The sequence below is a fragment of the Diceros bicornis genome, chromosome 11 (genome assembly GCF_020826845.1).
Source record: "Diceros bicornis minor isolate mBicDic1 chromosome 11, mDicBic1.mat.cur, whole genome shotgun sequence".
Taxonomy (NCBI): Eukaryota; Metazoa; Chordata; class Mammalia; order Perissodactyla; family Rhinocerotidae; genus Diceros; species Diceros bicornis.
This window is the reverse complement of record NC_080750.1, coordinates 73,676,100-73,748,188: the sequence shown is the minus strand read 5'-3', so window position 1 is coordinate 73,748,188 and position 72,089 is coordinate 73,676,100. Positions and strand designations below refer to the sequence as shown.

Sequence of the window (72,089 nt, the reverse complement as noted above, 5' to 3'; positions counted from 1 at the left end):
AAAAACTCCCCAAAAATAAAAGTCCAGGACCAGATGGCTTCCCTGGTGAATTCTACCAAACATTCAACGAATACTTAATACCTATCCTTCTCAAACTCTTCCAAAAAATTGAAGAGGAGCGGACACTTCCTAACCGATTCTACAAAGCCAACATTACCCTGATACCAAAACCAGACAAGGACAACACAAAAAAAGAAAATTACAGGCCAATATCACTGATGAACATTGATGCAAAAATCTTCAACAAAATACTAGCAAATTGAATACAACAATATATTAAAAAGATCATACACCGTGATCAAAGGGGATTTATTCCAGGGATGCAGAGATGATTCAACATCCACAAATCAATCAACGTGATATACCACATTAACAAAATGAAGAATGAAAATCACATGATCATCTCAATAGATACAGAGAAAGCATTTGACAAGATACAGCATCCATTTATGATAAAAACTCTGAATAAAATGGGTATTAGAAGGAAAGTACCTCAACATAATCAAGGCCATATATGACAAACTCACAGTTAATATCATTCCTAATGGAGAAAAACTGAAAGCTATCCCTCTAGGAATAGGAACCAGACAAGGATGCACACTTTTGCCACTCTTATTTAACATAGTATTAGAAGTCCTGGCTAGAGCAATGAGGCAAGAAAAAGGAATTAAAGGGATTCAAATTGGAAAGGAAGAAGTGAAACTGTCACTATTTGCAGATGACATGATTTTATATATAGAAAACTCTGAAGAATCCACCAAAAAACTTTTAGAAATAATAAATGAATACAGTAAAGTTGCGAGATACAAAATCAGTGTACAAAAATCAAGTGCATTTCTATATACTAACAATGAAGTAGCAGAAAGAGAAATTAAGAATAAAATCCCACTTACAATTGCAAAAAAAGAATAAAATACTTAGGAATAAACTTAACCAAAGAAGTGAAAGATCTGTCCATTGAAAATTATAAAACATTATTGAAAGAAATAGAGGAGTACACAGAGAAATAGAAAGATATTCCATGCTCTCGGATTGGAAGAATTAACATAGTTAAAATGTCTATACTTCCTAAAGCAATCTACAGATTGAATGCAATCTCTATCAATGTTCCTTGACATTTTTCACAGAAATAGAACAAAGATTCCTAAAATTTATATGGAACAACCAAAGACTCTGAATAGCTGAAAGGAATCCTGAGAAAAAAAGAACAAAGCTGGAAGTATCACACTCCCTGACTTCAAAATACACTACAGAGCTATAGTAACCAAAACAGCATGGTACCAGCACAAAAACAGACACACAGATCAATGGAACAGAATAGACAGCCCAGAAATAAACCCACACATATATGGATAGCTAATTTTCCAGAAGGGAGCCAAGAACATACAATGGAGAAAGGAAAATCTCTTGAATAAATGGTGTTCTGAAAACTGGATGGCCACATGAAAAAGAATGAAAGTAGACCATTGTCTTACACCATACAAAAAAATTAACTCAAAATGGATTAAAGACTTGAATGTAAGACCATATCTTGTCGGGCAAGGGAAACAATAGGAAAAATAAACAAATGGTACTACATCAAACTAAAAAGCTTCTGTACAGCAAAGGAAACTGTCAACAAAATGAAAAGACAAACCAACAATTGGGAGAAGATATTTGCAAACCATATATCTGATAAGGAGTTAATATCCCCTATATATAAAGAACTCATGCATCTCAACAACAAAAAAACTATCAAACCAATTAAAAAATGGACAAAAGGCCTGAACAGACATTTCTCCAAAGAAGATATACAGATGGCCAACAGACACATGAAATGATGTTCAATATCATTAACTATCAGGGAAATGCAAATCAAAACTATAAGATATCACCTCATGCCCATCAGAATGGCTATAATTAATGAGACAGGAAATAACAAGTGTTGGAAAGGATGTGGAGAAAAGGGAACTCGCATACACTGCTGGTGGGAGTGCAAACTGGTGCAGTCACTATGGAAAACAGTATGGAGATTCCTCAAAAAATTAAGAATAGAAATATCATATGATCCAACTATCGCACTGCTGGCTATTTCTCCAAAGAACATGAAAACATGAATGCATAAACATACATGCACCCCTATGTTCATTGTAGCATTATTCACAATAGCCAAGACTTGGAAGCAACCTAAGTGCCCATCAAGGGATGAATGATAAAGAAGATGTGGTATATCTACACAACAGAATACTACTCAGCCATAAGAACTGATGAAATCCAGTACAACATGGGTGGATCTTGAGGGTATTACGCTAAGTGAAATAAGTCAGAGCGAGAAAGTCAAATACCATATAATCTCACTCATAAGTAGAAGATAAAAACAATAGCAAACACATAGAGACAGAGATTGGATTGGTGGTTACCAGAGGGGACAGGGGGAGGAAGGAGAGCAAAAGGGGTGATTAGGCACATGTGTGTGGTGATGGATTGTAACTGGTATTTGGGTGTTGAACATGATGTAATCTACACAGAAATAGAAATATAATGATGTACACCTGACATTTACATAATGTTATAAACCAATGTTACCATTATGAAAAAAAAGAAATTTTGTGGATGCCAGACCAAAACCAATTGTTTTTTATTTCCTTAACTACCCCGTATCTGCACATTTGTCCTACTTGGTAGGATATGAGTGAGAGCCAAAAGATCAAAAGAAAAGGACCTACAGCAAGTCCATTTGGCCCAATGTATAATCCATCTGATAATATGGATTTGGCACCATTTTGTATCAGTTGTCTTTTTCAGGTTGTGGGGCATTTGCCTGATAGTTAACAATATCAGTCAGGGACAAAGACAGGTTTAAAAATTGGATGGAAAAAGGATAAGGAAGTCCATTTACAATAGTGTAAGATGATGAAAAGGTTAGTCAAAAGACCCTACTCATAGATTGTCTGTCACTGTGTAGAGAAGTGGTGTATCCTATGAACTTGTAAAATAGCAGACACAGCATGGGGAAAACAGATGAATGTGAAAGCCTAATATAAGAGTACTGGCTTTGTCAATCACAGTGGCAGCTGCAGCCACTGCACATAAGCTTTGGGGCATACCTGATGCCACAGGTATGAGAAATATGCTTTGGATGTATCTGAGAGGCAAAAGACTGTCCTAGAATGCCTGCAGTAATCCCATTATTTTCATGGCAGTATAAATGAAGAGGTTTGTCAAAAAGCTGGGGGTGTGGATGAAGCAAATGTTAAGCCGTCAAAGGTTAATGCCTCTGAAGGCCAGGAAATAGGCTCTGGGTTAATATCTGGGAAAGGGCATACAGAGGTTTAGCAAGGGTTGCAAAATTAGGAACCCATTGGTCGCAGTAGCCAGCTGCCCCTAAAAGTTTATATAACTCTTTTTTCATTTGGAGGAGAAGGATGGACAAAATTGACTTAACATATTTTGGGGTGAGTTTTTGGATGCTTTGCAATATCTCATGCCCCAAACAGGTAACAATTGTTTGTACACTCTGAAGTTTAGATCTGAAGTTTAGATATGGCCTCAGTCAGCTAGTGCTTTCGGGAGAACAAGGGAGTCTGTAAGAGCTCCCTGCTCAGTTTGATTATAGAGTAAAAGGTCATCAACATATTGAATAAGAGTGGAGCCTTGGGTAAAAGCTATACAATCCAAGTCTGCTTTTGAGGATTTGATAAAATATTGAGGGAGACTCACAATATCACTGAGTTATGGGAGTCCCTGTTAACTGTCTTCCTTTAACTGTAAATTAAAAAAGAATTTGTGAGTCAGGGTGCAATGGAATTGAAAAGAACGCTGAGCAGAGGTCAACTCCTCTCACCCAGGCTGCATCAGCAGGAATTGAGATGAGAATAGTAGCTGGGTTAGGGACCACAGGATGCTGAGGAATTACAGAAGAGTTTATGGCTCTGAGGTCTTGTACACATCTATAAGTTTGGTTCCTGACTGAGTCAAATTTGCCCTCTTTCTTCACTGGCAAGTTTGGAGTATTACAGGATGAGGAAGTGAAAATTAGTATACCCCGCTGCAAAACGGAATCTGTTGTAGATTCAATTCCTCACTCTGTATCTCTGGAGACCAGGGATTGGGCTACTAAGAAATGGTTTATTCTTTTTCCAAGTAACCTACATAAGTTCTGCACTCAGTAACAATCCAAATTCATTTGTATGTCTAGCCCAGAGACAAATTGGGACATCTTTTAAAAATTCATTCTCTTCAGAGTTTAAATCAGGACGAGTTTCTTGTATGGAATGTAGGATATTTGGGATTGGTCTGAGGACAGGGAAATTAAAATGTCTTTCTCATTACAATTTATAGTGGCACTAAATTTATGTAACAAATCTCTGCCAAAAAGGTTTCCTGGTGAACAGTTGGAGACTAGGAAGGCAGGATGAGTGTTAAGGGGGCCTAAAGATATTGGTGTGGGCTGAGATATGGGCAATGAAATTGGTTGCCCAGAGACTCCAACAGCTTAAATAGAATCAGGGGTGACAAGTAGAGATAAATCCTTTGAATGGATAGTAGAGAAAGTCACACTAATGTCAACTAAAAAATCCAGATCCTGATTTTCTATTTTAAGTTTAATAGTAGGCTCTGGGGTGTCTCAGCTGACCCCATTACCCCACCCTTCAGGAGGAGAAAAACAAACCTTCTGAGGGTGCTATGGCTTGGGGGGATTGTTCTTTGAACTTTCCTTTCTCTTAAGTGCAGGATAATTTATTTTCCAAAGTCCTGGTTCCTTATAACAGCTGCAAGTGTCTGGAGGCCTGTGGGGAGGGCTCGCGGTGGGCTTTAATTTACTCTCAAAGTAATGTTTTTGCTTCTTTTAAGATTCAAGTTGCAAAGCAAGAATGATTGCCTTTAACTCTTTTTTATTCTGCTTTCCTGCAGACTATTTTTAAAGAATTGCATCACAGCCTCCATTATTATGCTTAGTGGTTTCCTCAACCAACCAGCCATGCTATTTTGAATTTGTTTTTTAATAACAGGGAGAAAATTTTCTACTAAAGCAGAAATTAGGAGATTCCTGTGTTCTGAAGCTTCCAGGTTTAATGTAGTATGCCTTTGAAAAATTCATATAAAATGTTCAACAAAGGCTTTTGGATATTATCCTTTCTGAGTGTATAATTCAATTTTTGATCAGTTAACTTTAGGAGGAAATGCCTCTAGAATTGTTTCTATTAAACCTTGACTGTCAGCTTCCAGCAAAGCTACTTCCTGTTCATCTGCAGAAGGGCTTGGGGGAGGGTCTGGCCATCTATTTACCCTATGAGGTGGGATTTTTTTCCAGGGGGCCATTTGGCCTGTTTGATAAATATAGTATAACCATGGGCTGGAAGAGGACCCCTTAATAGCCAGTCAAGGTCCTTATGTGTGGGGTTATGAACAGCCACTAATCTTTTTAATTCCTCTCTAAATTTGGTATAATTTTCTAGCAATGGAAGCAAGAGGGTTATATAATTTAAAAGATCAGCTGCTGTCCAGGAAACAAGAATTCTCTTCGGTGGGGGGTCCAGGGTACAATACAATGGACATTGCATAGAAATTCCTGAAGCTGTCAGAGCCTGCTTACAGACTTCTGGAAAGTAGGGGGAGTCATAAGGGACAGCAAAGTGAGCTTTCCTGCCCTTCTTGACTGCTTCTGATAAATTCACTTCCTGGCTTTCAACATTTACACAAGCGACCTGCAAGCCATAGCTTGGAGGCCAGGTCTGAGTGCACTTTGTAAGTCTTCTAAAGAAAGGAAAGTTAAAATAGGCAGTTGGACTTTCTGGAGAAGTTGAAGTTTTAGGATCTGAAGGAACTGGCTAAGAAGCTGAGTTTTTTTGGAGGGAGGGCGGTTAAAAGAGGGCCCAGAGATCCAAAAGATCTTCTAGGAGTTCAGGGACTGGGATCTAGGGATATAGGGAGTATAGGAGGGAAAAGGGGAATTTTTGTGAGATTTGGTTTTTAATCTTTGTTCTAAGCCTAACTTTTGTTCTTTCATTTTATTAAAAGATTCCCTGAGGCTAGCTGTTATACTTTTTCGGGTTTTATTTTCATTTAGATCTTCCCATAAATACCAGTAAGGTAGCTTCTCGGTATGAGAGCTCTTTAAAACATTTTTCAAATATAGAAATTTTTCCAATTAAAAAGATCCATCATCTGACCATTGACACATAGGATCTCCATTTGTATATTTATTCTAATCAATCCAATAAATATTTTTATGGAAAGACCTGGAGGTAGCTTTCCAGGCTTAGAATAAATCTTTACCATGGATGTGTCAATGTAAATAATCCATAATCAATCTATAAATCAAAATTGGAGTGAGTTTATTATGAGCCAGGCTTGAGGACTACAGCCTAGGGCCTTGCTTCCCCAGCGAATGAAGGGCATCAAGGAAGTGGGGTGTACAGAGTGGTTATAAAACATCTTGGAACAAACAGCATACATCATATATGATAGGAATTTCTCTTTTACAATTGTCATGAGATGCTTAGCTGGCACAGCAGGTCAGTGATCAGCAGGTCAGTGGTCATAAGGTAAGCACAGTAGTAATTAATCCTGTGTTCTTAGGAAGAGATGCTGTCCTTAAAGAAATGCCAATATGGTGAGAAGCTACATCCCTATCTTTAAGGGCATGATTCTTGTCTTTGGGACATAGTAAATGTCAAAGCAGATGTACAACACATGCTCAACAGGCCACGTCAGAACCTTTTGGAAAGACAAGGTCAGGCCAAATTAGTTTTAAACCAAGTGGCTTCCTCATATACTCCAATATATCCTACTGCTTTTCATTTATTTATCAGATGCCAAAGGCATCCCTGGAGAGGGCACAGATGATATAGCCCCCCTGATCCAAAAAGTTCACTCCCAAAAATAGTCAGAGAAAGCAAAAACCTTCTTTGCATGGGTGGAAAGAATGGTGTAGTAAAAATAATGTTTCTGATCTTCCACAAGAGCAAGGGATGCCTTCATTCATAGACCTATTAATATGGACACTGGACAGGCACTGCTGAAATGGCACATTTTCCAGCACTAACAAGCAAAAAAATTTGAGATGACAAAGGCCTCTTATGGACTGGGACCCTTATGATAAACTCCCTTGAGAGCTGACACAGCCAAAAAGTGTGCTGTTTGTGATTTTCTGTCTCAGAATTCCAGTCTATTCGACGGGCTACAATGGCATACCCTGGTAAATGCATCTTCTAGATGGTGGAGACCAGAAAGAACTGGTCATAAAGCCAAGCTTTCAGGACATTAAATAAGATGGAGGGAAAAACCTCATTCATTTTTTTTTTCTTATACACACATTGACAGCTTTAGCTAAGCCTTGGTTCTCTTGGAGCCAAACTAATACCTACAAGGGATGTGTCACAAGATTGAGGATTATGTGTTGTTTTATAGAGTACTTTATTTCATGGAAATTTTCCTGAGTTTGGCAGGTGACCTAGAGTCGATCTAACCCGTTCTGTGACCAATTTATCTTATTTTGTGGTGAGCATCCTAATGGCTCTTAAATACTCAACCTGTGCCCACCAATTTTGTGGCTTTAGCTTCCAAGATGTCCCTTAGCAACAACTTTTGCCTCATGTGCACAATAACCCACAGAAAAGTTTGTCTAAAAAGACACCGATCTTAGGAGAACCATTAACTCACCAGTCTGTGAGGCCAACTCAAAGAGCAGGCTTATAGGCCTATGCTTACATCCTGCCCTATGGATTTTCTTCCTTATGACAAATGACACAAAAGACAGAGACAAAGAAAAACAATGACCATCTCTGGGAGAAACTAGATCAATTAAGCCAAGAGTACTCTACCAAATTTACCAGAGTTGCTAGAGCCCAAGAAACTAATTTCACACACATTTGTCCTGCTGATCTAAATTCAGAAAGGGAAAAGGAAAAGAAATTCTCACAACTTGCTTCCACTAGATGCCTCAGATAGAGATCCCAGGAGGCTGACATGGTAAGAAATCTTACCTTCTGCAAGCTTTCATCAGATGACCCAGGATCTCTTCATCTGCAGCAGTCCCAGGGAGAAAGCAACTTTTTGAGCCAAAGAAGACAGTTTTTCCAGCCAGAGAAGATCCTGCCAGCCAGTGAGTATCCTACCAATAACACCAAAACTGTGGGGGAGAACTAAATTCTCCCCATCCTATCTTGGTTCTTATGGCTGGTTGAATAATTAAAATGACACAAGGCAGGTTAACAAGGGGAAAATAAAATTTAATACATGCACATGGGGAATTCACATGAGCATGAAAAATTCCAAAGACAGTCAGGTAAAATGATATATATATGTCAGAGGTATATACATATCTATATCATCCTAAACTAAAGAGAAGGAGGTAGAGGTTTGAGACTTCAAAGGGAGGAAAGACAATTCACAGGAAGATGAAAAGAGTTAACATTTAGTAAACAAATGTTTGCAGGTCCATGCCAAGAAAATGGTGCACAGAAGGGACTTTGATCAAAAGATCCTTGCCAGACTTCTCTCTGCCTATCACACCTAGTTCATATTTTTCTTTAGCTATCTATGGTGATAGTTCTTCCCAGAACAGGTGCCCTATCTCTAAATTCTTTTAAGTAACAAGAGAAAAGGTCAAAGTTTCTTCCTGAGTCTCTGGGCCTTGACTGTTTTCAGTTCAAAATAACCTGCATGCCAGAGTGGTACATCTTGGAGAGACTTGTTCTGAACTCCTAAAATGGTAAAACCTATATCAACCACTAAGAATAATATTTCAAAAATATAATGAAAGGGGCCAGCCTGATGGCATTATGGTTAAGTTTGGCATGCTCCACTTTAGTGGCCCAGGTTCTCAGGTTTGGATCCTGGGCTCAGACCTATGCCACTCATCAGCCATGCTGTGGCAGTGACCCACATACAAAATAGAGGAAGATTGGCACAGATGTTAGCTGAAGGGCGAATTTTCCTTAAGCAAAAAGAGGAAGATTGGCAACAGATGTTAGCTCAAGGGGAATCTTTCTCAAAAACAAACAAACAAACAAACAAACAAACAAACATGTATATATATATAGTGAAAAATGATTAAAGAAATTTAAACATCACACTAGAATATATTCAGTTAATAAAAAAAAGAAAGCAATAAAGGATGAATAGAGGAACAAAAGAGACATGACATATAGTAAACAAAAAGTCAAATGGTAGATGTTAATCTGACTGTATCAGTAATAAAGCTAAAATGTCCAAGGATTAAACAGTCTAATCAAAATAGATATTGTCAAATTAGATTTAAAAAACAAGATCCAAATGTATACTGTGTACAGGATAAACATTTTAGATATCAGGATGCAAATAGATTGAAAATAAAAGGATAGAAAAAGATATATCATGCAAACAGCAACCATAAGAAAGCTGGGGTGGCTATACAAATATCACACAAAGTAGACTTTAAAACCAAAATATTATTTAAGATGAAGAAGCACATTTTTAATGTTAGAAGGGTCAATAAATCAAAAACAAAAATTGTCAGAATTGAAAGCAGAAGTAGACAATTCAACAATAATGATTGGAGATTTCAATATCCCATTTTCAATAATGGATTAAACTACTAAGCAGAAGATGAACAAAAAATAGAACATTTGAACAACAGTAGAAACCAACTAGACCTAGAAGACATTGTCTTGTATTCTTTTATGAGATAGTCAGATATGGTCACAAGAAGAGACATAGGAGTGGCTCAGGAAAAAACAAAGTTTATTATACTCACAAGACCTAGAGACAGGTGCATGGCATACCATACAGTGCCACATGAGAAAGACACTAAGATGGTTTAGGAGGCAGAATGTAGGAGCAAGGGGAAAGCATTAGGCCAGAGCCTTTATGGAACGCCAAGGCAAGGCAGGGTGAACAGTTTAGTATTGGCTAGTTGTAATAATTTTAGTGGGCTTTGGGCTGTCAGGGTGGTCTCTAGATACCTAGTATCTGGCCTGGGAATGATTAAGAAAGAGGAATATTTTACTTCCTGGGTACACAAACCAGATCAAGGAGGTATGGCTCTGGATTGGTTGGTTTGCATTATCAAAGGCATGCTCCCAGCTTTGTCCTTTGCTATTTCTAAGAATTGACTAGCCCAGGGAGGGACAGTCTCTCCCCAGCCAGAAACATTTTTTAAAATGTCAAAACATTGCAATGTACAGAAAAGTAAAAATATATATTTACAGACATCTACTGAACATTTCACCCAACAATAACAAAATATGCATTCTTCTCAATTGCACATGGAATATAATACAAGACAGACCATATGCTAGATCATAAAACAAGCCTCAGTAAATTTAAAAGGATTTAAATTATACAAAGTATGTTCTCTGACCACAATGGGATGAAATTATAAATCAATAACATATGGAAATTCAAGGAACCCAGAATAACCAAACCAATGTTAAAAGAGAGAATAAAATTAGAGAACTCACATTTCCTGATTTCAAACTTACTACAAAACCATAGAAATCAAGATAGTGTAGTACAGGCAAGAAGATAGAGATACAATCAATGGAATAGAATCAAGAGTCCAGAAATAAATCTTCACATTTATGGTCAACTGATTTTTGGCAAAGTTGGAGAAAAAATAGTCTTTTCAACCAATGGTGCTGGGACACTGAATGTCCATGGGCAAAAGAATAAACTTAGACTCTTTTATCACAGCATACATAAAAATTAGTTCAAAATAGATTACAGATCTAAAGATAAGAGCTAAAACTATAAAACTCTTAGAATAAAACAGAGGTAAGTCTTCGTGACCTTGGAGTTGGCAGTGGTATCTTAGATACCAAAAGCATATGCTATAAAAGAAAAAATATATAAATTTGACTTCATCAAAATTAAAAAACGTTTGTGCTTCAAAGGATACCATCAAGAATATGAGGAAACTATCCATGGAATTGCAAAAAAATATTTGTGAATCACACACCTGATAAGTGATTTCTATCTAGAATACATGAAAAACTCTTACAATTCAATAATAAAAGAAAAATAATCCAACTAAAAAATGAGCAATAACTCTGAATACACATTTCTCCAAAGAAGATATACAAATGGCCAGTACACACAAAAAGATGTTCCACATTTTAGATATTAGGTAAATGTAAGTCAAAACCACAATGAGATACCACTTTACACCAACTAGGACATCTATAATCAACATAGATAATAACAAGTGTTGGTGAAGAGGTAGAGAAATTGTGACCTTCACATATCTCTGGTAGAAATGTAAAATGGTGCAGCTACTTTGGAAAACCGTATGGCAGTTCCTCAAATGATTAAATATAGGGTTAACATATGACTCAGCAATTCTACTCCTAGGTGAAAACATATACAAAACTTGTATCCACGTTCATAGCAGCATTATTGTTGATCATAGCAACATTATTCAAAATAGTCAAAAAGTGGGAACAACCCAAATATCCATCAACTGATAAATGGATAAATAAAATATGGTATATCCATACAATGGAATATTATTTGTCATAAAAAAGAAATGAATTATTGACGCATGATTCAACAGGGTCACAAAGGACCATATAGTATATGAATCTGTTCATATGGAATATTGATAATAGACACATCTATAGAAACAGAAAGTAGATTAGTGGTTGCCTTGAGTTGGAGAGTTTGGGTGAAATTGAGATTGACTGGTTGTAGATTTGGGGTTTGTTTTTGAGGTGATGAAAATGTTCTAAAATTGATTGTGGTGATGGTTGCAGAACTCCGTGAATATACTAAAAGCCATTCAATTGTACACTTCAAATGAGTGAATTATATGGTATATGAATTATATCTTAATAAAACTGTGTTTTTTAAACAAAATAATTGGATAAGCGGGTAGGAGTTGGTTGCAGGTAGCAGAATGTCACTGGGATAGGTAGAAAGAGGCAATAAGATACAAGTCATTGGGAGGTGAGCAGGGCTGCAATAGGAGTAGATATGAATGATGCAGAAGAGGCAGAAATAGTGTAGGTGGGAAGCACTTGCAAGGTTAAATTTTAATACATGAGCATTAGCAATGGTTGTAAGGCAGCTACATGAGCCTTTTCATGGGGTAGGAGAGAGTAATTACAGGGACATCCTAGTCAGCTCCACCCCTGTGAAGCTATTTTAGTCTTAATGAGTATAGCTTTGCAGGAAGCTCTACTTTCTCAAGGTTTATTTACATCAAGATTTCTCAGACTCAGCTCTATTGACATTTGGGGCTGGATAATTCTTTGTTACATGGGGTTGTATTAAGATGTTCAGCAACATCTCTGGCTTCTACCCACTAGTTGGCATTAGCAACTCCCTCCTCTTTCCACTTATGACAACCAAAAATGTCTTAAAACATTGCCAAATGTCACCTGTAAGCCAAAAATCACTCCTGGTTGAGAACTACTGATTTATATGTAGGTTTTTATAGGGTAGGAATAAGCGGTATACTGGTAAATATTTAATAGCCAGCTCTGTTGGGGAAAAAGCTTTAGTTTGTACTGTGCCAATTTCCATGATGTCAATACTCCCTCAGTGGCTTATTTCAAGCTACAAATGTCATCAACCTGCTTGCAAAATTCCTAAAGATTTACTAATCAGCACACTGAAGCTGATTAGTAAATCTTTAGGATTTACTTTAGGGTATAAGCCAGCTTCAGCACATTACAGATAAAGATTTACAGTTCTTGAGTGAACAGAACATTTCATCTCAGGGTATCTGAGACTGCTGATGTCAAAGTGATCCCTGGGGCCAGGGTCTTAGCAACCAGGAATAGGCCCAGAGCTCCAACTTTTGTGGTCTCCTCCCCTTTCACTCTGAACCTTGTCGCCTATTCTCAATCTTCTCTATCAAGTTCTAAACTTGAACTCTCTTTGGAAATTTTCACTGAAGCTGCCAGAGCTGAAACCTGAGATGGAAAACCCTACCTCATTAGTTAGAGCAAGACTGAGCTGATGAGACTGCCTATTTTCTCCTGGCCTGTCAAACAAATAAACTGAGTTCAAGGCCTCTAGAGAAAGCCCTGTATAATGTAGACTTAAGGTCCTGACAGATTTATGCCCCTCCTACATTGCTATTAAGTAATAAGTCAACTGGGTTGAACTTCTGTAGCTTGAAATGGTCCAAAGAGTGCATCTGGTATAGAGTGTGTGCAGTAGGCTTGGGATGGCAGTGTAGAATTTTGGACAAGGGTCAATCAAATTCCTGTGTTGTGAGAGGAAATATGGTGATTGATGTGTGAAGTCAGAGAGTAGAACTTTTAGAAATAATTCTGAAGATCAATTTGTGTGCTGATTTTCATGGGTTGTCCTTTGAGAATCAGGCCAGGTACAGGAAAATTCTCAATTCTGAGTATGCATTAGCTTTTACAACTGTGAAGACTGTTCATATGTAGCACATTGTATTATTATTAGACTGTCTAAATATCTTGAATGAAAGGTATTGGAATTGGTACTAGACAATAGATAATTTTTTGATAAAATAATACTCTAAATTTACCAGTGATGACAAAAATTTCATAAAAATAGTGATTCATGTTACACTAAAATATCAATTCAAAGATGATTAAAAAAATCACCTATAAAATTCTATCAATGGCTATGATATATCTAAGTCATAAAATAAAAGTAAAAAGCACTACCATAAAGTCAGATCTGTATCCTCTTGGTTTGATTCTGACTTCTTGCATTTACCTTTACTTCATTTGTGAATGGCACCACACTGTCATTTTCATTCTTACATAGACTTCTTTAAGACTTCAAACATTTAAATTTATCCTTTTAATTCTGACTCTTTTATCTAACTATTTTTCCAAGGAAACTAGAAAATAAGTTTTAAGATAAATGTAAATATCTTGTGGTATATAGTGATTTTCACCTTTCAAACTTTTTCTTCCTTCCTTCTGCTATTCAATCATTTGTTCACATAAATGTTTGAGTACTACTCTGGTACCCAGTTATGTGTTTTGGTGCTAAGGAAACAGAAGCTATGAAAGGGATTTCATCCCCAACTTTGTAAGACCAAAATCTCATGCAATAGACAGACAGTAAATAATATTGTATTATAAGTATAATAATAAAGAAATGAACACTACTTTGCAACATGAGGAGGTGGTGACAAATTCTCAGAGGGAAATCTGGGCAACTCTATGAAGAGGAACTTAACAGTCTGGCAGTTCCTCAAAGACTTAAACATAGAGTTAGTCACCACGTGACCTAGCAATTGTACTCCTCCATGTATGCTCAAGAGAATTAAAACATATTTTCACACAAAACATGAATATTCATAGCAGCATTATTCATAGCAGCCAAAAAGTGGGAAGAACTCAACTATCCATCAGCTGATAAATGAATAAATAAAATGTGTTATATGCATACAATGGAATTTTATTTCTCAATAAAAAGGAACAAAGTACTGACTCTTGCTTCAACATGGATGAACCTTGAAAACATTATGTGAAGGGGAAAAAAAACAGTCACAAAACCCACAAATTATATGATTCCATGTATGTGAAATGTCTAGAATAGGTAAATCTATAGAGACAGAAAGTGGCCTATGGCTGGGGCAGGGGAGGGAGGAGTGGGAAGCAACAGCTAATGAGTACAGAGCTTCTTTGGGAGTGATGAAAATGTTCTAAAACTGATCATGTTTACACGATGTTGTGAACATATTTAAAAAAATTTAATTGACATAAGCATCATGGTGGAGTTAGCTTCCCCTATTGAACACTCCCCACCTAAGACACAACAAAAAGCACATTCACATACTAACAGAAGTCATTCACACAACACAATGGACATCTGAGGGACACACGCAGCCATACATCTGAGGGCGGAGCTGCTGGAATCCCCAGAGAAAGTGGAAGGAAGTAAACTCCCCTCCTTCCCTAAGGACTGCAACCACGTGGTTCTCAGGGCTGGGGAGGGGTGACCCTTCCCAGGAAAACTGTCACTCTCCAAGATCCCTCACAGCCCATGAGGAACTCCTTTACATAGGGAGCAGGGGTGCCTTTGACAAGCCAGCACTTCAGGAGAGCACAGAGTGACAGACAAATGAGAAACCCCCAGGATTGGGGAGGTGAAAGTAAGCATCCCTCCTCCTGCCCACCCAGTGCTTCAGCACAGCAGCCCTGTAGCTTCAGCTCAGTGGCACTTCAGCTTGGACCTGGCCCCAGTGCCATCAACAATGGCTCCCTGGTGCCCTGGGCCAAGTGATGGTGGCCCCCTGACACCCCAGCCACGGCGGCAGTGGCTCCTTGGTGCCCCAGCCCCAGCAGCTAAAGTGTGCCCATGCCCAAGCCCCAGCTACCCTGGCTCAACCACGCCACAGCCCCAGCTGCTCTGGCTTGACCTTGCCCTGGTCCCAGCTGCATTGACTCAACTACACCCTGGCCCCAATTCCTTCAGATTGACTGTGTCCTGGTTCCAGCTACTTCAGCTTGGCCTCGCTCAGGCTCCAGCTGCTTTGGCACCAGCTACTTCAGCCCAGCCATGCTCCAGCTCTAGCTTCTTTGGCCCAGCTACACTCCAGCTCCAGCTACTTTCACCCAGATGTGCTCCAGCCCCAGCTGTTCCCATGCTTCAGCTCCAGCTGCTTCTGCTCAGCCACACTGAGGCTCAGCGATGCTCCAGCTCCAGCTTCTTCAGCCCAGCTTCACCCAAGCTCCGGCTGCTTTGGTCTAGCCATGCTCCAGCCCCAGCTGTTCCTGTGCTCCAGCTCCAGCTGTTCCAGTGCTCCAGCCCCAATAGCCTCTGCTCAGCCATGCTCCAGCTCAGCCATGCTTCAACTCAGCCATGGGCTGACCAGAGCACCTGTGGATAGAGGCAGGCTCAGAATGCACAGCTGTTGACCCCCACTCAGTGGCAGCAGAAGGACACTGCAACCAGATATTTTCAGTATGAGGGAAAATATGCCAACACCATTAGGCATTATGCAAATATATATTAAATCTCCAGAACAGAAGGAAAATGACAAGCACCCAGAAATCAACCCTGAAAGCACAGTATTTCTATAACCTTAATGACAGAGAATTCAAGATAGCTATCATTAAAAAAGCTCAATGAAATACAAGAAAATGCAGATAGACAATTCAATGAAATCAGGAATTTCTTCACAAAAGAGATTGAAACTATAAAGAAAAACCAGAAATCTTGGGGATAAAAAACACAATGGAGGAGATAAAGACAAATCTGGAAGCCTTAGGATCAGAGTTGACAGTCTGGAGCAAAGAATTAGCAATATTGAGGATAGCAATGCAGAAATCCTCTGGATGGAGGAGGAAAGAGAACTAAGACTAAAAAGAAATGAAAAAACTTTCTGAGAAATATCTGACTCAATTAGGAAAGGCAACATAAGGATTATAGGTATTCCAGAGGGAGAAAAGAGGGGAAAAGGAGCAGAGAACTTGTTCAAAGAAATAATAGCTGAGAACTTCCCAAACCTGGGGAAGGAGCTGGAAATACCAGTGAATGAAATCAATAGATCTCCTAAATATATCAACATGAAAAGACCCTCTCCAAGGCATATAGTAGTAAAGCTGGCAAAAGTCAACAACAAAGAAAAAATATTAAGGCAGCTAGATAAAAAAAGAAAAAAGTACAAAGTAATTCCTGTTAGGCTCTCAGACGATTTCTCGACAGAATCTTTACAGGATAGGAGAGAATGGACTGGTATGTTCAAAATTCTAAAAGACAAAAACTTTCAGTCAAGAATACTCTATCCAGTGAAAATATCCTTCAGATATGATGGAGAAATAATAACTATCCCTGATAAACAAAAGCTAAGAGAGTTCATTGCCACAAGACCCCCACTACAAGAATTGCTCAAGGCCCTCATGCCAGAGGAAAAAAATAGAAAGTGGACACAAAGCTTTGAACAAGGAGAAAAATAGGTGGACAAAACCAGAAAAATTGCAGCTCTATCAGAATAGATTAACAAACAATTATAAAACCAAAGATCAAGGGAAGGAAAACACCAGAAATAAGTATAACCTCATCACTTTAAACACAAACTCAAAATACAAGATGGAATAAGTTGTGATAACAATAACTTAGAAGGGGAAGAGGAAAGAGATCGAATCAACTTAGTCTAAGGAAATAAGAGACCACCAGAAAATGGACTATCACATCCATGAGATTTTTTAATACAAACATCATGGTAACCACCTATCAAATAATCAGAACAGAATCACACATGATAAATAAAGAGAAACCTAAGAGAATCACCATACAGAACTACCAAACTGAATTGGTAGGCTGAAACACATGGGATGAGAAAAAAAAAGAAATGCAAAAGAACCAGAAAATGAGTGATAAAATAGCAACATTAAGCCCTTACATATAAATAATTACCCTAAATGTAAATGGATACTGAACTCTCCAATCAAAAGACACAGAGTGGTGGGATGGAGTAAAAAACAAGACCAAACCATATGCTGCCTCCAGGAAACCCATCTCAGCTCTAAAGACAAAAACAGGCTCAGAGTTGAAAGAGTGGAAGACAATACTCCAAGCTAATGGCAAACAAAAGAAAGCAGGCGTTGCCACACTTGTATCAGACAAAGTTGACTTCAAGATAAAACAGGTCATGAGAGACAAAGAAGAGCAATATATAATGAGAAAAGGGACACTCTACCAAGAAGACATATCACTTATATATGCACCCAACACAAGAGCACCAAAGTACATAAAGCAACTATTAACACAGATAAAAGGAAATATTAACAACAACACAATAAGAATAGGGGATATTAACATCCCACTGACATCAATGGCTAGATCATCCAGACAGAAAGTCAATAAGGAAATAGTGGACTTAAATGAAAAACTAGATGAGATGGACTTAATAGATACATATAGAGCACTCCATCCAAACACAGCAGATTACACATTCATTTCAAGCATGCATAGAACATTCTCAAGAATAGACCGTATGTCAGGAAACAAGGCATGCTTCTATAAATTTAAGAGGATTGAAATCATACCAAGCACCTTTTCTGACCAAATGCCATGAAGCTAGAAATCAACTACAAGAAAAAAACCAGGAAAGTGACAAAGATGTGGAGACTAAACAACATGCTACTGAACAACCAATGGATAATTGATGAAATTAAAGGAGAAATCCAAACATATCTGGAGACAAATGAAAATGAAAATACACCGTACCAACTCATATGAGATGCAGTGGTCCTGAGAGGGAAACTCATAGCAATATAGGCCCACCTTAACAAACAAGAAAAAGCTCAAATAAGCAACCTCAAACTATGCCTAACAGAATTAGAAAAAGAAGAACAAACAAAGTCCGAAGTCAGCAGAAGGAGGGAAATAATCAAAATCAGAGAAGGAATAAATGAAATTGAAACCAAAAAACAGTAGAAATGTTCAATGAAAAAAAGAATCTGGTTCCTTCAGAAGATAAACAAAATTGACAAACCCTTAGCCAGACTCACCAAGAAAAAAAGAGAGAAGGCTCAAATACATAAAATTAGAAATGACAAAGGAAAAATTACAATGGATACCACAGAAATACAAAGGATTATAAGAGAATACTGTGAAAAACTATATGCCAACAAATTGGACAATCTAGAGGAAATAGATAAATTCTTAGACTCATACAACCTCCCAAAACTGAATCAAAAAGAGATGGAGAATCTGAATAGACCAATCACAATCAAAGATATTGAAACATTAATCAAAAACCTCCCCAAAACGTAAAAGTCCAGGGCCATATGGCTTCTCTGGAGAATTTTACCAAACATTCAAAGAAGATTTGATATCTATCCTTCTCAAACTATTCCAAAAAATAGAGGAAGATGGACTTCCCAACACATTCTGTGAGGCCAACATCACCCTGATACAAAAGCCAGACAATATTAAGAAGGCAAACAAACTACAGACCAATACCCCTGATGAACATAGATGCAAAAATCCTCAACAAAAGACTGGCAAACAGAATACAGCAATACATTAAAAAGATCGTACACCAAGATCAAGTGGGATTTATACCAGGGACATAGGAATGGTTCAACGTCTGCAAATCAATCAATGTGATACACCACATTAACAAAATGAGGAATAAAAACCACACGATCATCTCAACAGACACAGAGAAAGCATTTGACAAGATCCGATATCCATTTATGATAAAAGCTCTCAACAAAATGAGTATAGAAGGAAAGTACCTTAACATAATAAAGATCATATATGACAAACCCACAGCTAACATCATACTCATTGGGGAAAAATTGAAAACCACCCCGCTAAAAATAGGAACAAGTGTGCCCACTCTCGCCACTCTTATTGAACATAGTACTGGAGGTTCTGGCCATAGTAATTAGGCAAGAAAAAGAAATAAAAGGAATACAAATAGGCAATGAAGAAGTGAAACTCTCACTGTTTGCAGATGACATGATCTTATATATAGAAAACCCTAAAGAATCCATTGGAAAATTATTAGAAATAATCAACAACAACAGCAAAGTTGCAGGGTACAAAATCAACTTACAGAAATCATTGCATTTCTATATGCCAATAACGAACTAACAGAAAGAGAACTCGAGAAGACAATCCCATTTACAATTGCAAAAAAAAAAGAATAAAATATCCAGGAATAAATTTAACCAATGAGGTGAAAGACCTATATAATGAAAACTATAAGACATTACTGAGTGAAATCAATGATGACATAAAGAAATGGAAAAATATTTCATGCACGCAGATTGGAAGAATAAACATAGTTAAAATATCCATACTACCTAAAGCAATCTACAGGTTCAATGCAATCCCAATCAGAATTCCAATGACATTCTTCACAGAGATAGAACAAAGAATACTAAAATTCACATGGGGCAACAAAAGACCCCAAATAGCTAAAGCAATCTTGAGAAAAAAGAACAAAGCTGGAGGAATCACAATCCTTGACTTCAAAATATACTACAAAGTGATAGTAATCAAAACAGCATGGTACTGGTACAAAAACAGACACACAGATCAATGGAACAGAATTGAAAGCCCAGAAATAAAACCTCACATTTACCGGCAGCTAATCTTCTACAAAGGAGCCAAGAACATACAATGGAGAAAGGAAAGTCTCTTCAATAAATGGTGCTGGGAAAACTGGACAGCCACTTGCAAAAGAATGAAAGTAAACCATCTTTTTTTACCATGCACAAAAATTAACTCAAAATGGATCAAAGACCTGAAGGTGAGACCTGAAACTATAAAACTCCTGGAAGAAAATATATACAGTACACTATTCATCATCAGCCATAAAGGGATCTTTTTGAATTCTATGTCTACCCGGACAAGGGAAATGAAAGAAAAAATACACAAGTGGGATTTCCTCAGATTAAAGAGCTTCTACAAGGCAAATGAAACCAGGATCAAAATGAACAGGCAACCCACCAGCTGGGAGAAAATATTTGCAAACCATATATCTGACAAGGGATTAATCTCCATAATATATCAAGAAATCACACAAGTGAACAACAAAAAAACAAATAATCTGATCAAAAAATGGGCAAAGGAATTGAACAGACACTTCAAAGAAGCTGTACAGATGGCCAATAGACACATGAAAAGATGTTCAACATCACTAGCCATCAGGGAAATGCAAATCGAAACTACACTAAGATATCACCTTACATCCATTAGAATGGCTATAATCACCAAGAAAAAGAACAACAAATGCTGGAGAGGCTGCGGAGAAACGGGAACCCTAATTCACTGCTGGTGGGAATGCAAACTGGTGCAGCCTCTATGGAAAACAGTATGGAGATTTGTCAAAAAATTAAAAATAGAAATACCTTATGATCCAGCTATCCCACTACTGGGTATCTATCCAACAAACCTGAAATCAACAATCCAAAGAGGCTTATGCACCCCTATGTTCATTGCAGCATTATTCACAATAGCCAAGATGTGGAAGCAACACAAGTGTCCCTTGACTGATGACTGGATAAAGAAGATGTGGTATATATACACTGGAATACTACTCAGCCATAAAAAAAGACAAAATCGTCCCATTTGCAACAATATGGATGGACCTGGAGGGTATTATGTTAAGTGAAATAAGCCAGAACAAGAAAGACAAACACCACATGAATTCACTCATAAGTGGAAGATAAAATAACACACAGACAGAGAGAACTGTTTGGTGGTTACCAGGGGCAAGGGGGGTTGGGGGTGGGCACAAGGGGCAGATGGATACATTCATATGGTGACTGACAAACAATAATGTGCAACAAAAATTTCACAATAAAGAAAAACATTTAATTGCACATCTCAGATGTATTTTATGATATGTGAGTTTTATCTTAATAAAGCTGTTTTTTATTACATTAGTTACACATGTAAAGCTCTTAGAATAATGCCTGACATATAGCAAGTGCTATATGAGAGTTAACTGTTACTATTATTTTTTAAATTATTTTATTGAGGTCATAATGGCTTATTACATTGTGCAATTTCAGGTGTCCATTATTATATATCAGTTTCTGTATACAGTGCATTGTATTCACCCCCAATAGTCTGGATTTCATCCATCACCATACATATGTGCCCCTTTACTCCTTTCGCCCTCTCCCCACCCTGTTCCCCTCTGGTAACTGCTAATTTGTTCTCCTTATCCATGTATTTGTTTATCTTCCACATATAAGTGAAATCATATTGTGTTTGTCTTGCTCTGTCTGGCCTATTTCTCCTAGCATAATACCCTCAAGACCCATCCACGTTGTCCCAAATGGCACAATTTTGTCTTTTTTTTATGGCTGAGTAGTTTTCCATTGTATATATATACACCACATCTTCTTTATCCATTCACCCATTGATGGGCATTTGGGTTATTTCCACGCCTTGGCTGTTGTGAATAATGCTGTGATGAACACAGGGATGCATAAATCTCTTTGAATTGTTGATTTCATGTTCTTTGGACAAATGCAAGGTAGTGGGATAGCTGGATCATATGGTATTTCTATTTTTAATTTTTTGAGAAATCTCTGTACTGTTTTCCATAGTGTCTGCAAGAGTTTGCATTCCCACCAGCAATGAATTAGGGTTCCCTTTTCTCCACATCCTTTCCAACATTTGCTATTTTTTGTCTTGCTAATTATAGCCATTCTGATGAGTGAGGTGCTATCTCATTGTAGATTTGATTTGCATTTCCTTAATAATTAGCAATGTTGAACATCTTTTCATGTGCCTATTGACCATCTGTATATACTCTTTGGAATAATGTCTATTCATATCCTATGCCCATTTTTTGATCCAGTTTTTTATTCTTTTGTTGATGAGTTGTATGAGTTCTTCATATATTTTGGAAATTAACCCTCTGTCAGATATATGATTTGCAAATATTTTCTCCCAGTTGGTGGGTTGTCTTTTCATTTTGCTGATGGTTTCCTTTGCCTTGCAGAAGCTTTTTAGTCTGATGTAGTCCCATTTGTTTATTTTTTCTTTTGTTTCCCTTGCTTGAGTAGACATGATATTCAAAATGATAGTGCTAAGACCAATGTCAGAGAGTGTACTGCCTATATTTTCTTCTAGGAGTTTTATGGTTTCAGGTCTAACATTCAAGTCTTTAATCCATTTTGAGTTAATTTTTGTGTATATTGTAAGATAATGGTCCTCTTTCATGCCCTTGCATGTGGCTGTCCAGTTTTCCCAACAGTAGTTATTGAGGAGACATTCCTTTCTTCACTCTGTGTTCTTGACTCCTTTGTCAAAGATTAGTTGTCCACAGATGTGTGGTTTTATTTCTGGGCTTTCAGTTCTGTTCCATTGATCTGTGGGTCTGTTTTTCTGCCAGTATCATGCTATTTTGATTACTATAGCTTTGTAGTATATTTTGAAGTCAGGGATTGTGATGCCTCCAGCTTTGTTCTTTATTCTCAGGATTGCTTTGCCTATTCGGGGCCAATCATTGTTCCACAAAAATTTTACGATTCTTTGTTCTATTTCGGTGAAGAATGTCATTGGGATTCTGTTTGAGATTGCATTGAATCTATAGATTGCTTTAGGTAACACGGACATTTTAACTAGGTTAATTCTTCCATTCCATGAGCATGGAATATATTTCCATTTCTTTAAATCTTATTCAATTTCTTTCAATAACACCTTATAGTCTTCAGAGTATAGGTCTTTCACCTCCTTGGTTAAATTTATTCCTGGATATTTTATTCTTTTTGTTGCAATTGTAAATGGGATTGTATACTTGACTTCTCTTTCTGCTAGTTCATTATTAGTGTATAGAAATGCAACTGATTTTTGTAAGTTGATTTTGTACCCTGCAACTTTGCTGTAGTTGTTGATTATTTCTAATAGTTTTCTGGTGGATTCTTTAGGGTTTTCTATATATAGAATTGTGTCATCTGCAAACAATGTGAGTTTCACTTCTTCCTTTCCAATTTGGATCCCTTTTATTTCTTTTTCTTGCCTAATTGCTCTGGCCAAAACTTCCAGTACTATGTTGAATAAGAGTGATGAGAGGGGGCACCTTTGTCTTGTTACTTTTCTCAGAAGAATGGTTTTCAGTTTTTCACCCTTAAATATGATGTTGGCTACGGGTTTGCCATATATGGCCTTTATTATGCTGAGGTACTTTCCATCTATACCCATTTTATTCAGAATTTTTATCATAAATGCATGTAGGACCTTGTCATATTCTTTCTCTGCATCTATTGAGATGATCATGTGATTTTTATTCCTCAGTTTGTTAATGTGGTTTATCATATTGATTGATTTGCAGATGTTGAACCATTCTTGCAGCCCTGGAATAAATCCCACCTGATCATGGTGTATTATCCTTTTAATGTATTGTATTTTGTTTACTAACATTTTGTTGACGATTTTTGCATCTATGTTCATCAGCAATATTGGCCTGTAGTTCTCCTTTTTTGTGTTATCTTTATCTGCTTTTGGTATCAGCATAATGTTGGCCTTGGTGAATGAGTTAGGGAGCATCTCATCCTCTTCAACTTTTTGGTATAGTTTGGAAAGGATAGATATTAAATCTTCTTTGAATGTTTGGTAGAATTCACCAAAGAAGCCCTCTGGTGCTGGATTTTTGTTTTTTGAGAGGTTTTTGATTAGCATTTCAATCTCTTTGAATGTGATTGGTCTATTCAGATTCTCTATTTCCTCTTGATTCAGTTTTGGGTGGTTGCATGATTCTCAGAGTTTTTCATTTCTTCTAGGTTATCCAATTTCTTGGCATATAGCTTTTCATAGTATTCTCTTATAATCCTTTGTATCTCTGTGGTATCCATTGTTAATTTCTCCTCTTTCATTTCTGATTTCATTTATTTGAGTCTCCTCTCTTTTTTTCTTAGTGAGCCTGGATAAGGGTTTGTCAATTTTGTTTATCTTCTCAAAGAATGAGCTCTTAGTTTCAATGATCCTTTCTATTTTATTTTATATTTTTAGTCTCCAATTCATTTATTTCTGCTTGATTTTTGTTATTTCCTTCCTTCTACTGATTGCGGGCATTTTTGTTCCTCTTTTTCTAGTTCTGTTAGGTGTAGTTTGAGATTACTTATTTGAGATTTTTCTTATTTGTTGAGGTACGCCTATATTATTGCTATAAATTTCCCTCTTAGTACCCCTTTTGCTGCATCCCATGCGAGTTGGTATGTTGTGTCTTCATTTTCATTTGTCGCCAATATTTTTTATTTATTCTTTGATATCCTCATTGATCCCACAGTTGCTCAGTAGTATGTTGTTAGTCTCCATATATTTGTGACTTTCCCAGCTTTTTTCTTGTGGTTCATTTCTAGTTTCATACCATTGTGATCAGAAAGTTGCTTGATATGATTTCAATCTTTAATTTATTGAGTCTTGCTTTGTTTCCCAACATGTGATCTATCTTTGAGAATGTTCCATGTGCACCCAAGAAGAATATGTATTGTGCTGTTTTTGGATGGAGTGTTCTATATATATCTATTAAGTCCATCTGGCCTTGTATTTCATTTAAGGTCACTGTTTCCTTGTTGACTTTCTGTCTGGATGATCTGTCCATTGATGTCAGTGGGGTGTTAAGGTCTCCTACTATTATTGTGTTGCTGTAGATTTCTCCTTTTAGGTCTGTTAATAGTTGCTTTATATACTTCGGTGCTCCTGTGTTAGGTACATGTATGTTAATAAGTCTTATGTCTTCTTGTTGGAATGTCGCTTTTATCATTATGTAATGCACATATTCGTCTCGTTTTTTTTTTTTATTTTGAAGTTTGTTTTATCTGATATTAATGACATGTACACCTGTTTTCTCTTCTTTGCCATTTGCTTGGAGTATCATCTTCCATCCCTTCACTCTGAGCCTATGTTTGTCCTTAGAGCTGAGATGTGTTTCCTGGAGGTTGCACATTATTGGGTCTTGTTTTATAATCCATCCAGGCACTCTGTGTCTTTTGATTTGAGAATTCAATTCATTTACATTTAGAGAGATTATTGGTATACGAGGGCTTAATACTGCCATTTTATCTTTTGTTTTCCAATTGTTCTATATTTCCATTGTTCTATATTTCTTTTTCCTTGTGTTTTTGTCTACCATTTCAGTTTGGTGGTTTTCTGTGATGCTTTTCTCAATTTTCTCTTTGTTTATGCTTTGTGACTCTGCTCTGATTTTTTGTTTTGTGGTTACCATGAGGTTCATATAAGAGATCCCATAGATGAAATAGTCTCTTTTCTGATAACCTCTTATCTCCACTAGCCTATGCAGGCTCTGTCCCTTTCCCCTTCCCATTCTATGTTTTTGTTTTCACATATTCTTCCTTTTTTTGTGTTGTGAGTTTGTGAGCTAATTGTATTAGCTATAGTTATTTTTGATGCTTTATTTCCCTTTATATTTTATGTTATAATTAAGTGTTTACTCACCTATTCTGATACAGAGCAGTAATTTTCTGATTCTGTTTATCTATTTATCTCATTCTTAAGGTTTTGCAAAATTTTGCTTTTTGGTTTCAGATAGGAAGGCTCCTTTCAACATTTTTTTGTAAAGCAGGTCTAGTGGCAATGAACTCCCTTAGCTTTTGTCTGTCTGGGAAAGCTTTTATTTCTCCATCATTTCTGAAGGATAACTTCATTGGATAGAGTATTTTTGGTTGATAGTTTGTAACTTTCAGGGTTTTGAATATATCATTCCATCTCTCCTAGCCTGCAGGGTTTCTGCTGGGAAACCTGCTGAAAGACTGATGGAGGTTTCTTTGTAAGTTATTTTTGTCTCTCTTGCTGCCCTTAATATTTTTTCTTTATCATTGACTTTTGACAGTTTTACTATTATCTGCCTTGGAGAAGGTCTTTTTGCATTGAGGTAATTAGGAGTTCTATTATTTTCATGTACTTGCATGTCCATTCCTTGTCCAGGTTTGGGAAGTTCTCAACTATTACTTCTTTGAATAAGCTCTCTACTTCGTTCTCTCTCTTCTCCTTCTGGAATACCTACAATGCTTATGTTACTTTTCCTAAGTGAGTTGGATATTTCTCAAAGAATTTCCTCATTTTTCTTAAATCTTACTTCCCTCTCCTCCTCCCCCTGACTCATTTAGGTTTCTATCCTTGAGCTCACTAATTCTCTCTTCCACATGGTATGGTCTATTTTTAATGCTTTCTACATTATTTTTCATCTCACTTATTGTGTTCTTCATCTCCAGAATTTCTGGGTTTTTTTTTTTTTTTTTTTTTTTTTTTTTTTTTTAGAGTTTCAATCTCCTTGGTGAAGTTCTCCTTCTGTTCACTTCATTCCTGAGCTCATTGAACTGTCTTTCTGAGTATTCTTGTAGCTCACTGAGTTTCTTTATGACAGCTATTGTGAAGTCTTTGTCAGATTGTAATCTTCTGTGACTTCAAATTCGGTTTTGAGAGAGCTGTCCTTCTCCTTCTGTTTTGCAATGTTATTGTAGTTCCTCTTGGTGTTTAGTGAATTGATCTTCTGCTGGCACATTTGTGGTAGTAACCAACTTTCTTATTTGGGTATGGCTTTTGTTACTTTGGTTCTGTGCTGCTTCTGGTTGTATTTGAGAGCCTACACTTTCTTGTCTCCATTGCCTCTGCCATGGTGTGTCAGTGCCTCCTTGTGCTGCTTGTGCCTCTGGGGCTGCTGGTGCCTTTGCTTTAACCTCAAGTGTCACCACTGCAGTTGCCAGGCTGTGAGCACTTCTACTGCTTCCAGGGTCTCCTTGGTCCTGTGTTCCTCCACTGACTCTCCATGGGCTGGGATTCTGCTGCACCTTGCACCACCTGTGCCATTGTTCCTGGGTGTCTGGGAGTGCTGGCTGTACTGCAGCCAGGGGTGTTGGGTTCATGGGTGTCACTGTCACTACCAGGGGCCAAGGTATTTGGGAAACTGTGCTCAGCCCCTGCTGTTGGTGGAGCTGGTGTTAGGGATGCTGCCACTGGGGGCTGGGTCACCAGTTCTGCTGTGGTTCCTGAAGCCTCTGGTCACAGGTTCCACCTGCCACCACCAGGGGGGAGCAGGGGCTAAGCAGGTCAAGGTTTTTGTTGTTGCTTGCTGTGCAGCCTCTGGTCTTTAGTGCTAGCTGGTGTGTTTTTAAAACTCAGGTCAGAGTGCCCCATCCCAGCTGAGGAAATCTGAGTTTTATATACTATCTCCACTGCTGGAAGGACCTGGCCACTGCTGCAGCAGGGGGAGGGGGCATGCATGTTGGATCTACTGGTAGATGGGTAGGGATCAAACCTGCCCTCTCTGTGCCTCTGCCAGGACTGCTCACCAGTGCACAGTCTAATTCCTCAGGGAGAAGAGCAGGGAGTACTCTGATCTTTTTTCTTACAGGCATGCAGACTAGTGTGGGGATCCATGCCCTGGATTGCTGCTGCCAGGGGAGGGGGAGGGGGTTGCTCCCCTAGATCCACTACCTCCTGGCGGTCCAGTCCACCCACCTTCAGTTGTATAGAAGCCTGGATCTCTTATGTGTCCTGTTGTGCTGTATAGAGAATCCTCTGTAGGTCAATGGATGTCCAACTAGTTGTAACTTAGAGGGGAGAGACAAAGGGAAAAACTCCACCGTGATGCTGACATCTATTACTATTTAAAATGAAAATTAAAACAAAAGACCATTTTCATCTTCCAGGATGGTAGAGATTAACTAGTTCAGTAATACACAATAACGGCCACAATGTCCACAATCACTCTACTCCCCTACATTATAGACAAGAATATAAATTTGACACTTTCATTAGAGGATGACTTTACTTACTAAAATGATAAATATTCATACATTTTGATTCAATAATCTCAAAGAATCTGTGTTTGTTCATTATAGCATGGTTTATATTACCAAAAGACCTAAGTAACTATTAGTAGATGTCTAGTTTAGTAAATGATCGTACCACCACATAAGAGAAACTTACATGGCCATAAAAAGAAAGAAAAAAAGGGGCATCTCTGCATAAGCTCATCTCTAAGTCACATTACTAGAGGAAAAAATAATTGCAGAACAGTGTCTATGGTATGCTGAGATTACTGTAAAAACTAAGCTGTGAATATGAGGATGAATATACACACACATATGCACATATTTACAAACACATATATGCTTGTAAATGCATAGACTTTTCCGGAAAAATACACGAGAAAGGGAACTAGATGCTTCTGGAGAAAGATTAGAGGATTGGAAACTGAAGTCAGAGAAAGACTTTTTTTTGCTTGCATACACTATGTACTGCTTGAAATTTTGTATTTTGTGGTTTTATTTTGGTCAAGATTACATCACTTTTTTGTTGTTGTTGTTGTTGAGGAAGATTCACCCTGGTGAATCTGTGCCAACTTCTAACATCTGTGCCAATCTTCCTCTATTTTGTATGTAGGTCACCGCCACAGCATGGTCACTGAAGAGTGATGTATGTCCGCACCAGGGAACCCAACGCAGGCCGCCAAAGCAGAGCATGCCGAATTTAACCACTAGGCCACGGTCCTGCCCCAAGAGTATATTACTTTTTTATAAAGAGTTAATTGAAAGGAAGAAGAGAAATAATAAGAGACCAGCAAAAAGCCCCAGCCAAATGAAGCTGTCCTTCATTTCCCTATCCCAGATAGATTTGGCCTGACTAGACTAGATTATGGCAAGGAGGATGTATGTGTGTGTGCACATGCACATGTGTATTTGTTTGTGGTCTGTGTTCAAGTTTCATGATTACTAAATCTAGTGAAAATTTAAAATTAAAATAATCTTGCTTTCTCACCCATTTAGCATTGGATCATCTTTTACTTGAAATTATTAATTGACCCAACAGCTATCAACTAAGTGCCTCCTCACTTCCCAGCACAGTTTGATGCTGTGGGAAGTACCACAGAGGAGAGAAGAGTAATACCTTCCTTCACATTACATATAACAACAAAAGAAACAAGAAAAACTCAAATACAAGAGCTTAGTGATTACCTGAGTCAATTCTGTTTCAAGCCTCTTAAAATGGCTTTTTTGAGATGTTACAGTATCACCAGGAAGTCAGCAGGGGGCACTTCAGACACATCCGTGCTGAGTCCAGCTCAGCTCATTTTTAGCCTAGGGCTTTGATGTTTTGTCTGAAGTTATCTCAAAACGTGAAGCCCTCAGGGAAAAACATTTGCAGTCTTGCATATTTAAGTAATTAACTAGGTCTCATAGAAAGTCTCCTTTGATTTCCTTCATGGACTTAAGTTTTTAAGTTTTGGGGGGTCTTTTGGTTTTATTTTAGAAACGGAAAGAAAGCCTACCTATAAATGAACATAGATTATAAATCCAGTGTGTTATTTGTGGGATATTGTTTTTAGGTTTTGTGAGCTGTCCTCTATGAAAGGCCTACATCCTTCTCCCCTTCAGCCTGTTGCAGTTTGTCTGTGACAGCATGTGTCTCTCTGGTGTGTTCTGACATGTCTCCCTCACCACAAACCCTTGTTCGAGGACATGGCATTGTAATTCATTGGGGTTTTTTTATTATTATTATTATTATTCTCTTTTTTAAAATTAGCTTTTATTTCTCTTCTTAATTTTATTTAGACAATCGTGTTTTTTTTGTTTTTTGTTTTTTTTTGTGAGGAATATCAGCCCTGAGCTAACATCCTATGCCAGTCCTCCTCTTTTTGCTGAGGAAGACTGCCCCTGAGTTAACATCCATGCCCATCTTCCTCTACTTTATATGGGACGCCACCACAGCATGGCTTGACAAGCGGTGCATCTGGGATCTGAACCTGCGAACCCCGGGCCACCAAAGTGGATTGAGTGCACGTAACCGCTGTGTCACCAGGCCAGGTCCTATTTAGACAATCTTTTAATGCAGATATTAAAATATGATTTCTTTATTTCTCTTTGTTTTTTGTTTTGTTTTTGGGAGAGGGGAGGGAATGAATATCCCCAACTAAAGGAAATTAAAATCCTTAAAATGTATCTGGATTATTTAATACCACACTTTTACCATCTGAAGCAATTCTTTCCACACCCCACATTTCCTTCACCCTCAAAGCAAAGAAAGTCAGCCTGATCCCTGTATTCATACCTGGTGGAGGAAGGCAATAGTAGCAAATTGGCTAAATATAATATTTATTTGTACTTCAACTTTATAGAACACAACACTCAACTTTACCAATGGAGAGCTATATTCTGTCTAAATTTAATCTGCCCTTGAATTGCTACTTGGAACTTCTTGAGCATAGCATTGGTAGGTAATGAATAAAATACCAGCATCTCCACTTGTCAGCTGCTGGGTAGGAGAGCTCCAGCATCAGGCACCAGATCCCAGACCTTTAACTTCAACCTCATTGTCACCCTCACTGTCACTCACCGTCTCTGTTCAGAGGCAGCTTGTGCTCCTCCCTGCCTACAATTTACTGCTGGGATATGGGTGGATAGCGGCAAAAAAGTCTTTTATGGCAATTTTTAGTATACACCTTTGTTTTGTTTTTTTCTTATCAAAAGTCAATAGATTTTTAAATACTTTTTATATTTATGATTTCGTATTTGTAAATTTTATTTGTATTAGCCATGCTTTCTTTTCTGCATTAAATATAATTTTTGTGATGGAGACCAGATCCACTTCAGTACTGATGCTCTTCTAGAGCCCACTTAGACATTTCATCATATTTTAATTTAGCAAAAAAGCCACAAAATAAAATGTGCATTAAACTACACATCTACAAAAACATCTGTTTCCCAGTCTTTTCTGGTTTGAAATTACAGTACCATTAAAATATAACATATCAAATACATTTTCCTTCTTTCTTGGGATCGCCAAAGGAAAAAATGCTTTATGATATGTGGTTACTGTTATTTAGTTTTCCTTGAGTTTCATCTTCCCTCATCTGTACAAAAGGAATATTATTAAGTTTGGGGTGTTTTTGTAATGATTAAATGCAGAAAGGGTTGAAAAATGTCCAGTGTGTGCAAATAGCAGGCCCTCATTCAAAATGATAGATAGATGATTGATAGATAGATAGGTAGGTAGGTAGATCGATCGATCGATCGATCGATCGAACTTCCCTACATGTGGAGTTTTGGAGTTTCTGGTCATCTCTTCAGGTATGCCCATTTAACTTTTTACTTACATCATACTAAATTTATACCAGGAGCAAGTGTCCTGCCAAAAGAGCGCTGGGTTGTTAAATATTTATAAAAGGCTTAGCTTCTTTTAATGTGAAGCTTCTTAGGACTGTTGCAAAGGGAAGGTCAATTATGGAAAAAGTCATTCCTCAAGCTATCAGTGATCAAACAGCGTTGCTGAAGTTTGGACCAGGCACTTTGCGAACGCACACGCAGTCAGGACTTGGAGATCCTGTGAGTCTCTGCAGGAGAGCACAGGCAGCTGATCACTCTGAGAGCAGCCAATCAGGAGAGCGCACTGCCATCACACCCACTTGCCACTTGTCTCTGGGATTGGAGGCAACTTGTCTGCTTTTCTATCAGGCTAAGCTGCTACGAGTTAATTCTTCCTGGAAATCTCTGCAACTCTAATGACATGCAGTGTAACAGGACAAGCCACTACAAAACGGGTTTCAAATGAAAAAAAAAAAGAATTACCCTAACTTTTGATTGCTTTGGTTTTGTTATGTGTTAACCTGAGGAATCATTTTAAACATACATTATGCACATCAAACACCCTTTGAGCAATCACGTAAAATCTTCTTGCAGTTCTCTGGGAGGCACAGAAGTGCAAGTTTGTTTGGTTGTCTTAGTAAATGATATTTATGTGTAAAACTAGGCTGCATAAGTATTCTATACAAGATAGTAGGTACTTTTGTTTATCATCTATGTTTTGAGCACATGCAATGCAATTGTATTCATCTTGTGTCATTTTTTAAAATTAGAATTTACTATATAATTTTTGGGAGACTGCCACGTTGTAGTTACTCATCCCCTGCATGGTCTGCTCTACCACTTCTAAAGTTTTTCTGAGGGGGTTAATTCTTGGCAAGTTTTAAAATTCCTCTACATGCTATGTAAGATACAATGAATGTGCACAATGTATTTAATAATTGCAATACAAGACTGTATATTGTGTTGTGGCATTTAATGCACCAACTTTAAGACAGAATTCTATTCTACAGAATAACAGACTGAATTATTTGGGTATTAACAGGTGTATTTCATTTTTGAGAAAAACTTAAAATGTGAGCCTAGTTTAAATTGTATGGCCTTTCAATCTCCTAACATACAAATGTAGATTGTGTGTGTGAGAGATAGAGAAAGAGAGAGGGAAGGATGAGTAGAAGGAAGCATTAAAGATATTCAGCGAAATAATCCAATAAATCAAAAGATTTATGAGTCTGTTCTCAGATGTAAATTGGAGAGTATAGAGTTAATTGTCCTCCTTGGCTAATGTAAATCTTTTATGTTTAAAAAGATAATTTGAAAGCATTCTGAGGATTTGGGAAAAAAAATACAATATCCAATGTGATTTCATTATTCTTATTATTATTCTACTTGCATACCTCAATACATGTTTTTAATACTTTATTAAGATATAACTTACACACCATAAAGTTAACCATTTAAAGTGTATTTTAGTATATTTATCCAGTTGTACAACCATCACCATAACCTAATTTTAGAACATTTTCATCACCATCCCCCCATAACTTCTCCATTCTCCTCCTTCTCTATTCTCTAGCTCCAGGCAACCACTAATCTACTTTCTGTCTCTGAGATTTGCCAATTTGTGGATATTTTATATAAATGGAATCATAAAATATGTCTTTTGTGACTGGCTTCTTTCACTTACCATAACAATATAGTTTTAGATTATTTGACCTCAATATTCTGCCTCTGAGGATAAAATGCTATCCCTACATTCCTTGATGTGTTTTAGGATTGGGTATAATTTGCACCAGGCAAAAATTAGGAATTAGAGCAAGAAGGCTTTTCTCCACCGAATACGCTAATCCATGGTCCAGTGTTAAATACCAGATTGTGCAAGCACAAGCTGAACAACAGTGTCTGCCTGTGGTCCTTAAAGTGACATTGTCTAGGAGAATTTGGGGGAAAAATAACACTGCAAGTTACAAACAGGATCTATCACATAGGAATGGGTTTAAGTATTGACCAAATGTAGTTTAACAGCTTAACTTGCCCTCCTCAGAAAACTGGTGATTGCAGAGTATTTAACAGAAATCCATATAAACCTGTGTTTGGTGCTTGTACAGGGGGATTCAGAGAGCCAGACCCCTTAAGAAAAGCAAATAGTAAGTTCACAGAGAAAGCAAATTTTCCCTTGTGCCCTTTCCCCCTCTTCTCTCTGGCAGGATTAATCGGAATTACAGTTTGCTCAAATATTTGGAAGTGAATTTACGGCCCTCCCCTCAACTTATGATTTTATAGCCAATAGGTGATGAGGTTTATTTGCATATTTCCAGTCACATAAGCAGCTGTGCTGTGGAAACAGTGTCAGACTCAATTCCTCCTCCTCCTCCTCTGAGGAAACCTGCCACTTCTAGCAGCTCTGCCCTCCGCTCTGAAGAGCGACTTGCCCCACGCCGGAGCGCGGCTCCAGCCCGCTCCTGCCTCGGGCTCAGCCGGTTCATCAGTCAGTCTGTCCACGCTCCCGACGGTGTTGTGTAGCTCCTACAGAAGGACGTGCCCCGAGATGGAGAGCAAAGCACTGATCCTGGTGGCTCTGGGCGTGTGGCTCCAGAGTCTGATCGCCTCCCGCGGAAGGGTGGCCGCCGCCGACAGTAAGTTTTGCGCGCAGACTCCTCTCCATCTGCAGACTCTGCTCAGTGGCAACCTCCACAGGTTGTGAGGATGGGAAGGACGACGTCGGTAGGGGTTGCGGATGCTCATCGAAGAGTCTCTTAGCCCGAGCGCCGGCCCCGAGAAAGGTCACTGGGGTGGGTTTCCGGAGCGGCAGGGAGAGAATTCTCCCTCCGATCTCTCTGGGGCGGTTCCCAGTTCCCGCTTTTTCTCTCCCCCGGTTCCCACGCTCTGCCCTCCACTCTAGCTGAGGCCGAGTTCCCGGGCGCCGGGGCTCAGCTGGGAAGGGCGGGACGAGGGAGGAGAGAGGGAGGGCTCAGTTGGCGGTGACCCGCAGTAACCTCCCCACTCGGAGAAGGCAGGGGGGAAAGGCTGGAATGAAAGGCACGCGGGCCAAGGTGACCCTGACTTGGCCGCGGCTCAGCCTCCGCCTGTGGGAACTCTGGCAGAGAGAGCTCCTTCTCCTGGAGAAGCCGGCCCGGGGCGGGGGGAAGGCATCATCCGCGTCTTAGAAGCACAGGACGCACTCGCTCTCCGCGTCGAAGTCGGGGTGGGGAACGAGGGACGCGTGGCGCAGAGTCCTGGGGACGCAGGATCCTGCACTCGCTCGGGCGCCGAGGAAGCTCTCCAAGCTTCCACTCTTGCACGCTCGGCTTTTCTTCGCGCCCAGAAAACCTAGCGAAGGGTTGACCCTTCTGAAAACATGGCGCAGCGACCAGCAGTCTTCTGTCGCTGACTTGAGGACTGCCAGGTTTGCACTTGGCCGCCCTCACTGCCCTCTGAGCTGAACCGCGCCTTCCGGCCGCCCAGCCCCACGTGCGGTCGCGAACACATGGGCCTTGTGGGCGCCGTGGGGAGGCCGCGGACTGAACCCCAGTGACTGCCGGGCCCCACCGGCTCGCCAGGGTTCAGACCTTCGAGGCCAGAGTGAATTTCTTTATTGCAAGGAAGACGAGCGTCCAGGCTCAGACCTGTCCACAATAGAGGCATCCTGCGTAACGTGAACCTTCGCTCAGCTAACACACAACAGCAACTAAAAAGGCAACTGAAGCAAGTCATAAGGTGGAATTGCACTTAGGGCGCAGTTGCTTGGATGTGCTTTCAGGGGCCAAGTCCTCAGTGATTCTAGTTATGGTTGAGTTTGCCCAAGACGTTGCAGCTGAGAGTTTCTTTTATTTCAGTACTGACTTGTGAAAGAACAGTTTTGTTAGGTTAAAAAAAATATTGATTCCATCAAAGCTGAACTGGGTAAAAAGACAAATATCTTTTCTCTTAGTTCAGTTTGAGAATACTGGAGGTTCAATTAGAGAGTCTGAAACGTCTTTCGTAGTGGCATGGTCCCCTCAATAGTGTGTAACACTGTCCAAGAAGAGGGTAGAAACAGGCTACGAATTCTTATTTCAGAAAGTACACCACAGGACAATGTTACCTTTACCATAAAACACACACAAATATGTGTCATCCACGGTTTAAGTTTTTGCTAGGCTCTCTTAGAGAGTCACGACCTTCAATGCCTGGGCTCATCAGTGTCACCTTTCTGGTTTAGCTGCCTCAAATCTAAATGAGGAGTTTGGACCAAACTGAAAGTTCTCTTAGGCCCCTCCAATTCTTACTCTTTGATTTAAATGGACCCTTAAGTGATTAACGAATTAAATTGGATTAATTAATGAATTAAATTGGATTTTAAGCTTTTCCTTGTTGTAAATGTATTCAAGGAGGAAACATTTTTAAGTAGACTTGAAATTAATCCCTCTCATCTTTTCCCTCCCACTCTCACTTCACCCCTACTCCCCCCTTATAGCATGCCTCTCTCATCACTGCGACTTTCTGCCCCTTTTCTCCTCCAAATGCATTCATCTAGGAATGTAAGAATTTCAGAGCAGAAAGGCACAAGTGTGAGGGAATGGTAAGCAGCTCCTCCTCTGGGCTCTGACTTATTCATTCTCGATTTCTTTCTAAGAAGAACATAAGGATATAAGGCACTGCCCTCAGGCTCTTTGTTCTTGGAGCCACCACAGTCTCTGCATGGCCTCATTAGGAAACTTGAAGAGCTAGGAGAGGAGCATGAGCCAGTGCCCAGTAGCTGCAGTTCCATTTGACTGGCCGCAGTGAATTTCCAGGCTAACATCTGAGTTATAATATAATGAGTGATGACAGCAAAATAGCAGATACCATTTGTGAATGGAGCAGAGCTCAGCAAGAGAATGATTGATTAATAGCTGTATTGAAAGGTGGGAGTCAAGCACTGGGGAACAGTTACAATGGAAAATTGTCACTTTCTTTCAGGCAGTGTATTTTTAGCTCAGCCCTCCTTTTTCGCTTTATTCTGGGAGGAGAAATTGGGCTATATAGTGTCGGGGAAGACAGAGAATCCCCCTCAACCCTTTCCCTTAAGGTTCTTATGGCTGGCCAGATAATTAAAAGACAGGTTAGCAGGAGAAAATAATACCAAGTTTAATAATGTGGATACATGGGAGAAACCAGGGAAACTGAGTTTCTCAACAAAATGGCAGAGATTCTCATGTTAAATATTATCTTCAGCTAAAGACAAAGGAGGATGTTGGGGGAGGTAATGGTTTGGAATTTCAGAGGGGAAGAAGACAATTTACATGGAGAGGGAAACGTAAATGTTCGTCAGACAGTTCTTTATAGGGCCACCTGTAGAGAATGTGTCCGAGAGACAGAAATCACAGTAATCAAGAGTATGTAGATTTAAGTCCTCCCCTTCCGTACTGATAACAGTTTCTACAGATAAGGCCATCTCCCCCTCTTCCCAGTACACAGAGGGAGATACCTTTACAAATGTAAGTATTTGGTAAACAGAACTTTGAAAAGAATGGGCTTAGCGAGGACCCTGCCAGTCTGTCCATACCCAGAGTTAAATTCCTTTAGGTAGTTAGTGGGGGAGGTCTAATGTCCATCAGAGAAAATAGTCAAGGTAAAGAGACATATTTCAGGGTGGCCAATTTTTGATCTCCCACAATAGTATACTGCCTCTATGTTTAGAAACATTTTTTTCTATAAAAATGAAACTGTTAGGTAAGTCAAGAGCATTGTCTAAATTGAAATATGTGAAAGGACCAATCAATTCAGTCATATAGCAAAATATTCAACTTGTTTTTTGTCATTCTGCAAAAGCTGCCTGAGCCAATAACTATGGTCATCAGTCTCAGAGAGGAGATAAATTACTGATGAAGTCTCTTAGGAGTGTGTTTGTGTGTGTGTGAGAGAGAGAGGGAAATAGAGGAAGCGAGAGAGAAAGAGAGGGACGGAGGGAAGGAGAGAGGAAGGAAGTAGAAACTTCAAAGAGAATTGCATTATAATTGAGCTTTTGTACCTCATGTCTTCATATAAATGTTAATCTTATTCATCTGATGACTGTGAACTGCCTTTAGAGTATATTTCCTGGGATGCTCAATGCTTCTCCTTTTCTAGCTACAATTATGTACTCTCCATAAATTTACTTTTAAAGTGCTTTGATTTCTCAGGCTAATTTCATCTCTGTGAGTTATTACTCACATTAAGATAAGTTCCTTGTCTTTCTTCACACACTTAGATTTTTAGCTATTTATTTAGGAATAAAGATTACATAATCGAGAAATCCATTAACGTGTAACTTGCCTGGTGCCCCAAAATCTTGTCTTAGTGTTTAATAAGGATATGTCCAATGGGGCCAGGTTGGCGTGGTGGTTCTTGATAAGCCAAATTCAAGGTAAAAATCCTTTAGAAGGAATACATCTTAGGCACTTTTTTTTTCATTATTATAAGGTGGCTTTAATTTCTAAGGGCAGTGGGTAAAAGATCCATATCCCCTTAAAAGGGTAAGTGCAGAGTCACTAACAATGGAGTCAAATGAGTTCATCCTCAAGCCAGGAGCAATCTCAGTGTATACTGGGACACACAAACTTACTGACTGACCCACAGTCAGGTCCATCTATCTCCCCGTCTCTACATGGCTAAGTCACTCGTGTGAGGGCTGATAGAGGTTCGGGAAGCACATTCATCTTTAGGATGCTGAGACATCCTTGAGGGGTTGCAAACACCAGAAGTGTGAAAATTCCCATCAGAACACCAAAGAGAAGGAAAGACTATGCACCAATAACATGTATGATTTCAGATATAGAACTGACATAGAATTGAAAACATCATAGCATATAGAGTGGTACTGTTATCCTGTCAAAGGCTTCATTATGCTTTCTGTAACTTAAAATGAAAAATAATTTTCTTTAGGGGCCGGCCCGGTGGCGCAAGCGGTTAAGTGCGCGCGCTCCGCTGCGGCGGCCCGGGGTTCGCTGGTTCGGATCCCGGGCGCGCACCGACGCACTGCTTGGTAAGCCATGCTGTGGCGGCGTCCCATATAAAGTGGAGGAAGATGGGCACCCATGTTAGCCCAGGGCCGTCTTCCTCAGCAAAAAGGAGGAGGATTGGCGGATGTTAGCTCAGGGCTGATCTCCTCACAAAAAAAAAAAAATAAAATAAAAATAAAAAAGAAAAAAAAAAAAATAATAATTTTCTTTAAAAATGAAATAAAAGTCTCCAAATACAAATTTGCTTGAGAATGTGTGAATTTCCTGTTATTTTTTCTTTACAAGCCATGTACCCAACAGAAAATGTTGGTTGTGGGGAATTGGAGCTCTCAATGAGCTATACAGATAATCTGATACAGGATCTATGGATTGAATAAACTTTGCGTGTGTGTGTAAATATACAAACCAGTCTTAATAATTTCAAAGAATATTCTTAGTCATTTCAAAGCCATCAGCAACGCCAGGGCCACAGTGTTGCATAATTCTAGGGAAAAATAGACTAAAAGTGAATGGCATCCTTTGGAGTTGTGCAAGGCAATAGTCTTAAATACCGATTTGGCAGATAGGTAGTAGGCAAGATCTGTGTGCCAGGCTGTTCAGATTATTTCTGCTTTAAAAAGATTGCTAATTGAACGTGTTAAAATAAGATTGTTAGAGAGGAGGCATGAGTTCTTTGATGTGGAGAGACATGAGAGAGGGTGAAACTAATTTAGTTTTAAATTTTCTAAAGCACTTTCTAATAATAACAGAACTTCTTGGGCATTGAAAGCAGAATCAGATTAAAAATCTACAGTATTTTTTTCTACTATCAGATAAATAATAAGGCCACCAGAGTACTTTCTGCTTACGAAAGAAAAGGAAGCCCTACATCTTCAAATAAGATGAGAGGCAGAACAGTATTCTTGATGGACAAATAGATTTCAAGTGCAATTTTACTTTATGGAAATGAAAAAAACTTTAAATATCAGTAGTTAACCATAGTGTCTTATTTGGATAAATTATCTTAGAATGTTTAAGTGCTGGAGATTTGTGTGTGTGATCAACTTGTTGCGTATAATGAATCACTTAACAAGTAACCACAATACTGTTTAAGGAATTTTGGAAAATAATTAAAAAGAAAATTGTTGGTCAGTTCTCAGATAATTATATAAGCCTTGTTCTCCTGTACTTTCACAGTACTGTATCATTCTTATTTTTATTTTTGGCCTGACTTTTGCAATGTTATTTGAAATTACATATTTTCAACTTTTGAGTTGTGAAAAGAGAGTAAGAAATTACTCTCTTTAATTATTTTAGATTAAGAAATTAGAAGTATTTTTAAGCAACCTCAGTCATTTCTCTTCTGAAAGTTTTAAATAGTGAAATCTAAAATCTATAAGTTATTACCTTTCTAAGGGGAATAGATAGATTTTTTGGATTTTTTTACTTGACAAGAAATTAAATAATTTCCCCTAATATAACTTCCCTTTGACTGTGTTTGCTTTGTAAAACAGTGATTTTATTTGCAAAAGAATTTACTTCAAGTGTTCACTATGATGTTATATGTACTGCCTGCAAATACCCTGGGAAGATTTAGCAACATTTAGATTTATTGTCCAGAGAGTCAAAAAATGGGCCAAAGTTCTCTTTCTTTCCTTACTCACTTTGTGATTGGCTATGAAGAACCAAAGTGTGTTCTTTCCAAAACCAGCTTTGCTGTAGTTTTTTAAGCTTTGACTTTGAGTGGAAGACTGTAAAAACATAAGTGGGAAAAGAAATATTTGAGGAAGGAGTTAACCACACCATAGCACGGGTATTTCTGAACAACCCACTAAATGATTTTTTTAAACATTTTGAACTGATCTTTCTTGCCACGAGGGTGAGAGCCATTTCATACAAAAGTTTCCTCGTGCTTCCAACTTTTCTCATTGCTAACGTTTTAAAAAATTATGCTAGTGAAAAACAAACAACTTTCTCTCAAACAAGCCTTATTGTATCATATTGTGGGAAAACATTTCTTAATCAGAGACTTAAAGAGGGTGAAATGATGTATGAAATAAGTGGATCTATACAATGTAAGAGCCATGAGCCAATGTTCTTGAGAATGAGCTTTGAACTGGAACCAAGAAACCTCGGCTCTGGTCCCTACTCTCTCTCTCACTATTAGCAGCTTAACCTTGGCCAACTCACTTAAATTCATGTCTTGAGATAAGATTAAATTAACCAGGGGATTTCCAAATAGCAGTTCATTTACTTGAAATTGTGTACACACCAAACACACACACACACACACACACACACACACACACGCTGACTGAAGGAGAGCTGAAGGAGAGGATGGAAGGCACTGGAGAGGTTAATATTGCTTAACTCACAGTTGTTTTAGTCATCTCTGTCAACTTTGATCACCACTGGAGGATCAGTCATTCTCTTGCAATCCACATTCATTTTTTAAAAAAACTTTAGAAACTGAAATAGCATTGATGATGGTTGCTTGTGAACCTAAAACATACTATTCCAGCAAATAAACAATCCTCCAATTAACCTCCTATCCAATTTTTCCCTTTCAGGAATTATAGAAGGAAGAGGTTTTACAGACATTGAAAGTAAATTTGCTCTAAGGACCCCTGAAGACACAGCTGAGGACACTTGCCACCTCATTCCCGGAGAGACAGAATCTGTGGCTAACTGCCACTTCAACCACAGCAGCAAAACCTTTGTGGTGATCCATGGCTGGACGGTAAGAGAGGCCCTTTAGGAAGGAGCAGATTGGGGTGCCCCAGGCATTCTGACCACTTTCCCTAGTTGTTGGGACCCCAATGATAGGTCTCTCCGATGGCTTTGCTTTAAACTTCAGTAAAGCAGTTCTGGCTCGGGATGGGGATTGTGGGATCTAAAGTCACAGGTTTATGAGTACTTCCCCCAGACAGCGCCGACCTTCATTTCACCAGGGTACCTGGCTGGTGTCCTCGAGCCAGCCATTCCTGTGAGGGCAAAACAAGCTCTGCTCAACTACCTACAGAGCAGAATGTAGGTTATCATTTTGGGGAACCAGTGGAAACCTGGCATGATCCTGATGCATCCAGCACATCGCCGAAGTTCCTTTCCTAAGGAAGACATCCTGTAAGAGTGAGGAAAGGGCTGGAGCACAGGGAGGAGCTGCTGGTTCTGGTTCTGGCTTTGCTGTCCTCCAGCTCTGTGATGTGGATCAAGCCACTTCTCACCTCTGGGCCTCAGTTTACTGATCTGTAAAACAAAGAGGTTAGATAGACATCCCTCCACTTCCAGCATTCTCCATTTGTAAACTTTAAGGAGCTTTTCTAGGGATGAAAGAGGGCGAGCCAGGGAGCTGTCATGCGAGATGCTTAGACCAGGTGAAAACTGTGGTTACAGTGACTTTTCAAGCGTATGAGTGAAGTGGTCCTTTCTAACCATGTCAAATGGCCTGTTTACACAGTGCACTTCTTACTTGACTCTTTTTAATATTTTCAATCCCTAATACAATTTCATTGTTTATTAAAAAGGATGTTACATAAAATAGATGTTATCTTTCCATTATGTCAGAGCTTATGAATATGGTAATAGATACTCAATTCTAATGAGATGCATTAGCTAGTGATTGGTATACTTCTAGTCCCGATTTCTTTTCCTCCGTAACTTAAGTGCCTTTGTGATTGACAAATAGGACAATTGGTATAACTTTTATGGAAATGAAGGTAACTACTAACAAAATTCACATGGATGTTTATTTTAATAAAAAACACATATTTACTAGAGTTAACATAGTAAATTACATATCTTATGATAAAATCACATATTCAAATTCCTCACATAAATCTTTTCATGTTTTAAGAAGTTTAAATAGGAAAAAGTAATCTTTGGTGGCTTTAGAGATATTTTGGTTGTATATAGAACTTGGCTTTTAATACTTTTCAAAAAAGTTTAAGCTTAATAAACATTTATATGACAGGAATAAATTGAATATCTCAGGCATCTCGATCTTATCCCTGAGAGAATTTTATATTTTCAGAATTTTTGAAAAACATTTTTTCTTCTCGTACTAAGATGACACGACTAACCCAGTATCAGTAGATGCTGCCAATTGATATCAGTGGTCCTCATGCCCACTGAGCCTGCTGTGTTCTTCACACCATGTGCCCTGGCACTTGGAGCGCCGAGGCTCAGAGGCCAGGCTGCTGCTGGCGCTGAGCTTCACCTTACGGTGCTGGCGGGTCTGTAGCTAACAACTCATGTTAGTTATTTTATTAGCATATAACTAATGCTGTGTGTTAGTTATAACTAATCCAGCCACACTAGATAACTGAGCTCAGTTTATCTCAGTGAATTCCTTGTCTGGTTCAGTCAGGCCACTGGTTGGTGCAGGTGGCAAGGAAGGCTTCAGTTCAGCTGTGTGTCTGAGAATCAAAGATTTCTATAATTGGTACTAATTTAAGGAACCTCAGAAGAAAAACCTAGTTAATAATACCTTTTCAGAGTTGAAGAAGGTAGGTACTTGGACTTTCCACTCTTTTGTTTGGGATTATTTACAGCAGTATTTTATGTTGAATTAAAAAAGAAAGGATTAGATTAGTTGTTAGGCAGTTAATGAAAGTATCTGTCGCTGTAGGAGTGAGTTGGGTTATTTGCCCTTTGACAGATTGCCTAACTTGGAAACATTGATAGTACAGAAAAATTTATAATAGGGGCTTAGACAAAACAAGATTTTCCTGCTTTATCTGAGGTAAGCTTCTCAGAGACTCAAGGGCATAGGACCAATGGAAGTGAGGAGGTTCTGTAGCTTTGTCATGAGAAACCCAAAAGAATGTCTAGCATGTGTGCGTAGGGTGCATCCCAGAAGGCAGCCGGGACACAGCTGTCCTGGGGCTTGGCCATCTGGTTGGTTTTCACAGATCAGGGCTTGAAGCACAGGGTTCTCATCATGATATAGGAGGTCCTCACCCCTGGTTAAAAGGAGGAGTGATTAACATGGCATTCTGAAGAAATGACATCATCCTCTCCTGACTGGGAGCTGCAAAGCGTGGCCAGCCCCCAATCTCCAAGAGATGAAAAGGGGGCAGGACCAATTCCTCAGGGTTTTGTGCTAGGTGTGCGTTCCAGGTGGTTGCCGCAAAGACCCAGGCTGCACCCAGTCTTCAAGCAGCCTCACTGAGACATGTTCAAAGAAGTTTTAAATAAGTTCCCAATGAGCTAACATCACTTTTGTACTTTTTCTTCTTTGTTTTCTCTTCACGCTTGAAATAGCTATAGAGTTCGCATTTTATCACTGCAAGTAGATTGGGAACAAGAATGGTCACAAGAAGAAATTTGTGAGGTGGAGGGTGACTTCAAGATCATCTGAATTCGACCCCTTTGTTTGTAGGTGGCCTATAAGGTTCAAACACTACCTGTGCTCATAGAAGTTGTCAGTGGAAGAGCTGGGACTGGGCCCAGGATCTCCTGAGGCCCAGGCTTGCTTTTTCCTACACAAAGCACAGCAATGTGCTGAAAAATTGGCAGTTTGTTGGTGTCAGGAGTGAAGCAAGAGCTCGTGTTTTGATAGTTTTAGTCCAGAAAACAGACTAAATAAAATGGAAGCATAAATGTGAGAGAACCCACCAGATGAAATCAAAGTTCCAAATGAAGTCCCTTGGTTTGGGAATTCAAGGCTCCTATTTTTTATGTTGGAATTAGTCTAAGAAAAATATAGGTTTTACAGGTCTCCCCTTAAAATCTGCCTTAAACATGGATTTCAAAATCTTCTTTGTTGAGTATATAGTTTAGCAACATTTACTGTGGCTACAATATGATCTGCTGTCATAGTAGCAATGGGTAGATTTGAGGATTTAAATCAGGTTGTTGCTACGTACAAGCTCATGGCAGGATGGTGTAGAATTTTATAATCTGCAATTTCTAATGTGTTTGTTTTAAAGTGTACATCTTTGCAAAAGTGTCCAGTGTCTTCTCTCTGAAAGCATAAATTAAAATTCTTCATAAATAGAGTTAAGGACCCCATAGTTCTTTTGACTTTGAATTTTGGGGCCTTTATTGACAAGAAGCAAAGAATTACAGTTGGTAGTCTGCTTATTTCCAAACAGGATCAATCTAATAATTTGGAAATGTGACTACTAAACATCATTAATTTCCACTCTGATAATTAACAATTTGAGAGAATTGTGAAAAAGTCTGAGCTGAAGCCGATTATTTTCTTACATATTTAGAAAGAGATTGCTAAACAAATTTACCTTCTGGTTGGATAGATTTGTATGTTTAAAACTGTTTTTTTCATTAGCACATCAAATGTTGTATGTAAATGACTCTTCGTAAGAAAAGGAAGTGCATTACATCCCCCAAATTAATTCTATTGGGAAACACTTATTAGCCTAAATGAAAGCAATTAAACTAAATTTCTTTTAAAATAGTCTGTAATTCTGCTGCAAAATTTTAACTTATTCAGATTTATCTTTTCTTTTAATACTATAGATTATTGAAGTTTTACTGACTTTATAAAATGTGCTTTTAAAATTGAAAGCATGGTAAACCCCAGTCTGCCGTTCCTGAGCTCAATACATCCCTTCTCTGAGAGACGCACGTTGGCCTCGGAAGGGTGCGCACAGGTCTCTGAACACTCTTGCGTGGTTTGACTTTTCTGTCTGAGCCAGTGGGCTTCCTTGTGGGTTTGTTTTTTTCCATTTAATGTGGATGTTTTGAGCTGACATATCTATTACAAGTTGTAGTGGGTATTTTAAGAAAGCTTGTATCATCCTCTTCAGGTAACAGGAATGTATGAGAGTTGGGTGCCAAAACTTGTGGCTGCTCTGTACAAGAGGGAACCAGACTCCAACGTCATTGTGGTGGATTGGCTGTCACGGGCCCAGCAGCATTATCCAGTGTCTGCGGGGTACACCAAGCTGGTGGGAAAGGATGTGGCCAGGTTTATCAACTGGATGGCGGTAAGACTCGGGGAGAAGACTTGGGTGTCCAAAACAGACCTCTTGGCTGGAGCTGGACAAATGACTGGTCTTTGTGCCTTTTCACTTAAATATATATATTTTCTGGGGCATTCAAATCTTCAGAATGACCATGGGCATTATTTTTAAGCCAAAAGCAGCATTAGGATAAGAATGGTAAAGCCATAAAGCCAAGGCACAGTCCTGCCCTGCCCTGTTCTTTGATATTTTCATAGTGAATAGATCTGCTGAGACCAAGAACTAAGTGAGCAGAACAGACAAAAGTTGTTATTTCAGGGCAGAGGGAAGACGTCAGGTTCCCTACCAGTTGGCTGGCACATGGAAAGTTCATCCTGGCTTTGACCCATTAGAATACTAATCTCTTTGATGACAATATTAATAGTACTTATTCCTTAGTGTGGATTAAGGATCCAGAGCTAGAAAGAAAATGGCAGGGGAAGTCTGTAGGATATGAGGTGGCTGAGGGTCGGGAGTCTGATTTAGCTGCCAGTTTTACCCAGTTTGACTCTCTGAGGTCATCCTCTGAAAATTACCTTTGAAAAGTATCTTGAGATTGAAAGAAAGCTGATACTCTGACAGGGCCTAATTATTTAAACCAGATACTTGAAGATAAAAAATAAGCTGTGTTTATTGGACTGACCATTAAAAGATGAAAGTTCTTTTGTTGACTCTTTTGCTAACCAGGAGAGTCAACTTGGGCAAATCAGATCACTTCCCTGGGCCTCAGGCTTCTCATCTGCTGTACGAGGAGACTGGACCATATGTGTCTGTGGTCCCTTCCCCCTAGAATATTTTCTAATTTTAAGTCATTGCTTGGCAAACCTTAAAGAATAAAGTGATGCAGGGTATTTAGAGTAGGGAATAATGGGTTAAAGTTAAATATATATTTTTATGTGTGTGTGTGTATGTAGATAGACACATATACGTATATATGTATATAAATAAGTACATACACAGATACATGTAAATGCAGACACATATTTTCAGATATATGGCAATTCATATTTCCATACATTTGAATTTCAGATATATGGAAAAACTGTCTAATTTAAATATGTTGTTAAGGAAAAAGAATATCTCAACACTAGAATATATGTTTCTCTTATCCGTAATACAAAATTAAAATAAGTAGAATTAATTTTCAGTGTTGCCTATATTTTGAAAACAATATTTATATTTATTTTATTTTAGCTTTGATCTTTCGCAAAGAACTGTAAGAACCTCTTTTTCTTTTTCTCTTCCAAAGGAGGAATTTAACTATCCTCTGGACAATGTCCATCTCTTGGGATACAGCCTTGGAGCCCATGCTGCTGGCATTGCAGGAAGTCTGACCAATAAGAAGGTCAACAGAATTACCGGTAAGAAAGCAGCATCATTTGTCTTATCACAAAAGAGTTGAGATGCCTGTCATTCTGAAAAGAGAATCAGAGTGTTTGCCTAATACCCACATGTGTGGTGTTTTTCTAGGTATGTCTGGCCACTTGATTATCTCATGGGAGAGCTTTTTTTCTGGAGTAAGATAGAATACAGACCCTTGCTCTCATGGGCTTACCATCTACTGGCAGTAGAAGAGAAACAGAGTGGAGTTAAGCACAGAGAGTCTAAGAGTGTCTCTGAGAAGCTCATTTCCCTCCTCCCTCTACTCCGTGCTCTGGTAGTTTATTGCACGTATGTCATCTCTCACATCAGTACTGGGAAAAATGCAAAAGGATCGACATGAGAGGCCATTTGGAAAAAAGAAGATAGTCTTCTGGGCTAGTGGTAATAGATGGTTTGGCATGTGCAGAGAGGAAGAAAGAACCCAACACTGTTTAAAGGCCTTCTCATCAGGTTCAGAAATAATTTACAGAAGGAAATCAAGTCATCCTGAGTGAAAATTGCTATTCAACGGCTAGTTTAAGAAACTCAAATTCCACTTCAGAAAGAGCTGAGCCTACTTTTATGGCCCTCAGTGATTGAAAGATCCAATCACTATAGCCCCTCCAATCACTATAGCATAGGGGCTAGTAAGACTCTATGTGGCTGCCAGCTATATTCAGATGATGAGCAGTGGATGCTAAGGTGATACTGATGGAGACTGAAGGTAATTGGAAGTTAAAAATCTGTGAGGCTTTTTTTTTCCCCCATTAAGGCCTAGATCCAGCTGGACCTAACTTCGAGTATGCAGAAGCTCCAAGTCGCCTTTCCCCCGACGATGCGGATTTTGTGGACGTCTTACACACATTCACCAGAGGATCACCTGGCCGGAGTATTGGAATCCAGAAACCAGTAGGGCATGTTGATATTTACCCCAATGGAGGCACTTTCCAACCAGGATGTAACATTGGGGAGGCTATTCGTGTGATTGCAGAGAGAGGCCTTGGAGGTAAATAGGATTTAGAAGTTAATGAAACATAAATTTTGTTAACTGTCATTGACTTAGTGTCCTATACATTCTCTGCAAGAATGTAGTTTTAATATACACATTTAGCCAAGATGTTTCTAAAGAAATCTATCTTATTCAGCACAATCACTGAAGTGCTTTAGTACTCCTGTGGTCAGAGAGACAGACATTTTATCTTTTATGTATTATATTGTATACTGCATTGGGTACTGCACTTGCAGTAATAAAAGAAAATAAAGGTGATATTTAGACAAGAAAACCCTACTGCCTTTAATAACATAACAGCAGCATAAAATGTTATCTGGCCACATGTTGTTATACTTTGAATACAGTTGTCAAACCAGTAGAGTTATTTTGAATTTTACTGAAAATAAAGGACATAGTAATTAGTCCAAATTTCTTTTGTCAGCCTTTCTAAGAGATATACAAATCAGAAATGAATCACCATTCTCTAACAATAAATATTCCAAATTTTTATGAAGAAAATATAGTTTAATATTAGCTTAATATTTACTTTAATAATCATATTAGCTTGTGTTAAATTTATGATTTGTTTTAAGGGACCTTTGCCTACTTTGTGGAGCATGGACCTTCCTGTAGTCAAGATGTTCAGGCCTTTTGTGCACACATTATAGAACTTACAGTATAATGTTACTATTTTCAATTGCTATAAAAGCTTATCGTAATAGATACGCTCTTATGACATTGCTGATTATTCTCATGATTTATTTAATGTAAAAATAATTAGTAGGATCACAACCCTCAATTATATATCATATTAATGATAAAATACTATTCATTTAACAATATGCCCTTTATGATGTGATTTCCAAAAGGATATTTCTAGAAGCATCTAGAAGTATTATATGCTTTCAATATAAGAGAAGGATGTGATAAACTGGGAGAAATCAACTTTTACCTTGGATGTCTCTTATTATAGCTTCATAAACATACACAAAAATATAAGACAGCAGAAAAGTCAAAAGTTCCCTATAAATTTGCAACTCTTGGAGGTAGTTGAGAAACTGCTACCAAGAATACTTCCTTAAATAGGACCTACAATCAAGGAGTCATAGGACTAGATCCTGAGGTCATTTTATTCTAACACCATACCTAAACTAGTTTAGACATGCAAAATGAAACACTCACTGTAAATTTTCACAGAGTTGAAATTTCCTTTGTGTCTTTTTCCCCAGACGTGGACCAACTAGTGAAGTGCTCCCACGAGCGCTCAATTCATCTCTTCATTGACTCTCTGTTGAATGAAGAAAATCCAAGTAAGGCCTACCGGTGCAATTCAAAGGAAACCTTTGAGAAGGGGCTCTGCCTGAGTTGCAGAAAGAACCGTTGCAACAACTTGGGCTATGAGATCAAGAAGGTCAGAGCCAAAAGAAGCAGCAAAATGTACCTGAAGACTCGCTCTCAGATGCCCTACAAAGGTAGGCTAGAGACTATTGTAAATAGGGAAAATCAATTTGGTCTTATTTTTATCATGCTCATTGCATCACATGTACTGATTCTGGCCATTGCAACAGGGATAATGAAATGGTGTTACTACATCCTGAGCCCTCACTTGTGTTTCTGTTGGTAGAGAGAGAGTTGCACTGATCCATTTTATTGAAACTCCTAATTCCCATTGCTATAAGGCCCAGTGCACCCTATGCAGCAGCCTTGCTTGCCACCCTCCTCTGTGATTGTGACATTAGCGTTAGCATGGGTCAGCCCATTAGCACCATGCTCAGAGCTCATTTGCAACCAACCATCTGGGATCAGCAAACTATGGCCCAGGGGCCAAATCCAGCCTACTACCTCCTTTTATAAATAAAGTTTTATTGGAATGCAGCCACACACATTCGTTTCTGTATTGACCAAGGCTGCTTTCACGCCACCACAGCAGAGTTGAGTAGTTGGGACAGAGACTGTAGGGCCCACAAAGCCTAAAATATTTACCATCTGGCCCTTTACAGAAAAAGTTTGCCAGCTCCTAAAGTTTGCTTTAAGTGAAGGCAAGAACCACCTGTATTTTAAAATACAGCTATTCCTGGAAGGGGAGAATATACCAAAACCTCTAAGATATTTCCATTTTGTCATAAATTTGTTCACAGTTGAATTTCAAACTTGGCAGCTTGTTTAGAGTAAGACTTGCAGGAATTGAGGGGAGACAGGAGAAGAGATAATCAGATAAATCTGGCGCGAAGGACTAACATCGGATAGGCTGGCTTATGTGGAGTACAGGTAGAAGTCCGAGGGAAGGGGTGATATTAAACAACAGTTTCCTAAGGCAAAACATATGTGATAGAGGCACCCACCTGCGAGGTGCCTTCTTAGAATCTGTGGGGGTGCATTTGGTGGCCCAGAGGTTTGGAACACCTATAGATCAAGGAAACCTTTTAAGCAACAAGGAAATCCTTGGTTTCTTTGACTCTTCAGAATGAGGAAGTGTGTGTGAGGTACAGAGGAGACCGTAATCTTCTGAAGACTTGGACAGGTCTCCCTTGTCCTCAGGCATCCTGCTATTGCCACTCAGTGATCCATCTGGGCTCTCAGGGGGTACGGTGCCAGTCCCAGCCTCTCCTACTCTGGTCTGTGCTGACATCTGCAAGGGCTCTATTTAACTCCACACTCTGTTTCTCTTCACATTTTAGTAGCTCTGTCTTAAGCTTTCTGCCTTTCCTATCCCCTTAACCTCTCCCCCATCCCATCTACTCTGCTTCTGGTGGAGTTGGGGAGAGCAGGGAGGAGATGTAGAGGTTCAGGAACCTGCTTCCGAGGCTCTCCTTAATACAGGATACTTTAGAAGCTGGCAGTCTTTACAGCTTCATTGATGATTCAATGAAACAAGTTTTACTGTGAGCCTGCTATTTACCTACTCTGTGCTAGATGGTGGGGGAATAAATAGGGTGAAATGATTCTCTGACCTGAAGGAGCTTACACACAGGATAGAGAGTCAGACATCCTATGAAACATGAAGAAACGTGGTCACATACAGTGACATAGTAACAAATACCAAATATCCTTGGTGCAGGTGCTAAGGAAGGGTGGAGTTCATAGAGAAAGTATCATTAGTAGTTTGACCTCTTGATTTGATGTCCCTAGTACCCCATCAAAGATGACTACTTTCTAGGACTGCTTGGCGGTTCAGATACCCATGGATTCTTCCTATCCACTACGACCACACTTCTCTGAAAGGGAGTAGAATTCAAGGTCTGAATTTTCTAGTAGTGAACACTGTAGAGACATGAAGAAATCTTTCAAAGCCACACTGATAGTCGTGTGTGAGCACTTCCTGTTTGATCACTAGTGATATATGGTCTGTTATTTTGAATTGCCTGCTTATTTTGGGGGGCTGTGGTGTTTCCGTAAAGACTGATCAGCACTTGTTCCAATTTTCTCCCTATAGTGTTCCATTACCAAGTAAAGATACATTTTTCTGGGACTGAGAATGATACACACACCAACCAGGCCTTCGAGATCTCTCTGTATGGCACTGTGGCGGAGAGTGAGAACATCCCTTTCACCCTGTGAGTAGCCACACAACATTACCCCCAGCAAGTGGGTTTGTCATGGCACTGCTACCAGCCATAACCATTGGTGTGAGGAACGCAGAAGAGTAGGACACCCAGAAAAAGAAATATTCAACAGAGATTTTTTACAAAGCTATATGGCAAAAGATGCTCACTACAGTGAACATCTTTATATACATATAATAGCATAATTTGTATATATCATGTATATATAATATATGTATATAATGTACATATAATAGCATAAATTAGAAACCAAGTGTCCAACATTGAGGCGATGGTTAAGTGAATGGTCGTTTAACAAATCAATAAAATCAATCTAGATTCTAAAAACTATAATTATAGAAAAGTAAATAAAACATGGCAAAAAGTAGAAGGTAAAATATGAAGTGAAGAAAGAAAGAATAGAGAATTGTACGTACAGTGTGATTGTAACAAAGTAAACATATATTCATATATCAATGCAAATTGAAAGGGAACATAAGAAAATGAAAATAATGTCTCTGAATATCAGCTTATGGATTTTTTTTCTCTTAAGAATCATATTAAATAGTTCATATTGTTAGGACCAAAGTCGGAATAGATTAAAAGGGTGTAGATGTCATTTAAAATACACTAAATGCCACTGACATTCATCTTGAATATTTTGTTGGACATTTTTTTCGCTTTTAAAATATCCCCCAGGCCAGCCCCCTGGCTTAGCGGTTAAGTGCGCGTGTTCTACTGCTGGCGGCCCGGGTTTGGATCCCGGGTGTGCACCGACGCACCGCTTCTCCGGCCATGCTGAGGCCGCGTCCCACATACAGCAACTAGAGGGATGTGCAACTATGACATACAACTATCTACTGGGGCTTTGGGGAGAAAAAAAGGAGGAGGATTGGCAATAGATGTTAGCTCAGAGCCGGTCTTCCTCAGCAAAAAGAGGAGGATTAGCATGGATGTTAACTCAGGGCTGATCTTCCTCACAAAAAATAAAAAATAAAAAATAAAATAAAATATCCCCCAAACAATAAAGCTATTTACATCTTGGGAGGAAGAAAAAGGAAAAAAAACTGATTTCCAGAACTAACCAAATATGTTGATTTTTTTATTCAGGGCTGAAGTTTCCACAAATAAGACATACTCCTTTCTAATTTACACGGAGGTGGATATCGGAGAACTGCTGATGCTGAAGCTCAGATGGAAGAGTGATTCCTACTTCAGCTGGTCAGACTGGTGGAGCAGCCCTGGCTTTGTTATTGAGAAGATCAGAGTAAAAGCAGGAGAGACTCAAAAAAAGTAATTAAATTTACTTTTTCTCCATTCACTTTATTTTTTTTTTTTTTGATTTTTTGGTTATTGCAGTAACATTGGTTTATAACATTGTAAAAATTTCAGGTGTACATCATTATACTTCTATTTCTGCATAGATTACATCATGTTCACCACCAAAATACTAATTACAACCCATCACCACACACATGTACCAAATTATCCCTTTCACCCTCCTCCCTCCTCCCTTCCCCTCTGGTAACCACCAATCCAATCTCTGTCTCTATGTGTTTGTTTGTTGTTGTTATTATCTACTACTTAATGAGTGAGATCATACGGTATTTGACCTTCTCCATCTGACTTATTTCACTTTGCATTATACCCTCAATGTCCACCCATGTTGTCACAAATGCCTGGATTTCATCATTTCTTATGGCTGAGTAGTATTCTATTGTGTATATATACCGCATCTTCTTTATCCATTCCTCCCTTGATGGGCACTTAGGTTGCTTCCAAGTCTTGGCTATTGTGAATAACGCTGCAATGAACACAGGGGTGCATGTACCTTTACAAATTGGTGTTTTCAAGTTCTTTGGATAAATACCCAACAGTGGAATAACTGGATCATATGGTAGTTCTATCCTTGATTTTTTGAGGAATCTCCATACTGTTTTCCATAGAGGCTGCACCAGGTTGCACTCCCACCAGCAGTGTATGAGAGTTCCCTTCTCTCCACATCGTCTCCAACACATGTTGTTTCCTGTCTTAATTATAGCCATTCTGACGGGCGTGAGGTGATATCTCGTTGTAGTTTTGATTTGCATTTCCCTGATAGTTAGTGATTTTGAACATCTTTTCATGTGCCTGTTGGCCATCTGTATATCTTCTTTGGAGAACTGTCTGTTCAGGTCTTTTGTCCATTTTTTAATTGGGTTGTTAGTTTTTTTGTTGTTGAGATGCATGAGTTCTTTATATATTTTGGAGATTAAGCCCTTATCAGATATATGGTTTGCAAATATCTTCTCCCAATTGTTAAGTTGTCTTTTTGTTTTGTTGATGGTTTCCTTTGCTGTACAGAAGCTTTTTAGTTTGATGTAGCCCCATCTGTTTATTTTTTCTATTGTTTCTCTTGCCTGGTCAGACATGGTGCTTGAAAAGATGTTGCTAAGACCGATGTCAAAGAGCGTACTGCCTATGTTTTCTTCTAGAAGTTTCACAGTTTCAGGTCTTACATTCAAGTCTTTAATCCATTTGGAGTTAATTTTTGTGTATGGTGTAAGGTAAGGGTCTACTTTCATTTTTTTGCATGTGGCTATCCAGTTTTCCCAACGCCATTTGTTGAGGAGACTTTCTTTTCCCCATTGTATGTTCTTGGCTCCTTTGTCAAAGATTAGCTGTATAGATGTGTGGGTTTATTTCTGAGCTTTCGATTCTATTCCATTGATCTGTGTGTCTGTTTTTGTGCCAGTACCATGCTGTTTTGGTTACTATAGCTTTGTAGTATATTTTGAAATCAGGGAGTGTGATACCTCCAGCTTTGTTCTTTTTTCTCAGGATTCCTTTAGCTATTCGGGGTCTTTTGTTGTTCCATATAAATTTTAGGATTCTTTGTTCTATTTCTATGAAAAATGTTGTTGGAACTTTGATAGGGATTGCATTGAATCTATAGATTGCTTTAGGAAGTATGGACATCTTAACTCTGTTAATTCTTCCAATCCAAGAGTACAGAATATCTTTCCATTTCTTTGTGTCTTCTTCAATTTCTTTCAGAAATGTTTTATAGTTTTCAGTGTATAGATCTTTCACCTCTTTGGTTAAGTTTATTCCTAGGTATTTTGTTCTTTTTGTTGCAATTGTAAATGGGATTGTATTCTTAATTTCTCTTTCTGCTACTTCGTTGTTAGTGTACAGAAATGCAACTGATTTTTGTATGTTGATTTTGTATCAATTTTGTTTACCATATTCGTTTATTACTTCTAAAAGTTTTCTGGTGGATTCTTTAGAGTTTTCTATATATAAAATCATGTCATCTGCAAATAGTGACAGTTTCACTTCTTCCTTTCCAATTTGGATCCCTTTTATTTCTTTCTCTTGCCTGATTGCTCTGGCTAGGACTTCCAGTACTATGATAAATAGGAGTGGTGACAGTGGGCATCCTTGTCTGGTTCCTGTTCTTAGAGGGATAGCTTTCAGCTTTTCACCATTGAGGATGATATTAGCTGTGGGTTTGTCATATATGGTCTTTATTATGTTGAGGTACTTTCCTTCTATACCCATTTTATTCAGAGTTTTTATCATAAATAGATGCTGTATCTTGTCAAATGCTTTCTCTGCATCTATTGAGATGATCATGTGATTTTTATTCTTCATTTTATTAATGTGGTGTATTACGTTGATTGATTTGCGAATGTTAAACCATCCCTGCATACCTGGAATAAATCCCACTTGATCATGGTGTATAATCTTTTTAATGTATTGGTGTATGCGATTTGCTAGTATTTTGTTGAGGATTTTTGCATCGATGTTCATCAGTGATATTGGCCTGTAATTTTCTTTTTTTGTGTTGTCCTTGTCTGGTTTTGGTATCAGGGTAATGTCAGCTTCATAGAATGAGTTAGGGAGCTTCCCCCCATCCTCAATTTTTTGGAAGATTTTGAGAAGGATAGGTATTAAGTCTTCTTTGAATGTTTGGTAGAATTCACCAGGGAAGCCGTCTTGGTCCTGGACTTTTATTTTTGGGGAGGTTTGTGATTACTGTTTCGATCTCCTTACTGGTGATTGGTCTATTCAAATTCTCTACTTCTTTTTGATCCAGTTTTGGAAGGTTGTATGATTCTAAGAATTTATCCATTTCTTCCAGATTGTCGAATGGGTTGGCATATAGCTTCTCATAGTATTCTCTTATAACCTTTTGTATTTCTGAGGTGTCTGTTGTAACCTCTCCTCTTTCATTTCTGATTTTACTTATTTGTGCCTTCTCTCTTTTTTTCTTGGTGAGTCTAACTAAAGGTTTGTCAATTTTGTTGATCTTTTCAAAGAACCAGCTCTTGGTTTTATTAATTTTTCTATTGTTTTTTTGGACTCTATTTCATTTATTTCTGCTCTGATTTTTATTGTTTCCCTTCTTCTACTGATTTTGGGCTTTGTTTGTTCTTCTTTTTCCAGTTCCTTTAGGTGCATCGTTAGATTGTTTATTTGAGATTTTTCTTGTTTGTTGAGATAGGCCTGTATCGCTATAAACTTCCCTCTTAGAACCGCTTTTGCTGTATCTCATAAGATCTGGCATGTCGTATTTTCATTTCCATTTGTCTCCAGGTATTTTTTGATTTCTTCTTTGATTTCTTCATTAACCCAGTCGTTGTTCAGTAGCATTTTGTTTAATCTCCATGTATTTGTGGCTTTTCTGATTCTCTTCCTATAGTTGATTACTAGTTTCATACCGTTGTGGTCAGAAAAGATGCTTGGTATTATTTCAATCTTCTTAAATTTATGGAGACTTGTTTTGTGGCCTAATATGTGATCAATCCTGGAGAATGTTCCATGTGCATTTGAAAAGAACGTGTATTCTTCGGTTTTTGGATGGAATGCTCTGTATATATCTACTAGGTCCACCTGTTCTAGAGTATCGTTTAAGGCCAATGTTTCCTTATTGATCTTCTGTTTGGATGATCTATCCGTTGGTGTAAGTGGAGTGTTAACGTCCCCTACTATTATTGTGTTACTGTCTATTTCTGTTTTTATGTCTGTTAATAATTGCTTTATATATTTAGGTGCACCTACATTGGGTGCGTAGATATTTACAAGTGTTATATCCTCTTGTTGGATTGTTCCCTTCATCATTATGTAATGCCCTTCTTTGTCTCTTTTTACAGTTTTTGTTTTAAAGTCTATTTTGTCTGATATGAGTACTGCTACCCCAGCTTTCTTTTCATTGCCATTTGCATGGAGTATCTTTTTCCATCCCTTCACTTTCAGTTTGTGAGTGTCTTTAGGTCTCAAGTGTGTCTCTTGTATGCAGCATATATATGGGTCTTGTTTTTTTATCCAATCAGCCACCCTATGCCTTTTAATTGGAGCATTTAGTCCATTGACATTTAAAGTAGCTATTGATAAGTATGTACTTACTGCCATTTTTTAACTTTTTTTTTTCTCAGTGTTTTAGTAGTCCTTCTCTGTTCCGTTCTTCTTCTATACAGAATTGATGGTCACTTTAGTTTGACCTCTGTCTGAAAGCTGTGCTCTTTAACTCCCCTCCTCCCTCATGTTTTTGATATCATATCTAACTTCTTTTTTCTGCATTTGTATCCATTATGTTCTTATCATGGAAATAGATAATTTTTCCCTTATGTGGTCTTCTCTTTTCCCCTTAAATCAGTCCCTTTAACATTTCTTGTAGCACTGGTTTCTTGGTGACAAACTCCTTTAATTTTTGCTTGTCTGGGAAATTTTTGATCTCTCCTTCCATTTTGAATGATAACCTTGCTAGGTAGAGTATTCTTGGCTGTAAGTTTTTTCCTTTTAGCACTTTAAATATATCATGCCATTCTCTTCTAGCCTGTAAGGTTTCTGCTGAGAAGTCAGCTGATAGCCTCATGGGGTTTCCTTTGTATGTAACTTGACATTCTCTTGTGGCTTTTAGGATTCTCTCTTTATCTTTAATTCTGGACATTTTGATTATGATGTGTCTTGGTGTGGGCCTCTTTGGGTTTACCTTGTTTGGGGCTCTTTGTGCTTCCTGTACCTGGATGTCTGTTTCCTTCCTTAGGTTAGGGAAGTTTTCATCTGTTATTTATGGAAATAGATTCTCTGCCCCCTTGTCTCGCTCTACTCCTTCCGGGACACCTATAACATGGATGTTAGTGCGCTTGATGTTGTCCCAGAGGTCCCTTAGACTGTCCTCACTCTTTTTAATTCTTTTCTCTTTTACCTGTTCACCTTGGGTAATTTCTTCTAGTCTTTCGTCCAGCTCACAGATCCGTTCTTCTGTATCCTCTACTCTGCTTTTGAGTCCCTCTAATGAATTTTTCATTTCCAGTATTGTATTCTTCATTTCTGATTGGTTCTTTTTTATATCTTCCATTTCTTTGTTGACATTCTCACTGAGATCATCTATTCTTCTCCCCAGATCAGTGAGCATCCTTAACACTCTTTGTTTGAACTCTCTGTTGGGTAGGTTGCTCATTTCTGTTTCACTTAGTTCCTTTTCTGGGGTTTTGTCCTGTTCCCTTACTTGGAATGTATTCTTACGCCTCCTCATTTTGCCTCTTTCCCTGTGCTTGTGTCGACGTATTAGGTAGGTCAGCTACGTCTCCTGCTCTTGGATAGGTGACCTTATGTAAGTGATGCCTTAGGAGGCTTCCAGTGTGCTTCCCTCAATTCTCAATGTTCCAGGGGTGACCCCTATGTGGGCTACGTGTGTCCTTCTGTTGTGGCCTGTTTGCTCTCCCTGTAGGCGCCCAGGGAGGCCGAGTTATGCTCCTGGCCAGCTGTTGCAATGCTCAGCTGCTTGTAGTTGTTGTGGGCCCTTCAGTCTCTTTATCAGGTGTGGGGAGCCCCAGCACAGTTGGCTGCAAGTTCTAATACCACATTTGTGTTGCAGTATTTCTTTTAAGTGAGTAGGCCCCCAGCATGGCAGGTTGTTAGGCTCAGGGCCTTACAATTGCTATAAGCCTCTAGCCTATTAGGTCTCTTGTCAGCTCTCTGAAGATTGCAGCTGGGTGGGGCTGGCCTCAGGTACAGGAGCACCTAATTGTTTCAGGCTTTGGAAGATGAGGCAAACCCGCTATGTGGGTCTTTGAGAAATACAAGTCTTCTGCAGCTGACAAGCCCTGCCGCCCACAGGTCCACACACACAGTCAACACAGTCCTGCCCCGTGTGCGCGCCCCGATCTCCCGAAGCGGACCCAGTCTCTCCACAGCGGGAGCCCCACACACTCCACCACCGCCCCACACTCTCCACCCACTCCTTGTGCACACCCTGCCCCGCTAAAGTCGGCTCAGTTGCCAGGCTGCAGAGAATCCAGTCACCAATCTATGCAGGCCCACAAGTTGCCTGAGGGCTTGTTGTTGGGTGGGGCCAGTCTCTAGGGTGGGCTGCCTGCCCTGGCTGAGCTGGATTAAATCGGTGCTCTAGCAGGTGGGGCAGACCCTGGGCTAGCAGGCCTCAGGGAGAACTCCAATGGTGTCTGTGTCAGCACGCCCACACCAGGCCACAACAATGGCCGCCGCCAATGTCCCGGTCCCTGGAGAGGTCTCACCCCTCACCGAGATGCACTCAAGGCCTATTAGGTGAGTCTCTTTTCACCACAGCACTGTGCACCTTTCTGTCTGGTGATTTTAGGATGCTTTCTGAAACAGGTGAGTTTGCGTGCTGGCCCTTTAAGAACCAGTTTTAGTTTCTTTGTGAACCAGCTTTTCTTGGGGTGCTCCCCAATGTTTTAGTAGCAGGCACAGTCAGATATTATGCCGCTGGTCTCGATTGTGCTGGGTCCATAAAATGCCCCCAGCAGGGGCGCTCCCGGCTCAGGGCCCGGCGCCTCCAGGGAGGCTGCGTACCTGTGCGCTGTTCCCGGCGGCCGTGAGGCTGGCGGCTTGTGAAGGCGGCGTTTCTCCTCTCCAGAAGGGAGTTTCTGCCTCTTCCCCCTCAGTTAGGATTGTCCGTTGTTGCAGGAGTTCCTCTTATCCAGTTTTCAGTTCTGTCTCAGGGGTAATTTTTCCACAAGTAGTTGTAAATTGGCTGTGTCCATGGGAGGAGGTGAGTCCAGAGTCTGCTTACGCCATCTTGAGTTCGCCTCTCCATTCACTTTAAACTCGCTCTAATGTCACTATCTAGAGATGGTGTTTCTAGAGCCTTCAACATGCAAGTGAAACTTTAGTAAGCTTTGTCTTTAAAACTATATCACTTAGATAATTACACCTATAATTTTGGGGGAGAGTGTTCTTTTATTATCATACTAGGGAAATAATAATATTAATGCATTTCATGGAAAGAAAACATAAACCCTGAATTGTTCACAGTTATTGAGTGAGAGCTGAGATTGGAAGTCAAGAATCTCAGCTTCTCGTTTAGCACTGTTTCTTGCAAGCACAAAACAGTTATGGAAAGAGTTGTGGAGGTGTTACTTTGACATCCAAAGATTAAAACCAACCTGTTCAAGACGGATGAGATTCCAAGATAATCTCATCCTCTTTCCCCAACCCCACACCCTCGTATATCTATAAAATGAATTGCATAGACAGCCCCATAGGATTTAAAACTAAATTTTATACTAATGTACAGAGATTTTGCAACTATAGTGTGCCATTATTGTTAATAAAAATGACTCTTTAAATAAGAATTGATAAATTATTTCTCTTTGGTCATTCTCTTTTACAACCAAAAACAAGAGGTTGTGGATGGAGAGGTCGTGCAGAGCATTTGTTTCTCTAGCAGGGCCCGTTGAAGGCTGATTTGCGAGTTCCCTAATACAGATACCAAGAAGTGGTGAAGTTAGTCTTGTGTCAGCTCTCTTGGTGAAAGCCTTCTGATCTTAAGGCTGATCCAGGTTGTCTGTATGCCTGTCTAGATTGATTAACTAGCCTTATTGCTGAACTCTGGGTTAGGGCCTCAAATAAGCCTCTTATTCAGATGTGTTGCTAGAATGGCCTGAATGTAAACAGTTAATTGTTGGAAATATCAAAACAGTTAATCAGAACAATCATGTTGGATTTAAACAACCCTGACCAAACCATACATTTCCGAACAGCCATTTTTATTGTTCTGTATGGTGTGCTCACAACCATTTTCTTCCGCAGGGTGATCTTCTGTTCCAGGGAGAAAGTGTCTCATCTGCAGAAAGGAAAGGCAGCTGTGGTATTTGTGAAGTGCCATGACAAGTCTCTGAACAGAAAGTCTGGCTGGTGAGCATCATGGGCGAGGCTCTCTGAGGCCCTGAGCTTGCAGGCAGAGGGACACTCTTCATGCTTGCTCTTCACCCATAACTAAAGGCCTGCGCTGATTTTTGTGATCAGAACCTTACCTAGTCTTTCTTAGCCCTTCCGCATACGCATCAGACTGGCTCATTTGCTTTTGGCAGTACTTCCTCTTTTTACTTTTTCTTTCTGTTCTTTCTGCTAGCTCTGACCTTCATCCCATGTGCACTTTTTAGATTTTTTCTTCTGCACCTACCACAAAATCCTCACTTGTGCTTTTTTCCTGTACTGCCTCACTGCTGCCTTTACAGACCCTGTGTGCAGAGTGTGCAGCACAAGTTAGTAGTCATCACTGTGGCTGTGTGTGCAGCCCCTCCCAGGATGTATCCAGGGGAGCGAAACATCAGCTGCAGCTACACTGTCCTTGATTCTCCAAGTGCCAGCAGACTCCAGGACAGAGAGCCAAAGGGGCAGCCACCAAGCATCCATCTCAAAACTCCCAAAGATGGGGAGTTAATGGAGTTAGAGTGTAGGAGGTGGTTCTCATTTCCATCTGAGAACAACTCCCTGGCTCTTTCTGATTTGACCTTTAAGGCTAGTCCACATGGAAGCTGGCAGCTGAATCTTTCCAGTGTCAGGACTAAGTGAAGACTAAGCATGTAACCCTTCCCAACCCCTCCTGAATTTCCACAATATGCCATTTTCATTTCTCTAATCATTCCCTTGCGAGAAGCCAAGTGCTAATGGGTTACAGGTATAAAGGGAGGAAAGCTTAGATCATGTCATATAAGCCAGTATCACAAGAAACAATAGGAAAGGCTGGTCACAAGGTCATCTGGAAATAGAGAAAGCAATTGCTTTTGATTTCTCTTTTCCCAGTTGCATTTACAGACAAAAGTACAGAATAAGAATTGCTTAATCAGAAAAAGCATGTTAAAGACCCTATGTGGAATAGCTATATTATTTTTAATTTCTATTTTATAATGTAATTTATCCATGGATAATTATGGATAGTGGATTAGGAAAAATAGGTAAAAAGAAAATAAAATCACTGTGACTCTATCCTCCAGGGACAGCCCCCAATTAATATTTTAATATATATCCTTTCAGACTTTCTCAATGCCTATACAATATTCATACTTTTTTCATTTTTTACAAAAATGGAATTGTGCCACATATACTTTGAGTGACAAGATGAAGCCATCTGGATTAAAAACATTTATGTAAGAACACTCAAGATAAACTTGAAATGGGAAACAGCTACTGGTATGTAGCCAGGCACAATAACTGAATTCTTACCTTAGTGGAGACTATTCTACTAAGAGGTTCATTGCTTTGTTTTTTTCTCATCGCAAATCTGAGGCAATTGTACATTTGCTTTACCTCTTAGAAAGGGACTCCTATATGAAGTTTATATGTGTTTATTACATCGCAAACATAATCAAACAAACACGTACACATACATTATCCAAAAATCATCCACAACTTTAAATCTATTTGTGAAGGTAAAAACAAAATCTGAAAAATTAGGAAATAACTCCAGCTGTTTATCAAGTGTTTCTGGTCACATTATTTATATAAGTTGCAAGACTTTACCTGAAAAATCCAATGATACATTCCTCATCTGATTATAGGATTACTGAGACAACAGATGGTTAGGCAGCATTTTTTATACATCTGAACTTTATCTAGGAAGTAATTATGAATCAAACCAGTAACTGCTGCAAGTGTCTCTCCTCTGTAACTAAATTCATCGATCAGATTAAAGGTTCTCTTTCTCTTCTCTTCTGGTATAACTCTTTAGAAGTCTCATATCACAAGGAAAGAAAAAGAAACAGAAACTTCATTTGACAAATTTTAGAAGTAAGAAATCTTCCTAAATTTTGAAATCATTTGGGTCAGTCCTCTGAAAATGATACTCCTTATTGAGACATGGCTAAGTAGAGATTAGAGTGTCTTCCATTCCTAGGAGCCTGACACTTACTCCAATCTGGATCTCCCCTGGGTTTATCCTCACAACGTTTGTTCTAAACTTCCAGTTGAATACTTTTTCATGATGAAGGTGGTGGGGGAGGGGAGAGGGTTGTAAAACGCTAAATAGGTAATAAATCGCCCTCTTCCTCTGCTTTTCCTCAGAAACTGCAAGTCTACAGAAGGAAAAACAGTACATGAATTCCGTAAAGAACGAAGTGACTTTTACAAAAGATGCCCAGTGCTTTGGGTGGTTAAAAGTGGATTTTCCTGAGTATTAATCCCAGCTATATCCTTGTTAGTTATTTTAGGAGACAGTCTCAAATACTAAAAAGTGGCTAATTCAATGAGGAGTATAGTGGTCAAATAGCACATCTTCCAACATTAAAAGACAGCAGATATGAAAGCGCTGCATTTTGTCCTTTGAGAAAGAAATAAGAATTGTTTGGGCCCATGGTAAAATAATAAAGCTTCTCTATGTAGTGAGTTTAGCCATAGCCTAAAATTGATTAGAACCTCATATTTTAATTGAAATTCTGCATTTTCTGTACTGATACCTTCTCAAAGTTTTCTTCAAGTCTGAATATAGAAAATGATTTTTGTAGTGTGAGTCGGACCCATTTACTTACCAGTCAAAACACTTATTATTTTGGAATGGTTCTCCTCTTGCCATTGGGAAGGAGCCCAGGAGTTGACTAGAGCCTGGTGACTTGGAGAGAGAAGAGAAGGGAGCTGATAAAGCACTGGACCTTAAACACTCCCTGTGGTTGGTTGCATTATAACTAAGTTACAAACTAAAGGAGATATATAATTTAGATCAATTGAGTCTTACTAGGCTTTATAGTTTATTGCTTCCTCTCTCCCCTCCTTTTCCTGCCTTATCTCAAGATTGTATTTAACCCTTGCTCTCTGGGTGGGTGTTTAAAATGGGCCTGTTATCTTCAGCTTACAGATAATTTTAACTATGGAGAAAGAAAATGATACCATAATTTTATTATCAGATTTTCAAAATTATATTCATCGATTTGAAGTCATTTAATATCTGATAATTACTATTCAATTTCAGGCTTATCATAGTCATTCATTAGTCATACTTAAGCATGTCTCTTTCTTCCCTGCTTTTGATAAGAAAATATACGTTCAATGTCAAATTTTGCATCAGGCAAACTCCTACATATTTTAGACAAGGACCGTTTTTACTAAGTAAAGAGATGGAAAAGTTACTGGGATGTATTCATAAACAGTGCTTAAAACCATTGGGGGCAATTAAAAGAATCCTCAATTGTCATAGCCACATGAAATGTCATGAACGTTGTTATTATTTTTAACAACTAGTCGAGTGAGTCAACAATTATTTATAAACTAGATCTCATATTTTCAGACTGCTTTTCTGTATATTAATATTCTATATATTAATAAAGAAGTCAAATATCTCAGAGGCTATTGCTGGGAATCGATCATGTGAACGTGTGTGGGTATCTGAACACATACTCACATATGAAGCCGAATGTGTATGTTTATTATTCAGCATGGCTTGGAAGGTAAATGATCAAGAGATGTATTGGAACACGTTGAAGTAGAAATTGTTCCAGAGGTGTCAGAACTTCAGCCCTTCATCTGAGAAACATTGTTGTGCCTACACAAAGTAGGACAGATCAGCCAGCTTGGAATGAATTTTCTCTAAAAATAAAATGTCGTGTGATTTGTCGTTGGCATCTCCCTTTATTGCTAATTTGTTAATTTTCTGGATTTGGGTTTTGAGCAAGGGTTCATAAACTTATGAAAATATGAATCAAATCAGTGTATGACCCTGGGAACTCTGGCTTCTACAGACTACACTATATATATCAACAATGCTTTGGCTTTAAATGTTATTTATTAGCTGTAAATATATATGTGTGTGTGTAAAGGGAGATTGTACATATTGGAAAGGTCATTGTGGCTATCTGCATTTATAGATGTGTGGTGCTAACTTTGTACATATATTTATCAGTGACAGTCTCACTGAACAAACTTACTGTTACGAAATAGTACAGTAAAATGGGCTTTTTTTAAAAACAAAACTTATTAACTATGTGAAGAAATGGAATCTGCTTTTAATAAAATTGACAAAATGTTATTACAACACTAAGATTATTTTGTATCATTTTAGTCCCCTAAAAAAGAAATTTATTCTTAGGGCAGATTCATTCAGAAAATTTTTACTGAGTAACCACTCTTCTTAGTAAAAAAGTATAGCTTCTAAAAATTACAATGCACATTATATTTTATTATTTTTATATTTACATTTGTACAAAGCCTTAGAGATTCTTTAAATTAACTACAGAGGAAAATGATACAGAATTTTTCCTAAATAAAATACACATGACTTTTCTTGCCTGTAGAATACTTTTTCACATGTAAAATGTTAGATTAATATAAAAATATCTTTAACCATTTTCTGGAATACATTGTCTATTTCTGAGGTCTAATCACTAGCCACAAAGTGAGTGGCATTTTTGCAATAAAATGAAATATTTGGGATGAGAGGGTGCATTTTTTAGACCTTTGCTTTGGATTGTCTTAATAATGAAAAAGAACAACACACAGTCCATGTATGCAGTTAAGTAGGGATTGCTTCTTGGTATAATCAGGAAGAATTTGGTCCAGAAAACAATTGTTTCAGTGGCCACTGACTCAAAACTTTATTGTCAGACATAAGGTCTTCTGGAAGTAGGGTCTCCCTGACAGGAAGAGTCTCCCCATTTTATACTTTGCTCACTGCCTATCATTGCTTGTTGATAGAATTAGAAAGACAGACAATAACAGAAGTTGGCAAGGATGTGGAGAAAGGTAAACCTGCATGCATTGCTGATGGGAACACACAATGGTGTAGCCATTCTGGAAAGGAGTTTGGCAGTTTGTTGAAAAATTAATTATAGAGTTTAACCGATATGACCCAGCAATTCCACTACTAGGTATATACCTAAGAGAAATGAAAGTGTATGTTCACAAAGATTTGACACAAATGTTCATAGCAGCATTATTCATAACAGCTCCCAAGTGGGGAAGCAATTCCAATGCCCATCAACTGGTAAAGAGAGAAACAAAATGTGGTCTGTCCATACCAAGGAGTATTATTCAGAAACTAAAAGAACAACCTGCTGATACATGCTGCAACAAGGCTGTACCTCAAACACCTTTTGCTATATGAAAGGACCAGATGCAAAAGATTACATATTGTATGATTCCATTTATAAGAATTTTCTAGAAAAGGCAAATTTGTAGAAACAAAACGTAGATTTAGTGGTTGCCTGGGGATGGAAGTTGGAAGAACAATTGAGTACAAATGGAAATAAAGAACATATGTATGTAGGACAACTGGAATAGTGTAGTAACCAGCCATCAGTTTGGTCCCAAAGATCATCACCTCCTGATACTCGCATCTGGGGGTAGTCCCCTCCCACATTGATCTGGTGACCAGTAGCATAAGGTAGAAGTAAAAGTATGTATCTTCCAAAATTAGGTTATAAAAGGACCGTGGCTTACATCTTGGTTGTTCTTTTGAGCCTTCTCTCTTTCTTGGATCACTCACTCTGAGGGAAGCCATGTTGTCAGCAACCCTCTAGAGAGACCCCATGTAGTGAAGGACTGACATCTCCTATCAACAGCCAAAAGGATAAGTTTGGAAGTGGAGCCATCAGACCCAGTCAGGCTTCAGAGAGAGCAGCCCTGGCCAATAGCCTGAATGCAACCTCATGAGAGAACCAGCAAAACACTCCCAGATCCTTGACCCACAGAAACTGTGAAACAATAAATGTCTATTTTGTTAAGCTGCTAACTTTGGGGGTAATGTGTTATGCAGCAATGGATAACTAATACACATAGTTTACCTGATAGATGAGCCTCCAATAGTTTTGTTTTGTTTTGTTTTTTTATAAACTAAACATTTAGAAAACCATATTTCAAAAGAATCAGGGGAGGTTACATTTTGAAAGAACCCTCTTTTTCTCCCTCTTGCCTTTGGTAAGGCAAAAAATAATAGATAATCAGCTCTTTGGTTTCTATTTTTATTGTGGTTCATTTTTCTTTTCACAAAATAATACATTTCTTCCACATAATAGGATTATTTATAAAGAGTCATATTTGTATCCAATGAGATTTGGGACTAAGAATAACCAACTAACTTACAAATTAAATTTCTTCCTTCCTTCCCACAGCACTGGCATCCAGAAAACTGGTCTCACATGCAAAATCTCATGAGATTTCTGTGATTTAGAAATTCTTTTGTGTTTGAGTTAGCTATCTTCCCCCTGCCATATCAGTCTTTATCCATGATTGCAAGTCAATAGGTGGTCTCCCTTCTATTACTACAGGCTTATAGTGAACTGTGTCACTACACTCTTCAACTTAGGGATTGGAAGCTTTCTAGAGAGACATACCAATCCCTTGTTGAGATTGCTGCAAGCGAATCAAGGTGAAGAGTAAAAAGGTCAGTCAGCATTTGCTTCTCAAATGCTGACCACACTTATTGAATATCTTCTCTTGTTCCAGGCACGATACTATATGTGGTAAATATTTTGTCTCACTTGGAGCCTGGTTGCCCAAGAAATATGAGACAACCCAGAGGAAAGGTGAGCTGGGCCTCAGGCTCTCGGCTATCCAGAAACCTAGAAGATTTGGGATGTAAAGGGAAAGAGTGAGAAGAGATTAACTTGAAAACTGGTGCACTGGCAGAGTGTTTTCCTTATATATCCATGCACTTGCTTGCACCTGACTCTCCATAGCTCTGACCACTTTGCCACTAAACAAATCACAGTATGTCCTGTTGCCAACCATGGGAAAGAATACTGACTCCTGTACCAGTTTCTAGACCAGGGATTTCCCTCCTGGGTCTCAGAATAGCTTACTATTGGTTTGATTTCTGAGCCCATGCCTTCTTCATTTAAAGTGTTATGGGCCGTATATTTGTTTTCCTAGTTTACTTAAACTGAAATAAATACGGTTTTATAAAATCTGTAATGATCTCTTAAGGTATTTAGAGACAGTTAGTTACTATGTTCTAGACACAGCCTCTCTTTTGTTCATTAGGGAAAGACTTTTGGAAGACAGAATTATTATAACTGAATGACACCATCCAATAAGGTATACTTATCAGCTACTTCTGGGATAACCCAAGCCTGCTAATCTTATTAGCATTCAAATCATGCCCACTCAATTTCACAAATGCAATTATCTGTGCCCGATCGTTCTCATTTCCACTCTTCAAACCACTTTTGGCTGCTTTAGAACAACTAACTCATTCTGGTATAGGATACTGAAATTTGGTCAAGCCTTGTAATACATCCCAAATCAGAGTTTCAAGAGAAAAAAATGTCTTCCAATTGATTTTCTCAATCTTTTTATCAGAGAATGTGTTGTAATAAATCTTTAAATAGAAAATTACCCTTCACAGATGTACTTAGGGTTAAAAGTTATCTTTAGAAAGAGTCGTCTTTGCAAAGGCTTTACACACAGGAAGGCCTGTGCTTGAAACAAGCATATCTAGCTTGAGCTATGCTTCCTGAAGCAAGTTACTCAGTAGAGGCCAGTGTTTTTACTCAAATCCAGGCCTCTAGATTCCAAATTCTATCTGATATCCTTCTTTGCCTTTGCAGGGGTATAAATTCTGGTCATTTCAGGTGCTGGTAGTATATGTGTGGGCAGCAGGATGGGGGTCCTAGGCATTTGTTTGCTGTGTGTGGAGCCAGTTTAAGGGTACTAGAAGTGGCACGCCAGGTGCATCAAAGTCATCTTTCTAAAATTTAGAGCAAATCCAAGGTTTTAAGGTGAAAAATAGCAGTCAAGGTTTGAAGATAAACTAGAATAACATCCTGGATTTAGGAACACTAAAAATGGTCAAAGCAAGGCACACATATTCTAAGCAGTTTACCCTACACTGTGCTGCCTCCCCTTTGTAAATGCATATGAAGGGAAAAAATTCATGAGATTTTATTTATTTCCTCTTCTTTCCATTTCAGTTAGGGACAATTATTGATGGTCCGAAATATCTGACTATCTACATGCTCAAACTCTTAATGGCATATAGTTTGTTTATTGCTTCTCAGTATTCCTTCTTTGGGCCCCTTTTCAAGTTAGGTGGGATCTAATGCCAGGACCTCTAGATTGAAAGTGGCCAGCCAATTTCTAAGCTTCTTTCCATGAGAAAATCAAGTTGCTCAAAAACTTTAAATAATAGACAAACATAATTTCTGAAGAAAATATCCTGATGTATGTTTATAAACATGTCTGTTTATAAACAGTATGTCTGTTGATGAGATCCCAAGCTACCAGTGTGTCAGTGGGCAGTTTCATTTCTTTTTTTCATCTGGTCCTGGCTGGCAGTACCACTTCACCACTTTTCTGACTGATCAGAGGATTTTGATCTCAATCGAGCGTCAGATGATGAATCTGGTGAATCCAATATAAGTACATGGTAGGAAAACCCAAAAAAAGGAAAGAAAAAATTGGAAGAAGAAAGTTAGTTATTAGTTTGTAGATGCCAGTTGTATTCTCAATTGAGACTATCCTTGTCATTTGGCCTTTGAAATTCCCAATATTGGAGTTTCTGTAAGACTACAGTCACTTACTGAGTCTTAGACACAACATGTGGTCTGACTGACTCACTTTAATGTGTAACAAGCATAATGGAACAGTGAAAAGAAAGCGGACTTTGGCAAAAGACACACCTGAATTTAAATCGAGTCTCTGTCATTCACTACTTGTATAAACTTTAGCGATTTACTTAATCTCTCTGTTTCAGTTTCCTCATCCATAAAATCAGGTTTCAGAGAGAATGTTCCTGAAAGACCATTATTAGTCACATACAACTTCTTACTCAAGGGGGCTGAAATTTGTTTACCAGAGATTCATTAACAAATTTCAAAGTATGGACTTTGCTACAAAAAGAATCTTTTCAGACTTCCATTCCAAACAAGATGAAGTAATAGGGACTGAAACAACAACAAAAAAACAGACAAATATATGAAACAATGGTTTTCAAGTCAGTGGACATCAGACAACAAAGGACAGTGATCCCTGAAAGAAGGAAAACAAATGGCTTTAAGGCCTACCACTGTGCCAGGTTAATATCTGGGGAGAGTTTCAAGGCTGCAGAGCAGGACGGGGGACACAGCTGGAGACCAGCAGTCTGAGTTGGGAAAACAAAACTGAGTGTCTAGGGAGGCCAAAGCAGTGAGAGTTTGCCACGTGGAGTCCTGGATAGGAGGGAGACACATGGGAAGGGAGCTCTGAAGTTCACTGAGGGTCCCCCATGAGTCTCGAGCTGAGTACTAATCAGTGTGTGTGTGCATGTGTGTGAGAGAGAGAGAGAGATTGAGAGAATGAACTACCAAAAGCTCAGGAAAGAACTATCTAAAAGGAATAGAGAGAATAATACCTATAGCTCACACAGGAATGAAATAGTGCCTGTCTCCACCTCACAGCCTAGAAAACCTCACAATTAATGGGTTATCAAGTAGAACACACAGAAGGGTTTTGTCTCAGTAGTGCTAACAATATTAGCTATAAAATAAACACTTCACTGGTTCTATCAGCACAGCTTAAAAGCAAGACTCAAAAGGCTCAAACTATTTCCAAGAAACTGCATCCCAGAACAAAGGTAAAGAATATTTACAAGAATAAGAATTTGGAGCACCCACTAAGGTAAAATTCACAATGTATCCAATCAAAAATTATCAAGAGTACAAAAAGCATAAAAATGTGACCCATAGCTAAAAAGAAAAAAAAAATAGATCAATCAAAATCAACTCAGAATTGCCATAAATGACAGAATCAGTGGACTAGCACATTAAAACAGTTATAATGACCATATTCCATATGTTCTAAGAGCTAGAGATAAGGCTGAGTGTGTTAAGTAGAAACATGGAAATTATTTTTTAAAATAACTAAACATCTAGAAATGAAAACTATAATGTTTGAGATGAAAAATAAACTGGATGGAATTAACAACAGACTAGGCATTGCAGAAGAAAAGATTAATGGGCTGGAAGATATACTATACAAAATGAAAAAGAGTAAAAAGTATAAAAAATTAGACAAAGCATCAGTGAGTTGTGGGACAACTTGAAGTGTTGTCCTATTATGTGTGTAATTGGAGACCTCAAATGTGAGGAGGAGATTTTGAGGAATGGAAAAAATATGTAATGAAAAAATGGTGGAAACATTTTCAAATCTGATGAAAACTATAAATCCATAGATCCAAGAAACTCAGTGAAACCCAGGAACAAGAAAAGTATACCAAGGCAAGTTGTAATCAAGTTGCTCAAAACAAGTGAGAAAGAAAATTTTAAAAGCAGCTACAGAAAGAAGATGTATGCATACAGAGAAAGAAAGATAAAGATGGCAGAATATTTCTTGTTGAAAGAAATGCATGAGAATACAACTGAGCAACATCTTTAAAGTACTCAAAGAAAAAACCGTCACCTAGAATTCTATACCCAGTGAAAATATCTTTCAAAAACAAAGGTGAAAAAAAGACTTTTCAGACATACAAAAGCTGAAAAAATTCATCACCAGCAGATGCACATTACAAGAAATGTTCAAGAAGGCCAGCCCTGGTGGCCTGGTGGTTAAGTTCGGCCCACTTCTCATCAGCAGCCTGGGATTTGGTTCCCGGGTGTGACCTACACCATTCATCTGTCAGTGGCCATGCCGTGGCGGCGGCTCACATACAAAAAGAGGAAGGTTGGCAACAAATATTAGCTCAGGGCAAATCTTCCTCAGCAAAAAAAAAAAAAACAGAGAGAGAATTGAGAAACAAATGTTAAATGATCCTTAATGTGGAAAGAAAAGAGTACCAGATGGAAAGATGAATCTACGCAACATAATCAAGACTATTGGAGATGGTAACTATTTGGGTAAATATATATTTTTTTCTTATTATTTGATGTGTTTAAATAATCACCTGTTTAAAGCAAAAGTAACAACAAAGAATTGTGGCGTTTATACCATATGTAGAAGGAAATGGATGACAATAGACCAGAGGCTGAGAGAGGAGAAATGGAAATATATTATTGAAAGATCTTATGCTGTAAGTGAAATTATATCATATCATCAGAACAAAAACTGTGACAAATTAAAGATTTATACCATAAATGGTAAGACAATGAATAAAATCACAGAACAGTTTGAGCTAATAAACCAAGTAAAGGGAGATAAAATGATGTAATAAAAAATACGTAATCCAAAAGAAGACAGAAAAAGAGGAAAAAGGGAACAAATAGCAGATGGGACAAATAGAAAACAATTAGCAAGATGAAATACTTAAATCCAACCATATCAATAATAACATTAACTGTAAATGTATTAAACACTCCCAAATAAAAAACAGAGGGCATCAGAGAGAATAACAACAATATTGAGCAACTTGAACTCTCATGCACCACCAGTGGGAGTATAAATGGTATACTTGCTTTGGAAAAGTCTGGCAGATTCTTCAAAAGTTAAACATACACTTACCATATGATTCAGCCTATCCACTCCTAGGTATTTACCAAACAGAAATGAGAGCATATGTTCATGCAGACTTGTGCGTGAATGTTCATAGCAGATCTATTTGTAATACCTATAAACTGGAAACAACCTGCATAACTATCAACATGTGAATGTACAAACAAATTATC

General features: G+C 38.6%; 1 protein-coding gene across 2 annotated transcripts; it reads left to right on the top strand.

The window, feature by feature from the left end:
* Positions 1-33,862: 33,862 nt before the first annotated feature.
* LPL (lipoprotein lipase) lies at positions 33,863-64,134 on the top strand. Of its 2 annotated transcripts, none has more exons than XM_058550596.1 (10): positions 33,863-34,114; positions 40,990-41,159; positions 45,190-45,369; positions 46,634-46,745; positions 47,519-47,752; positions 48,967-49,209; positions 51,171-51,291; positions 52,390-52,572; positions 60,340-60,444; positions 63,956-64,134. In XM_058550596.1, the coding sequence occupies exons 1-10, from the start codon at positions 34,027-34,029 to the stop codon at positions 64,005-64,007; spliced, it is 1,488 nt and encodes a 495-aa protein (XP_058406579.1). In that variant the 5' UTR covers positions 33,863-34,026; the 3' UTR covers positions 64,008-64,134. The 2 variants fall into 2 exon arrangements, with proteins under 2 accessions (XP_058406579.1, XP_058406580.1); XM_058550597.1 differs by having other exon boundaries at positions 33,865-34,114; positions 62,593-64,134.
* Positions 64,135-72,089: the final 7,955 nt, after the last annotated feature.

Coding starts and splice junctions, on each gene's coding strand:
- LPL (XM_058550596.1), top strand. CDS start 34,027: ATGGAGAGCAAAGCACTGATCCTGGTGGCTCTGGGCGTGTGGCTCCAG. Junction 41,160..45,189: donor TGGTGATCCATGGCTGGACG/GTAAGAGAGGCC, acceptor CATCCTCTTCAG/GTAACAGGAATGTATGAGAG. Junction 45,370..46,633: donor GGTTTATCAACTGGATGGCG/GTAAGACTCGGG, acceptor TCTCTTCCAAAG/GAGGAATTTAACTATCCTCT.